This window comes from Dermacentor albipictus, unplaced genomic scaffold (genome assembly GCF_038994185.2).
Source record: "Dermacentor albipictus isolate Rhodes 1998 colony unplaced genomic scaffold, USDA_Dalb.pri_finalv2 scaffold_12, whole genome shotgun sequence".
Taxonomy (NCBI): Eukaryota; Metazoa; Arthropoda; class Arachnida; order Ixodida; family Ixodidae; genus Dermacentor; species Dermacentor albipictus.
The window spans coordinates 5,805,866-5,877,954 of record NW_027225566.1 but is presented as its reverse complement, the minus strand read 5'-3'; the positions used below and the strand labels follow the sequence as shown (position 1 = coordinate 5,877,954).

Here is a 72,089-nt window from a genome sequence, read left to right as displayed (position 1 = left end):
GAGCGCACTCATTACGGCGTCCGGAGGAGGCGCGAAGGCCCATAAAACGCAAGCGCCTCGGCGCACTAGATGGGCGCGCGGCCGAGGCGCCCGTCTCTTCAAATGAATGAAGGCGCGCGACAGATAAGTCGTCCGGCTGTGAGAGCGCGCACCGCGCAGGGAAAACAAGCTCGACGGGGGTGTTTAAACAAGCAATTTTCTCTCGGCGCCGCCGCGAAAGAGCGTGCACCGAGCGCCTCGCCCGCGCCCTCCTTCTCGGCGGGGGTGCGCGAGGAAGGGGAAGCGGGCGCGCCCCCTGTTAAACGTTTTCGCTGCCCCGCTTCTGCGGAGCACGACGCGAGTGTGCGCACGCGCACTCACACGCGCTATGACGCCGAGGGGCTCCGAAACGTGAGGCCAAAGTATAAATACAGTAATGATAACGGAGCAACAGAGACGAGAACAACGCTGCGGCATGAGATCGCGGCGAAAAATAAAGTGCCAGTGAAATGAAGAAAAATATAGAGAGCGCCGCCTGGCCGAGACGAGAGAGACAAAAATAAACTAAAAGAAAGCGGTCCCAAAATGGTCAGGATTTATGGCCTACCGCGACGGGAAACTTTTTTTTTTTCTATCTTCCCCTTGCGCGAGAGCGATCGCCCGTGTGCGTGAAGGTGATGGAGTCCAGTGGGAGGCTGCAGTGGGGTGTTGTAGAGGGCAGCGTGTAGAGGGCGTCGAAGTCGACGTGGGCGGGGGAAGGGAAGGACAGAAACAAAGTGCTCTCTCTCCCTCAGTCTCTTCTACGCTACCGACTGCCTCTCGCCACTAAAGTTCCGGCGCCAGCAGTTCACAACCACCAGCCGCGAAGAAATCCGGGAGGACACACCAAACACCATCCGACGTCACTTCTTTCCTTTACTACCTCCTCCCTCCCGTCAGACCGCGCTTCTGTCTCTCATTTATTTCTTTTCTCTCTTCCCAAAGAGACACGGACACATTTACGGACACCTGGCGTTTCGCTGCCGCAATTTCTTGTGAACCATATAGTGGTATTTGTCGCTGCGTTGATATACGTTTCGCAACATGCGTGCCTATTACGAGGCAGTCATTCGTGCTAGTTGGTCGGTCGTACTAAGAAGCACTGAGTTGCCCTAAAAGGACGAGGATTGACGATGCACCGTGTTTGCGCCGTGTGGTGTAGACATTGTGCACCGTCCTCGTCCTTTTTACTCACTCTCCCAGTGCCTGTAATGTAGCTAAAAGCTGCTCTAATACGTCTGGTTAGCCTCACACAGTGCCAAGTAATCGTGTTTGCTGGGGACTGAACGTTTTGTGCACACGCAAAGTGAACTCACTTCCGCCGCACGCGCACCTATTACTCTCAGAGTGCGCGCATATTTGGCCGAGCGACCGCGCAACGAGTGCTCTCATTCAAGCGGCCCACGGACGCGTCACTCAAAGAGGACGTAGTACTACGCCTTTGGATGGCTCGGGCATCAGTATAAGCTCGCGACAGTTGGATACGCAAACCGGATCGCCACCGATCAGAGACAAAAATGACCGGCACGCTGCACGCAACTCACCATCGAAGGCGATTACGAAGACGCCACGCGTCCCTTCTAAAGCGAATCCATCGCCCTCAGTGGCGCCCTCTCACCTCCAGCGAACCGTCAGCCTCATCCTTCCCAACCCCCGCTGCGGGCGGAGAACCCAGCCTGTTCGGCGGGCTTGGATGGGTCGCGGAGAAAAAGAATGTAACGAAAACTGACCGACTCTGCCTACTTTGTATGCGAGGTTTACTTTTCTTTCCACGCGCCCCGGCGCTCCCGGCGTGCGTTGCTTTAGATTTAGTTTCGCCTGGCGGCAATCACTTAAGTTCTGTGAAATAGCTCGCGGCCGCGTTTGTATTTCTCTCATCCCCCCCCCCCCACCCCCTATTTTCTCCTTTCTCGCTTGCCCCCACTGTGTCCACAGAAACGCGAGGCGGGGGGCGTAACCACGGTGTTTGTACTCTCGCGCTCGGCCACGCGGCAGAGAAACGACGCCTGTACAAGTGAAACAAACTGACGGTCGTCGTGGTATGCGAATGCGCGTGCGATTGGTGTGGCTGCGCGCCGACGACGGCTGGGTAAGTGAGTAGGTCCGCCACTGAGCGTTAACGTGGACGCGGTTTCCATGGGCGTCTTGCGCTGGAGTTTGAGGTATAGCAGCGGCGCCTGGTGGCGGCGCGGAAAACGACATCTGGGTCGTACCAGCTTGGGTCGTATTGAGCCCTGGCTGTGGCGAAGCACGTTTCTAGGCCGAGTTTTGCGTCGATTCGCGCTTATTTCTGCCCTTTTGCGAGTGCGAAAAGGCTCGTCACTTCTCACAGACCATGCCGACCACGCTGCGAGCTGGCCGCAGCCTATAGTTTAACGAAAACGGACTCTCCGTGTGCCGCGGGACGTAATGCTGGGAGCAGAAGGAATCGGTGACGCCGATCCGGAGAGACCTAGCCCAGCCTCGAAAAGGCGTCCCCGTCATTACTTCTGCGTCGTGGGCTGCCATGAACAAGAAGGCCTGAATCCCAACATCAGATTCTACCGTTTTTCTTCAAGGCCTCACGAAGTGGAGCGACGGGCGCGCGGCATAGCTGCAGTTCGTCGCGCTGAGTAAGCGAAACTTCGCGCCATGCTGACTGCTTCGCCTGTCTTGAAGCTTGCTTGATTATCTGCGTTCTTAATAATTCGGTCTTTTGCACCTACAGTCCCGACAGCAGACCGACATATATAGCAGCAGGCATGGCTTGTGATTCACGATTAGAGACCCGGCCACAGCGACAATTAACAATTCGACAGATGTGAAGTGGTGAAGTGACAGGGTGTGTGCAAATGACCACAAATGGCCGGGCCGATTCGGTGACAATTCACTACCCCACTACGAGCAGCACAGGTTAGAGAGTTAAATGTGCGCATGCTTGACCTCAAACCAGCATATTGAGGCGGCGCAGCAAGGTAGTATTGATGAAAGCAGATCGATGTTCGAGCGTTATAATTAAAAGCTACATCAAGCCAGCAGCGCACGAGCTCGCGCTGCAGCGCGATTCACACGTACGTGCGAGGTTATATGCATTGCATCAGTTATTACCAGTTACTAAAAGGGACAGATGGCCGCTACTACAACGCAGGCATAACTACTTGTTTAGCGGCATGCAGTCAACAAAGATTGCAGGAGGCCCGCCGTTTCGCGGCATGTCGAAAGACCGCTGCCGTCGCGGCGCGTACGATCGTGCGCTCGAGCAGTTCGTACATCGCGGCGCGTACCGTCGTGTGCTCGAGCAGTTCCGTACACATGATGTCTGCTTATCGCTGCTGTGGATTCATTTATAGCGAGCATTTCCTCGCGTTTGTGGGCCTGAATCTAGCAGCGTGCAAACCTTACCTGAAGTTCTACTTCGTACGCGACTCGCTTCACTTGCCATTGACACCGCGCTAAAACTTCACCGCTTAATTCTTGAACTGCGTACACGTAATCGGCACTGCATAATTTCTTGCCTTTACGCAGCGTGTCATCCCTGAAAAAATCTTCGGCGCCCGATATTCGTTGCAGGCCGTGATACAACACAACCGAAAGTGGCGGGCCATATTGTAAACGTGCTTTCCGGTGCACACGACCGAGCTTGGTACGACCCCTTTTTGGACAGAGGGCGCTATTTAGCATCTCTTTCGCAGCGCCCTCTGGGCAATGCAAGAGCCCCATTGCGAGTCCGCTCCGGCGTGGCCACATTTTCGCAACACACACTGGTGCGAACAGACACCATTTCACGTCAACGCGTTTGTTAAGTCAGTGTATGTGCTTCTGTTGAAAAATATATCTGAATCGGCTCTCACTAATGTCTGCTCCATTGTACCAAAGCTGTTTGCAAACAATAACAGTGGATTTGTATATAGGCGACTGATGGAAACTCCAGTATCATTGCAATGTATACCTGCCATCGGAACCCTGCATCAGGGCCTGTGAACACGTACAACGTGATGCACAAGCACTGGTTACGAAAAGCCCTAGCGTTTCTTCTAAAGCGAATCCATCGTCCGCAGCAGCGCCGTCTCGCCTCCGACGAGAACGTCAGCCTCGTGCGTCCCGTTCCCCATTGCCGGCCGAGGAGTGCCTTGATCTCAGCGCCTCACTACAGTCGCAGGCACTCACGCAAGTGCTCCGGCACTCATCGAGCACCTGAAACGCGGGTACTGAGAGCACCAGGCCTTCAGCTGTGGAAGCAGTAGGGGTTGTCGGACACTTTGGGGGGTGCTTTTTTGCTGTTGTTGTTGTTCGCATTTCTTGCGACTGCTTTCTGATTGCTCTTCTGAACGTCCTGTTTTTTTTTCCTTTCTTCCTTTGCTTTTGCACTTGTAGTTCTGTTTTGTTGTAGCCGCTAAAATTGGCGCTTTCTTTGTCCTTGCTCTAATTTTTTTCTGTGAGCTTTTAATATCACTGTTTGAATGCGTTTACTTTTCCTTCTTAAGTAATATCTATAGCATTTGCTTCCTGCCAGGCACTGCTCGTCAAGCCCAATGAGGTTTTTGTAGGCCTAATTCTTGCACATTTTTGATGGTTGCATGCAACAAATTATTATTATTATTATTATTATTATTATTATTATAAACCGGCCGGCTTGTTAATAATGAGCTGTTTTCTTTATGGCCAACTCTCGCAGCGACAACGGTAAAGTAGGATTAAGATGCACAAAGTACTACGTCGGGATAAAAAAAGGTTATGTAGATCCAACACGCATATTGCAAAATGTGTATAGCGAAGTCTGTCTGGTCGGAAGGAGACAATGTAAGTAGTTGAAAGTTGGACGCTGACGATAGAAATTATATTAAAAAGGAAAAAAAGACGTTACGGCTCCCGCACGGGAGCCTTGTTCACAAGGGGGATGAACGAGAATAAGTTTCAGTTATGTACTAGGGTGGTTGCTTGGGCTACTTGGGAATTCATGATGAAAACGACATACAGCGCAAAGGACAAGGACTGCGAGAGGCAACACACACTGCGCTGACTTCCAACAATATTTTATTGCGTTGCCATATCATGTGTATATCTACAAGAGGGAGCATGCCCACAAAATGAAAGGCAGTCACAAGGAGTGTTCTAACAGGGAGTCATTGCGCTAAGAACATAGTCACTTGAAAAAAAAAAGTAGTAAAGTAGGATCTCGCATCAAAAGAGAAAAAAAAAGCTCACGCGGCAAACTATAGAAGCTGATTTCTTCAGAAAACAGGGTAGTGTGTCTGTTAGGGCCCCTTCTACCGCTCAGACACATAGTGAAGTCATGTATCTCAACAAATAGAAAGAGTAATGGGCGTTTTTTTCCCCAAGTGACCAAGTTCTTAGTACAATGACTTGCTGGTATACCATCCCTTGTGACTGCCTTTGATTTTCTGCGCATGGTCCCTCTTGTATTTTACACATGATGTGGCAAGGCAATAAAATATTGTTGGAAGTCAGCGCAATGTGTGCCGTCTGTCGTGGTCCTTGTACTTCAGGCTGTACGTCGTTCTTTCCATAATAATATAAGAGAAATTATAGACGCCCACCTCACAAGCCAACGAGAACGACTAGCCCTTACACCAAGAGGAAGAACAGTCCTAGCGCGCCTAGGCTACCCCACACACGGCAAAGGCCACGAACAAGCAATTCATCTGGCCCCCAACTTCCGGGAACACATCAAGGTAGCCCCTATCCCCAGAAGCATGCACCCGGAACATCATGCCGATCGTCGCCAAGCTCGCGCAAAAACTCTACAGAAAAAAAATGGCAGTCTCCCCACCACACTATACACAGATGCCGAGCAGTACCCCCAAAAAGCAGCCATGACGGCCAGCGTTGTCGACTATAACGTACAAGAGGTGGTCTCGATGACGGTCCGCACTGCCAGCGCCCTCGTAGCGGAGGAGACAGCCATCGCCTTGGCCATCACCTCTAGTCCAACCGATGAGTACGTCACAATTATTACTGACTCCCAGGCAGCTTGCCGAAGCTACGCGAGAGGCAGAATATATTCCACCACCCACCGACTCCTCAAACAAGCCTCCCAATTCCCGGACGTTGAAATAGTGTGGAATCCAGGACGCGAGCCCCTCCGTGGAAATCAGCGTGCGCACGCTGTAGCCCGAGCTCATGCCTCCCGGGCGCCGCAAGAGAGCGGTACGGCCGCATCCATGGAGCCCGTACCTTTACAATACAACGCCATACTACAACACCACAGATTGAACAGACGACAATACCCGCCTCCACACAAGACCCTCTCACGTGAAGATGCCGTAACATGGCGACAACTACAAACCAACACATAACCCCATTTAAGCAGACTACACGCAATACACCCTACACTATATTATTACAAATGTCCCCTTTGTAATGAATGCGCCTCCCTATATCACACCACATGGGCGTGCCCCAACGTGAAGGCGGCCCCGCAAATACCCAACCCCACACCCGAGCCGTGGGAGGCCGTGCTGACTAGTTCGGACCTTCGTAACCAGCAGCAACTGGTGCGGCGGGCCCGGGAGACAGCCAGAGGCCCAAGAGCCCTGGACTAAGGGCGCCTCCCGCACAAGCAGAAAGACACCTGCTTGTCCTTTCTTTTTTATAAATGTTGCTCTCTAGGGCTAAGCGTCTCAGGACCTTGCTATTAAAGTTCTTTGTCTGTCTGTCTGTCTGCTCCTCTTCCTCCTCCTCAGTTATGTACTTATCAAGACGTGACGTAAACACCGTGCATACACCAGCTGAAAGTATCTGTTATTCAGATTAAGTGTGCGCTCAGTTATGTGGATGACAAAGGATTTAAGATGAAGTCGAGAAGCCAAGTTCTTTCCTTTGTCGACGATTCTTGCATTGTCCCAATTGAATCCAGGATTAGTCGCTGCCGCGTGGTCGTCCTGTGCGTTAAACTTAACGTTCTTTTTCCTGCTCTCATAACGCTGCTGTTTTCATCTTTGCTCGAAATTGCTTGTTTCGTCCGCCGTCAACAGGATCGATAGATAAAGCAACGTAAAGGGCATAGATAGATAGATAGATGGATAGATAGATAGATAGATAGATAGATAGATAGATAGATAGATAGATAGATAGATAGATAGATAGATAGATAGATAGATAGATAGATAGATAGATAGATAGATAGATAGATAGATAGATAGATAGATAGATAGATAGATAGATAGATTAGGCTTCCAGCATGAACCCATTTAACGCTTCTTGTCGAAGCTGATGCAGTTATTAACATTCAAGCAATCTAGCGACACGCCGTACTGCTCAAGACGCCTTTATCTATAATATGCAGTGGTGATTGTGAGATTTCCCGTTGGTTTGGCTATATGCGACAAATACTCTTTCAGGGATCGGGCCACACTGCTATCACACTCGCTGGCTAGGTTCGGCCATGACCATGCCGGCATTATGACGACGCATAGACGACGATGCAATAGCGAAGAAGGAACGACGCCGATAGAATGATGAAGGCGGTGGGATGACGATTCTGCAATGAAGACGATGGCGTGACAATGACAGTGTGACGACGACTTCATAAGTACATTGGGATGGCGACGGGTGTATTACGACGGTGGCATATCAACCACGGTATCGCGATAATCTGATGACGAGGATGTAATAATAATGGAGCGAGCACGACTGCATCCCGACGACGGTTTCAGATAGGACTTATGACGGCGATGTACGACAACGGCGGCATAATCACGACGACAGCAGGATTACAATGGAATGAACTCGGCAAGGCATGTATGGTATGGTATGAAGAACTTTATTTGGTCAGGCCAACCCAAGGTTGACGCGGGCCGCTCCCACGTTGGGACTGTTAGGCCGAGCCCTTCAGCCACGTCGAGGGCCTTCTGGACTGCCCGTAATTGGTCAGAGAGCGATTCACTGTGTAGCATTGCCGCCACCATTCTTGTTCCTTGTCACAGTCTGTGAAGACCGCGGCGCACTGCCAAAGCATGTAGTCAAGAGTAATGAAGCCATTGCACTTATTACAGTAGGTTTGAGTTTCCCTCTCCGGGTAGATCCTGTTAATAAAATCTGGACTTGTGTATGTTCTTGTCTGTAGCAAACGTAATGTGACCGCTTGGGCTCTGTAAAGCTTACAGTGTGGCAATGGGTATTCCCTCCTGCGTAAATAATAATGCTTCGTGATTTCGTAATATGTTAATAATCGATCCCTGTGTTTCCCGGGTGAAGTGTAAGTTGCTATATCTTAAAAGCATGGCTAGAAAGTCCTCGTGCTGCTTCATTTGCCTCCTCATTGAGGTTTCTCCGAGCTCCGTCCACCCCCCCCCCCCCCATGTGCAGGAAACCAGCGGATTACAGTCCTCTCACTGTTGGCCTGCTCTAGTAATTTTGTTGCTATCCTTGTCACACATCCGTTGGTAAAGTTGCGTATGGCTGTTCTAGAGTAGCTGTAAATATGTGTCCACCGAATAGCCCGGATGGCTAAGGCGATTGCTACTTGTTCTGCTACTGTTGGGTCCTTGGTATAGACGGCGATGGCATCCCGTATGTTACCTTGAGTGTGTACAACAACGGAGGTATACGCATTTTTATTTTTAACCCAGGCAGCGTCAACGAACACCGCCTGCTGCTTATGTTGATCTATGTCTTAAAGGAGTGCCTTCGCCCTTGCCCTCCGTCTCTCGAGGTTATGTATCGGGTGCATGTTCCTAGGGAACGGGGTCGCCTTTATTGTTTCTCGTAGTCCTGCTTGCAATTGTGTTGATGATTATCCTTCGTTAGTGTGGCTGTTAATTTCTACGCCAATTTCTTCAAGTAGTGCCCTCCCAGGTCGCGTCCCCATTAGTCTCTCCTGGTGTGCCACCTGTTGAGCCTCAGCTGTCTCTTCTAGTGTGTTATGCAGCCCTAGGCGCAATAAGCTATCATTGGCCGTGCTGATGGGAAGTCCTAGTGCAATCTTTATAAGTCGTCTGATTAAAGCGTTTAGCTTGTTCTTATCAGCTTGTGTCCATTGTAGCATGCCAGCCACGTGCGAGAAGTGGCAAAAGGCGAATGCATGTACCAATCTAATGGCACTATCTTCTCCTAGTCCCTTATGCTTGTTGGTAACTCTACGCAGAAGCCTAATGACTTCTTCTGACGTGTTAGAGATGTGTTGTATCATCCTGCAATTAGATCCATTCGCTTGCAGGAGAAGTCCTAGCACTCTAATAGTCTCCACCTGCCTGATTAGTTCTCCATTCTTGGCGTATATGTCAATGCGGGGTTCTTCCTCTGGGATATATCCGTTCGGCTTGCGCCCACGCTTACTGCTCCGAATTACCAATAGTTCTGATTCTTTAGCAGAGCAGTTCAGTCCCATACCATCAAGTGCTGTTTCCACCACGTAAATGCTTTCCTGTAGTTTCGTCTCTGTTTGTCCCATATTACATTCGGCACTCCAGATTGTTACATCATCTGCATATATAGCAAAGTGGATACCCTCAATCTGCGCGAGACCTCGAGCCACTTCTGACATTGGCAAATTAAATAACATGGGAGATAGGACACACCCTTGTGGTGTCCCACGATTCCCAAGTTCCAGAGTTGTCGATTGGAGTTCGCCTAAACTGAGACAAGCAGAACGGCAACCGAGAAAGGCTTTGACTATATTGTGCAATCGTTTACCAGTCCCATCTCCAAGAGGATATCCAATATGGCCCTGTGCTTGATGCAGTCAAAGGCCTTTTCTACATCTAGGCCTAGAAGAGCTCTCGTAGCGGGCTTGCAAGAATAAGGTGATCTTTGATTAAAAGCATTCCATCTTGAGTCGAAAGTCCAGGACGGAAACCTATCAGGTTATGCGGAAAAACATTTCTGTTTTCTACATACTTAGTCAGTCTATTGAGTATGACATGCTCCATGGTTTTGCCCAGACATGATGCTAACGATATGGGTATTAGGTTATCTAGATTGAGTTGCTTGCCTGGTTTGGGAATAAGAATTGTGTTAGCAATTCTCCATTCCTTCGGATAATCACCGTTTTTCCAGAGTTCGTTGAAATACTCTGTTAAATATTTTATAGACTCATCGTCCAAATTTTTCAACAGCCTATTGGAAATGCCAACTGGACCGGCAGCAGATCTACTGTTGAGGTCGTACAGGGCTGCGCGAACTTCGCTTTCCGTGAAGTCTTGATCCATAGGCTCGCAGTCTTCCCCTGTATATTCAGGCGGGTCTGTACTCTCATTGATATCCTTAAGTGGTAAATACTTAGCTGCGAGCCGATCCAGAATGGCCTCCTTCGTTGTGTCCTGACTCTCACGATGGACGAGTCGTACTACTTCTGTTCTCCTATTAGATTTCGTGTCGTTCTCATGAAGCAAATGTTCAAGTAAGTTCCAATTTCCGCCACGTCTGTTTCGGCCATCTATGAAATTACCAAGCTCATCCCATTGTTGTTTCTGTAAATTTCTGGAGTGTTCTTCAATCTCCCTATTAAACAATGCTATGCGCTTCCTGAGTCTCCTGTTCAGCCATTGCATATTCCATCTTTTTAACATAGATTGTTTGGCTTCAATCAAGTGCGCCAGCCTACTGTCCATGATTTCGATATCCTCCTCTGTGGTAATATCCTTCGTTGCCGCCTTTACATCTTTTCTGAGCTGAGTGGTACAATTTTGGAGTGTTTTCTTTTCTCCTGTCTCTGTCTAGGCTCTGCTTTTCCTTGCTTTCCGCAAAAGATCCCAGTCGATGTAGTTAAAGTGCTTTATCTCATTACTTGGTGTTTCCAATAGTATTTGTAATATGTAATGATCACTACCCAGGTCAATATTGGAGTTATTCCAGCCAGTGTTCGCTAAATTTGATACAAAAGTAAGGTCTGGGGTGGAGTCCCTGCACGTAGATATACCAAACCTAGTGGGATAAGCTGGGTCTGTGATGAGGGAGAGATTAAGATCTGCAGCTAGATGCCAGAGTCCATCGCCTCTCTTAGTATTCCAGCGATATCCCCAGGTTTGATGTGGGGCCTTGAAATCTCCTCCAATAATGAGTGGAGCGTGCTTAGTAACAGCCATAGTCTTATTAAGAAGTGCCCTGAAACTCTGCTTCATGTCGCTAGGGCTGCTAAAAACATTAAGACAAAAAAGGCTTTGCGGTTTGCTTCTATTCCTTTTCAAAATTATTTCCACAAGTAAGTATTCTAATTTGTTTAGTCCAAGCTGCAAATTATGTTCTATGTAAGGTATTTTCTTATCTACGAGCGTGGCTAGCCCCCTACCCGGCTCTTTGCCCCTGCATGTCGCTTTGTATCCGGATAGGCTGATCTCATCCGCCAAGGTTTCCTGCAGCATAATTATTTTCGGTTTGTGTGGCGAGGTTTTTATTAACTGCATGAGAGGTGCTTTTTTGTGATGAAACCCTCGGCAATTCCACTGCCACACGCTAAAGCTCCCCCTGCTAGCCATTACCTATAGAACCCGCCTTACTGCTATCCGCTAGAGTACGCTTCGTAGAACCTCCCGACGCGCCAGAGAGCGATCTGATGCTTTCTGCTTCTCAGGGTAGGTATTCGTCGTCCTCGCTTTGCGCTTCTACTTTGGTAAGCCTCTTTTCAGCCGTCAGTCTCCAGTTCCATAACTTATCAACTATGGCATCTCTAACTTATCTATGGCATCTCTAAACTGTTTAATCGCCTCCTTGATCTTCTACTTTGGTAAGCCTCTTTTCAGCCGTCAGTCTCCATTTCCATAACTTATCAACTATGACATCTCTAACTTATCTATGGCATCTCTAAACTGTTTAATCGCCTCCTTGATCTCTTCCAAATCAGAGCACACTGTCGTTTCTACTGGGCTTATTGCCCGCTTTTTTGGAGCTGGTGTGTTTTCTTCATCCTGACTGTTGTCGTTATTCACTGGTTGGGCTATTGCTACTTTTGTGGAGCAAGCCTGCGAGTTCTTGCGAAGTTTTACAACCTGCTTAGTAAGTTCTTCATTTGCCTTTCTCAGATACGTTTTTCTTTAATTAGCTGTTCTACCCTGGCATCATTATCTCCGACCGGCCGCCCCGCACCTCTCTCCGCAGCCCTCACAGTACCTTTCACTTTTTCGGCCCAGGTTGTTCCAGATGTCATCTTGTCGCCAGGCGTCTGCCCTCCTCCTTCGAAGCGCACCTGCACTTCACGTAATCTGGAGCGGCTTTTGCCCTTAGACGGCCAGCGGCGTCTTGATCGTGTGGGGCTTCTTGAGCGCGTGCGCCCCCTGGCGCCCGTTTCGGCATCCCATTGCAACTGAGCTGATGTCGCCCCCGATGCAGATCTGTTGCGTTCTCGTCGTCGAATTCGCACCACGTATAGAATTTGGTACCGCTGTAGGCAAGTCTTGTCCCCGGTTGGGTGGTGCCCTCCACAGAATCTGTAGTTAGGCACACACATGTGATTGTCCTCCGGGTTTTGAGTTCCACATCCTCTGCATTGTACCACGTCCGGTGTCGGACATAAATCTGATCAATGTCCAATCTTTCCGCAAGCATAGCAGACATCAAACTGCTTCCTATACAGGTAGCACCTTACAAGGGTCGACCCGTGTCTGACATAATTGGGTAAATTGAGCCCATCAAATAGAACAATGACCGAGCCCGTAGATTTAGTACGTTTCGGTGCCAATGCCAGTGGGTTAAATTCATGCACAATGTTCTTCGTTATCATGGCCTGATTGTCTCTGAGGTCAACTCTCCGAATCAACCCTTTACACGTGGTATGCGGAGCTGTATCGTAGGCGTTCACTTCATATTCGGTTTCCAATAAAACTATTGACCTGATTCGCATATACCTGGCAGCATGACTGGGATCTGGTGTACTAGGCACCACTATCTTTTGCGTGAAGTTGGGGCAAACGACATCCTCTCGGGCTTGTTGCAGAGTCAGGCCCGGTGCTTCAATAATCGCCACGCGTATCGCTGTGGTGCTCAATTTGCACAAGTTGAGACCTCCTCGTGTGCGGATGATGATATTGCTGTGCTCGTCGGGCAATTGGGGCATCCTTGATGCCTTGACAATCCGGTTTTTGAACATAGTGGTTGTAGATCCCCTGTTCTTGCTGCTATTGTCTTGCTCTTGCTGGCTCTGCGGCGATGTTTTCCCATCGCCAGCAATTCTTGCGGGGGAGCGAAATTTTCGGCTTGTCACGATTTGCCAACCTAGATGTTCATTCTCTTCTAATCTGCTAGCGTCTTCATCTTCCATGCGCGTTTCCGCCATCGTGGCCCGGCGGGGCCAGTAGGCCTACTTTGGTTTTGCACCAAGAAAGGCCAGTAAAAGTCCAAAAATGGAAGTCCCACCTTAAAGAAAGGTGTCCGCAAATTCCCGGTGACTTCACAAATCCAGTGATGTGCTTGAATCCGTGATGGTGGCAAAGATGGCTACACAAACATTCATAACGACGGAGCCGATGTGAGGGACGTCCGCACCTCGGCTTCTTCTTCTTCTTCCCGGAAAGGCATGTAAGATGGCCTTTCAATGGAGCTGCGGCTACCACGATCCCTGTATCCGATTGCTTGGGGATTTACGTTCATGTATAATTTTAGAAATCATGTTATGGGAGTAAGCGTCACTCATGGCCATGGCGGTCAATGTGGAACACCCATTAAACAGTGTGGATCGCATGTGTCATATAGTACATGCATACATACATACAGCATACATACATGCATACATACATACATACATACATACATACATACATACATACATACATACATACATACATACATACATACATACACACACGCATGCATGCATGCATGCATGCATACATACATACATACATACATACATACATACATACATACATACATACATACATACATACATACATACATACATACATACATACATACATACATACATACATATCGGGTCATTTTTCACGGTAACATATTAAACATCGGCCCTTACGGTAACGCAATTCTTGGTAAAACATCAGCTGGATTTTCAAAAAGGTGGCCGTCACTTCCGCAGCAAGGCGAAATGGAATGTTATGTAATTAACAAGGCATTATTAATTAGAATTTAGTTCGAAGGGAAGTTTTTAAATCTTCCATCATGTTTACACCCTACTTTCTCTTAATTCTTTCTGACGTTTCCATCAATGTCATACATAAAACACAAACACAGATTGCGTTAAACAACCACATAACTATGCATATGTAGCAGGCACTTCCTAAAATGACTCTTTTACCAAGAAATTTCAACCATATGCATACATGCGCTGCATTATATACAAGATTCGTCTCGCACACTTTGCAAATCACATTTCTCCAATTTTTTTTCCTTATGTATTTCTTGTATGCGTGTGTGTGTGTGTGTGTGTGTGTGTGTGTGTGTGTGTGTGTGTGTGTGTGTGTTCGTTTCTATTTTGCTCAGTATGGTATCACTGGCATTCACCATACTTTATTTTGAAAGATACTGTTTGCCAGCGTCGTAGAAAGGACGCTTTCCCTCTCTGTTTAATTCGTTCGACCCCCCATAGCAAAAGACTGATTTTTTTTCATGGCCGGGAACGATGCTTTTTTGGACTTTATATTTACCATTGCTACATTGCTCCTTTCCCAAATGACAAACATTGTTATTAAAATAACTAGTCACTTGCGTTAATCTCTGTGCATGCCAAGTGTACTGGAGCGCAATATCATGCCTGGAAGTCAACCAGTGCGCATGTGCAACACGCCCACTAGTTATCGCAGTGCTTCTTGTATACTCGGATGCGTTTCGGAATAAAGTGCTTTTTGTTGCCTGCTGCTCGTCTGGCCTACATGGTGTCAGAAGTGGGCACAGCAGTTAGTTCCTGCCCGTGTGGCAAGTTTTGCCATAGGATCGCAGCTTAACAGCAGTATTAATTGCCAGGAAGGAGACAAGGGTCCATCCGGAACGAGAACCACAAGCCACAACGATGACTTCGACTCTGCTAGCATCGCCCAAGCCGCTCGATGTTACTGGCGGCATTTTCCACAACTGGAACATTTGGAAAAGTGAGTTCGAACTTTTTGCAACAGCGACAAGGCTGAGTCTACAGCCCCAGGATGTTCAGGCCGCTACATTTTTAATTACTATTGGTGCAGATGCAAGGCGTGTTTTCCGCACCTTCAAGTTTGAAAACGGGGAGCAGAAGAATCATCGGAAAGTTTTAATGCAGAACTTCGAAGAACATTACAGACTAGTTACAAATCTCACCTACAACGAGTTTCGGTTTGGTTCCAGGTACCAGCGCGAGGGCAAGTCATTTAACGAATGGCTCACAGAACTGAGGATTCTAGCTGGGCAGTGTGAATTTGGCGAGATTAAAGATAGACTTCTACGCAGTAGAATAATCCTTGGAATAATAGACAAAGAACTGCAGCAAAGACTTATTTCTGAAAATTCCAACTACGCAAAAACGGTTGAGATTTGCCGTGCTAAAGGACAGAGCAAAGAACAGGTCGCTGAAATCCGAGGGAATCAGGGCGGCAGCACTTGTTTTGAATCGGAAATGAACATTCACGCTGTAAAAGCAGACTACCACCTGCCCGAAATGAGGCTTACAACATCAAAAAGCGGCAAGATGTCCAGCAATATGCTCCTGACAGTGCAGTTTCCCGGCGACGGCCGCGCCACCTGTAGCGTCGAAAGCGCAACTCTGGTACTGAACAAACATCGGTCGACGGCGTAGTGGCGCACGTGTTGTTGTTATGACTGCGTGTGATTTGAAACTTCTGAACCACGTGCGCCACCATCCTGCGGGTAAACGTTCTCATACCGCTGTTTCACGATGGCAAATGTGCAAGACATCTAAAACAGCCTAGGAAGAAAAGCGTGGGGACGGCGGTACTGCTGCGTCAAAGGCAGTAACGGCCGCGCAGGGCTGCCTGCTCTCCGACTCCAGATTTCCTGGCCGGCCGTGGTTTTGTGCTCGCGCTTCCCTCCTGGAGGATCGCACTAGAAAGTATTGTAGTCAGTAGACTGAAGTTTTTGGTCAAGAAAGAGCCTTGCCGGGCAGCCGACTTACATATTTTTGCAAATTTTCCATATCTTTTAGAGCTATTTATTTTGCTGTATACGAGGCGTACTGCGTAGTGGCTGCAGGTGTTCTGGCTTGCGTGAGTCGCTCAGCACTTCACGCTGTGTGGCTCTGCTTGGGTTCAGGTTCAGTCTTGGTGGCAGGAGCGGCCCAAGCTTGGTCGTGCCCGTGCCTCGGCAGTTGTAAAAAAAGTACTGCGGTTGCTTGTCTAATAGCAGTCTAATAAAAATTTTCTGCAAGTTGTTTACAAGAGTCTTTTAGTAATTTTAAAAGATATGGCGCCTATTATGCCTGGCCAATGAGGCTTGGCAAGCGTATCAAAAGAGCACAACGGAAGGACACGTTTTGTCTACGGCACGGGTCAACGGTAACGCAAATGGTTGGATAAGGACACCTGCGGTTTCATTTGTAGCAATTGCTACGAACGGGTGGAGGTCTGATTTTCCCTTCTTTAATTACTTATCTCCACCTTGCGGGTTTCCGCAGAACTATTACGTCAAACTCTTGCCTTTTCTTCGTGTTGCCGATAAATTCGACTTCGCCCTGCCATCTGCTAGCCGCCTGGTTAGCTCAGATGGTAGAGCGGCTGCCCTGGAAAGGCAGTGGTCCCGGGTTCGAGTGCCGGACCAGCACAAAGTTTTCTTCAACTTTGAGGCGTTTCTTTCGAGGAACCCGTTTAGGTTTTCTTTGTAGCACGGACGGGTGGATGTCTGATTTTCCCTTATTTACCTACGCCCACGATGCCTACGCCTAACGCTTAATAAGCTCAGCCATGCCTCCACACTCAATTGAGCTGCTTGATCAAAGCATAATATGATAGTTGAGTGTACTCAGGCTACAGATACGCTGCAGTTGTGTTTGCTTTGGTGGAAGTGACACTTCTCATGATTCAGTTCTCATGAGATGACTAATAAAAAATTCGGGCCCCCTCGGTTAACCCCCTTTCTTCTTGTTTACTTCGCCAGCACAGTCACACCGGCGACTTATTTCACGCCGTGAACGCGCCCGGCAGCGTAGAACTTTTCCCCTTTACGACGAATGGTAGGGCGTATCCGACCGGCTAATTTTAAGATTGGTCTGAAACCACACAGCAAAACTTTCGCCATTTGTTCGTTTCAAAACAAGCATGAACAAGCGATCACGTTGGCAGATCCACGTGCGCAGCGTGGGTAGCGCGGTCCGTCAGTGTCAATTTTGACGGAAGGTGCCGCAAGAGGCGCTGACGATCACTGCTCGGTCGCGCCGCCTGGGCAGTGTCAGGAGCGTATAGGAAGGTATTGCAAAAATTGTAATCACCGATACCGTTTTGCTAGTGTATGCCGCACATGAAGTTCGAAAACGCGGCCAGAAATATGGCACGTGCGACAGGTGGAAATGACTGGCGACAAAGATGGGGCTGGCGACGAGGCTTCCTTCAAGCGATGGAAGTTCAAGCGCTCACGAGTGACGAGCACTGGGTGTCAGTGTTAAATCTGGCTGGTATCATGACCAAATGTAAGATAGACAAAGGGGCGAACTGTTGTGTTATGCCAGAAACGGTCTTTCGAAAGTTATCCGCGGCGCCTGCGCAGAACTGTTACGCAACCTTGCGTACGTTTTTCGGCCACACAGAACAAGCAATCGGAAAGATAAACTTGCTCGTTTCTAATAAGACTCGAAGCACCGATGTTACGTTTTTCGTTGTTGTCGAAGACGTACCAGTTACATTAAGTGGACATGTCACTGAGAAACTGGGCCTAATAAAACGCATAGATGCCATCAACTAAGTGTCCGAAATCCTCATGTCTGGCTTTGAAGCCATCTTCCAGGGTCTAGGGCAACTTGAGGGCATCGCCTATCGTCTGCAGCTGAAGCCCGATGCACGACCAACCATAAAACCAGCGAGGAGAATTCCCGTCGCCCTCCAAGAGCCCGTGAAAGCGAAGCTCGACGAGATAGAACGTGATGGCGTCATTGCAAAGATGACAGAGCCTTGCTCGTGTTCTAGCTATATGGTCATAGTACTGAAAAAGGATAAGATACGCATATGCTTGGATCCTTCCGACTTAAACAAGGCGATTTTGCGAGAGCATTACCATATGCCTACATTGAAAGACGTACTACCGCGGCTGCAAGGAGCCAAGTATTTTTCCACCCTGGATGCCGCGTCAGAGTTCTGGCAAATAACCCTCGACGAAGAAAGTTCGCGCGATTGCACCATGAGCACGCCGTTCGGAAGGTACAGATTTCTGCGCGTGCCATTCGGCATCGCATCAGCACCAGAGGTTTTTCAACTCGCCATGCACGAGGTCGTTGGAAGCTTGGCTGGTGTAGATGTCCTAATGGACGATATATTGGTCTGGGGAAAGACAAGGCAGGAGTACCATACGAACCTCACCGCCTTGCTTGAACGCTGTAGGGAACGTAATCTAAAGCTCAATAAAAAGAAGTGCCAATTCTTGCAGGCCAGTGTAGGTTACATGGGCCACCTCCTCACCACTGAATGACTGTCACTGGACCCGGACAGAGTTCACGACATCATGGAAGTTCCACCACCGAAGAACCGTAAGGAGCTTCAAGTGTTCCTTAGAATGATAAACTTTGTGTCTCGGTTCATCCCAAACCAGTCAGTCGTATCTGCACCTATTCCGGAGCTACTTAAGAAGGACGTCGCTTGGACGTGGACAGAAGTGCAGGAAAACAGTTTTCAAAAGTTACGAGCTAGTCTTGCCACAGCACCAGTCCTAGCATACTTTGACCAGTCCAAGCCAGTGAACCTGTCCGTGGACGCGAGCCAGTACAGTGTCGGAGCACTAATTTTGCAAGATGACCACCCCATTGCATATTCGTCCCGCTCCTTAAATGCCACACAACAGCGGTATGCACAAACTGAAAAGGAAACCGTAGCCATAGTTCTTGGCTGCACGAAATTCAAGGACTACATACTCGGACAACCACTAGTCACGGTGGAATCCAACCACCGACCACTGGAATCGACTTTCAAGAAACCACTTTGCGATTGCCCTCTTCGCCTTCAACGCATGCGCCTCACGCTTCAAAGATTCCCTATCAGCGTGATATACAAACCAGGAAAGGAACTGTCTTTGGCCGACGCACTTTCACGCTTTCCTTGCAAAACAGAGCTGGTGGAGGAAACAGAGCCCTTTCAAGTCAATGTTGTTTCTTCGTTGCCTGTTTCAGATCAACAGCTGCTCAATACCAGAACGGAGACTGATAAGGACACCCTCATGACCGAGCTCTGCCGTTACGCGAGTACAGAGTGGCCCAAAAGCAAACAGTAGCTCCCGGATGCCTTAAAGCCATACTGGAGCTACCGTGATGAGCTACACGTCAAGGATGGGCTGCTTCTCAGAAGCAACAAACTTGTAATTTTTCCATCAAAATGCAAGGAAGTTCTCGGCCTGCTCCACGCTGCACATTGTGGCGAAGACAAAATGAAGGTGAGAGCAAGACAGGTAATGTACTGGCCAAACATGAACGCCAACATTTCTGATGTAGCGAAGTCATGCGCTGTTTGGGACAAGTACAATAAAATAAATCCAAGGCTGCCCATGCTGAGCCACGAACTACCGACTTTGCCATGGCAGGTTGTCGGGGTCGATCTTTTTCACCACGAAGGCAATGATTACCTCATAGTGGTAGATTCTTACTCGTTTTTTTTCGAGGTTCGCAAGCTTCATCGGACTACCGCTGCTGCTGTAATCAACGCAAGTGCAGAAATCTTCGCGACACATGGCATTCCCGCCAAACAGTGCAGTGACAACGGCCCTCCTTTTAATAGTGCAACATGCCGAGCATTCACATGTCGATTTCATATCAGCCACACCGCATCTAGCCCTTACCACCCGCGCGCCAACGGCTTGGCAGAGCGTGCAGTTCAGGAAGCTAAACATCTGCTAAACAAATGCCCGTTTTCCACCCTTGAATTTTACAGTGCGTTGTTGGAGTGGCGGAATACTCCGAGGGACGAACAGTTGCAGTCGCCAGCTCATAGGCTCATGGGACGTCACACCAGAAGCCACCTTCCGGTTCTCAACTGTCACCTGAAGCCCAAGACGATACCCATGGAAGCAGTTCGTCAGCGACTACAAGAAATACGAGTTAAACAGCGTTCGTACTACAACAGAACGACACCGGCTTTGCCAGACCTTCGAAGCGGAAACAGTGTCCGTATATGACACCCACAGCAGAACGTGGGCCCCGGCTGTGGTAATTGGTCCTGCAGGGCCACCGCGATCCTACTTAGTGGCTACAGACAGTGGACAGCAGTTACTGCAAATCATATTGACCGCGAAAAAGACGGGGACATAGGAAGAAAACACATAAACAGCACAGGCGGTAACTTTCAACTGTTTTATTCATAGCAGCCAGTGGGCATATATAGGCAAACGGAACATGTGCAGATCGCGGCAAACAAGAATGCACATCAGCTTAGCGTGGCAACCAATTATCAAAAAAATCTATTTCCGCTTGAAACAACCTAATGGAGGTATCGCTAACACAATCTTCGCCTTTCTTATTTATATGGTAAGCCTCCATCAGTTCACGTGCAGTCTGGTCATGGCTTCTGCCCAGAATCTTTATCTCCTCAATCTTTATCTCCTCCTCAGGGAGCATGAGCAAAAGTTAAAGAAAGATGAGTTGGCGCACTTACTGCGCACTGCAATGCGTGTCGCTGTGCACCTCTTTTTGAGGAGATAAAGATTCTGGGCAGAAGCCATGACCAGACTGCACGTGAACTGATGGAGGCTTACCATATAAATAAGAAAGGCGAAGATTGTGTTAGCGATACCTCCACTAGGTTTCAAGCGGAAATAGATTTTTTTGATAATTGGTTGCCACGCTAAGCTGATGTGCATTCTTGTTTGCCGCGATCTGCGCATGTTCCTTTTGCCTATATATGCCCACTGGCTGCTATGAATAAAACAGTTGAAAGTTACCGCCTGTGCTGTTTATGTGTTTTCTTCCTATGTCCCCGTCTTTTTTGCGGTCAATATGATTTGCAGTAAATACCAACTAGGCCAAACTGAAGTTCTTCTGACAGCAGTTACGCCGTACGAGAGAGCATCTCAGGGCCACAGATGCTGCTCAGCTTGGTAAGTCACAAGCAGAAACCCTAAGACAGGCTGTTCCAAGTACCCCAGCAGACGCAATTCAAGCCCCACTTCGAAGTGAACGGCTACGCCAAGAGCCGCAGCGTTATCCACTTCCAGAATGTTAATAGCAAAGCAATTCTTCTTTTCAATTGAAAATGTTCATCAATGTTTCTTCTATTGCTTTTTTTTTCAAAGAAGGGAAGGTGTACTGGAGTGCAATATCATGCCTGGAAGTCAACCAGTGCGCATATGCAACACGTTACTACTTATCGCAGTGCTCCTTATATACTCGGTTGCGTTTCGGAATAAAGTGCTTTTTGTTACTTGCTACTCGTCTGGCCTACACCAAAATCTTATTCATCTGCGTCGCTGGTGTTGTTCCTATCAAAAAAGTTCACGTGACACAAATGCCACATATCCCATAATCTCGAATAATGATATGAGAACACGCGTTTCATATGTATTCTTGTATGACCATACGAGATTATTGGATATGTGTCATATGAGATTTTTTGCTAGGGGTAAATATATTAGCGGGTATTCTTCATTTATTATGCTCTTCATCTTGGTCATAATTTTGTAGAATGTCTATCGTTGTTCTGCCTGTCAACCCTTGTATTGTATCTTGGCCAAGTACTTCCTGAGCTTGCCTGCTACGTGATACTACAAGATCACGTGCTTTAAAATTACCGCCTTGAATCATGCTTGGTATTGTTTTAATAGCAAGTACACGCGAGATTGTGTCAGGGTCTGGCAGGCTTAGTCCTCCTATGTCTCTAAGTAATTGAAGTAGTTCTTTTCTTGCAAGCGGCGGTCAATTGCTTTGCCATAAATATGTATTTACTAACATTGTGATAAAATTTACTCCTTTACGGGGAATAACTGCTAGTCATGCCACAAAGACTGCGTATGCATGTGCTCTTGTTTTGATGATGCTTTCTTTGTTTTCTTTTGTGATTGACCCGGTGTTGCTGCGCTTCTGAGTGTTTTCTTCATTCTTTTTATTGCTGTATACTACATATGCGATGACACTTTTCCTGGCTCGAAAACCACGTCCAGTGCTTTTGCTTTTCGGACAATTTGGATTTCTGTCGGGAGGTCTTCAATGTCGCTAAAATTAAAACATTGCTTTTGCCTAAACTTCATTGTGCGCCAGACATTGGCGCGTACTCGGTAAACACTTGAATGAATTAACTAAAGCTTGGTCCATTTCGTAGCAATAAGAAAACATGAAAACATCGTGTGCGTAAGGGCTACTTTAACCCTGATTCGCCCAAGTAAGGGGCAGCTTCGAAATTTTGCTCTTTATTTTGTCTTTCTAAGGAGGGGGTAATTCATAATATAAATAAAATAGGACTCGCAGCGCATCCTTGGCCGACTCCCACAGTGGCGTTAAATGTTTTGAGGCTTGCATTATTTGTTATTAGGCTACGTTTAAGATTAGAGTACATAGATTTAATTTTACTAATGAAGTCTCCTGGGAGGTTGTACCTGTGTATTGTTTCGAGAAGGTATATATGCCCTACGCGGTCGAATGCTTTTGCTTGGCTTAGTGATATGAATGCTCCTTTAACCTTTCTTATTGCATTGCGTATTCAAATGTGTCTCGCATTATTGTGAGCATTGCGAATATCATAGGGGGCAGGGTGTTTTTTCAAGCTGCACTGCAGGTTTTCTTCCTTGCATCCTCCAATCTGTTGGAAATAAAGATATTGTGACGGACTTAGGTGCATAATGGGTACACGCCTCAACAAACAGTACGCGGGGGGCACCGAAGAGAGGTGAACGAAGAAGACGACTGGTGGCTGGCTAGCTGAATATCGACAGGCGCTCAGCTGATCAAGGGCATCGCATCTAACTCTACCCGGCTTCAAAGTAACGCCTTTTGTGGGTGTAACAGAGTGGTGGAGGTGTAGGGTACGACACAACGTACCACGGAGTCGCAACATCTAGAACTTCGCCGGAGTCGTCGTCTTGCCGGTCTCTTGCCGGTCTCTTGCCGACGACCTTCCCTATGGCTCAGGACGGAGGTGGACAAATGCCAGCTCTAGTTTCACCTGCTCAAAGGTCAGCGCCAGTTGGACCTTTGCAGCACTACATAGAACCACACTCGTTCGCGGGAAAAGTGGGCGAAGACGTCGACGAGTGGCTGACGCACTACGCAAGGGTGAGCCGCTACAATCGTTGGGATTCTGTCACTCAGCTTGAATATGTCGTACTGTTTCTGAGTGAAACAGCGCTGATGTGGTATGAAAACCACGAAGACTAGCTAACCACGTGAGAGCGCTTCGTCGAGGAAATTAAGAAGTGTTTTGGTGACTCCTACGCCAAACAGAAACGCGCAGAGAGAACACTGGCTCAAAGAGCTCAAGCTCCTGGAGAAACATGCACTACAGTGAAAGCTCGTTAATTCGAACTTCAATAATTCGAATTTATGGATAATTCGAACTGTACGATTTGGTCCGGCCAAGCTCCACAGAAGTGTATGTATAAAAAAGTCCGTTAATTCGAACGCGAGAAGGTTCCCTCACGGATAATTCGAACTACGCTCGCCTGGCACACGGCCAGAGAAACGCTCCTACTGCCTACACACAAGGCTGTATTGCCTCCGAAACGGAGAGAACGGCGAGAGAAGGCAAAATCGGAAAAAAATCTAACCGACGCGGGGTCAGCCAGAAGGCAGCGGCGGCTGCCGCCTCTCCGTTCTACGTAACCTCCGAGACTTCATGCCCGTTGCGAATCTCGGAGGCTTTGCAAATCTTGTACATCTGCTAATGTTGTGCGGAGATGGCACGGCAAGCGCCATCGTAACACAGCGAATCAAGCACGTCGCAGCTGCGCTTGCAATCAAGAACCAACGAGTCAGGGCCTTCGCCACCTTCACATGTTCAGCGTCTTTGTCTCGGCAGTCTTCATCGGTTGTGCACGTCTGTTTTCAGCTTAGGAGGTATTGGCCATCGCGATTGATTGTGACGGTGTTAAGCCTCGGCTAACGTTCGTTTCGGTGGACATCGGTAGTGTGGCACAGTCGGACCCAGAGCTTCGACTTCAAGATGGCGTGTGCCCGCCGCACACGCCATCACTTTCTGACACGCCAAATTTCTGACATGCCCTACTGCTTCCAAATCGCAGTGTACTGTTGCTCTCCTTCACTTTCGTTAGTTCGAACTTTCGTTAATTCGAACTGAAGCGGCTTCCCTTGCGGTTCGAATTAACAAGTTTTTACTGTATATACATAGAGGAAATCCTCAAGCTGTGCAAAATCCTAAATTCGCAGATGTCTGAGGAAGACCGTGTCGGACCTCTCCTCAAAGGAATTGCAGAAGATGTATACAATTTCCTCATAAGCCGGGAACACGTTGATTCCGTCTCAGATGTTGTGCGTCATTGCCGTACGTTTGAGACGCTGAAAACACGTCGCATTGTGCCAAAATTTGGACGCCTGGTGAATGTGACAACCTTTGCAAGCGTCGATGAGAGCCCGTCTGCCGATCTTTCGTCTACCATACGGCAGATCGTGCGTGAAGAACTGCTGCGGCACCAGAAACTTGCGCGCGACGTCATACGACAACCTGATACTTATTACCCGCAACACATGGCGCCTGCCGCACCCTACGCTTCCTGGCAACCGGCGGTATGTGTCACAGACGTCAAGCACAGAGGAGCTCCATGGCCACGTGAGGGCACATTTACGCCCGAACACCGACCTGCAGAACACCCTCGCCCCAGCAGGTTTGCACGCAGGCTGACCATTTCTGCTGTCCAGCAGGTTCAGCCGCTTCGCTCTGCTACACGATCCCCCACGGCTGAGCGCTTCGAAGGGCAGTTCGTCGATCGCCGTTTACCTGTGTGTTATAGCTGTGGTTACTTGGGTCACATTGCCAGCTGCTGCAATCACCGCCAACCACCGAGCTTCGACCGATCGACGATGTCTAGGCGGTACCGCGCTCCTCTGGGCGAAACATATTCGCCCTCGCACACATATTTAGGAAGCTTGCCTCACCAGCACCCGGAGCCGCTGCGGAACCGTTCTCCAGCATCCGATCGCAGCTTGACACCACCACCCACTCCTCGTGTAAGCCGGTTACCCTCTCCGCGGCGTCGATACCCGTCGCCACCTCCAGAAAACTAGCCAGCGCGGCCGTTGGAGGTGAGGTCGCTGGACAATCTTCGATGTCGACAGAGATGCCTCCAACCATTTGTATGCTTAAGAATAAGGTCTCTGTATTCTTTGACGGGGTTTCATCCATGGCCTTCGTGGACACGGGAGCAACCGTTTCAGTGACGAGTCTTGCATTCAAAAGCCTCCTAGGACGAAAAGTGATGTTTCGCTGGGACCGTGCCGATACGTTTCGCGGAGTGAGTGGGGAGTTGTTATATCCTCTGGACGTGTGTAATGTAGACGTTACCTTGGGTGGTCAAATATTTAACGCGGAGTTAACTGTTCTACCTCATTCTACGCATGACGTAATCCTGGGCCTTGATTTTTTGAAACTGTGTGGTGCCACCGTCGACTGCAAAACGGGTGAAATCAGTGTACGTACGAGCTTTTCTGCTGCGTTTATGGAAGGCCCACCGTATCGTGAAAGTGTGCTTTGTGTATCCCGGGATACAGTTGTGCCTCCGTTATCCGCAACGTGTTTCAGTTGCCTGTTTCCCTACCACCGACGGAACATTTGACACTACCATGGAGCCCGTTCATCTGAGTTGCATCAAGAGGAATGTACTGATACGATATTGCACGCTGTGAGTTGTTCAGGGACGCACTAACTTATGGGCCGTAAAATGTTCGAGTGAACCTACAATACTGCCACAGGGTCTGTAACTTGCTGCCTACCATGAAGATCAAGTGCTATCGCTCGCCGTTCTTACAGAGGCCCTTGATTCTGCGGAGGAGCGCCATTTCGTTAATGCCTGCCGTGCAGCGCACTCCTCATTTCTGACTATGGTAAACAAGTCACTCTGCACAAAGCGGCGTCACGAAGTGGCGAATAATCTGCTAAAACATGCCCGACTGTTTGACTTTTTCAGCAAGAGGGGCCACCATTGTTTCCTCCTTCTCATATACACCATCGCACAGATACGGGATCTGCCCAACCGTTGCGACAGAAACCATACAGAGTCTCACCATCGGAACGCAAGGTTCTCAATGACCAAGGCCATGAAATGCTAAATAAGAATGTAATCCAAGAATCCTGTAGTCCGTGGGCACCGCCAGTGATTCTGGTTAGAAAGAAAGATGGTACATGGCGATTTTGTGTTGACTACCGCCGCCTCAACACCAGCACTAAAAAGGACGTATATCCTCTTCCGCCTATTGATGATGCTATCGACTGCCTCTCATCAGCGTCTTACTTTTCGTCTGTTGACTGAGGTCGGGGTACTGGCAGATTCCTATGCACAAGGCAGACAAGGAGAAAACGGCATTTGTAACACCAGATGGACTTTTTGAATTTAATGTGATGCCGTTCGGGCTCTGCAATGCGCCTGCAACTTTCGAGCGCTTCATGGACAACTTCCTGCGTGGTTTGAAGTGGGAAATATGCATGTGCTATCTAGACGATGTAGTGATTTTCGGGCGCACATTCAGTGAGCGCAACGCACGTCTCGATCCTGTGCTAGATTGCTGGGACAAAGCGGGTTTGGTGCTCAAGTCGAAGAAGTGTCATTTTGGAGAGCGCCAAACGCTCATTCTGGGACACCTAGTGGATAAGGACGGTATACGACCTGATCCAGCGAAGACTGCTACGGTGGAAGCCTTCAAGCAACCTCGCCATGTAAAAGAGCTACGCAGTTTCCTAGGGCTTTGCTCGTACTTCCGCCAGTCTATTCGTGGATTTGCCAACATCGCGTATCCGCTGACATGCCACCTCCAGAAGGGCGTTCCCTTTGAATGGACTCCTGAATGTGAAGCTAGTTTTCATGAGCTGAAGTCTGACGTCACATCCCATTCTCCGACACTTCGACCATGCGGCTCCCTTAGAAGTTCATACGGACGCTAGCGGCATTGGCATCGGCGCTGTCCTTATTCAACGCGTCGACACCAAAGAACACGTCGTCGCCTATGCGTCGCTCTTTAAGTAAGTCCGAGCGTAACAACACCGTTACAGAGCAAGAATATCTTGCAGTTATTTTCGCAGTACAGCGCTTCCGGTCGTACCTGTACGGGTGCCTCTTCACTGTGGTGACAGACCATCATTCTCTCTGCTGGCTGGTAAATCTCCGTGATCCGTCGGGCTGGCTTGCGCGTTGGACACTTCGTTTACAGGAATATAACATTACCATTTCTTACACAAGCGGCCGCCGACACGCCGACGCTGACTGCCTGTCGCGCATGCCGCTTCCAACGACGGAGTGCGACGCGGACAACTTCGACTGCTATATCGCATCACTGGAGCCGGGATTTCCTGATATAGATACCTTCAAGGTTGAGCAACAAAAAGACAGAACTTTAGAACCACTGCTCATTACTGCAAGGCAATCAGGCCCATCCACTCGTTTCTGCGTTCGTGATGGGGTTCTTTACAAAAAGAACTATTCTGCTACAGGCCCACGATATCTTCTGGTGGTCCCAGAGAGTCTCCGTGTCTCCGTCTTGCGCGCTATGCATGACGATCCAACATCTCGTCATTTGGGTTCTGCGCGAACTCTCTACCGCCTTCAAGAAAGGTTCCACTGGCCTAAAATGCGCCAGATGACCGCCCAGTATGTGTCCAGCTGCAGCGAGTGTCAACGTTACAAGCGTCAGACGAATGCTCCTCCTGGTCAACTCCATGCAGTGCCACCCCCCAGCACTCCCTTTGAGCAAGTTGGCATCAACCTTCTCGGTCCTTTCCCGCGCTCATCCAATGGCAATGGGTGGATTATCGTGTGTGCCGATCACTTGACACGCTATTGTGAGACAGCTGTAATACCATCGGCTACTGCAACCGAAGTGTGTATTTTTCTGCTGCGTTTTGTTATTCTCCGACATGGACTTCCCAGAGTCATCATCAGCGATCGTGGGCGGCAGTTCACTGCAGACGTGGTCGAAGAGATGCTTCGTCTATGTGCTTCAAGGTTTCGACATTCCACCCCGTATCATCCCTAAACAAATGGCCTTACGAAACGCACGAACAGAACTCTTACTAACATGCTGTCCATGTATGTCACGTCAGATCATAAGAACTGGGACAGCGTGCTACCTTTCATTACGTACGCATTTAACACCTCAAAGCATGAAGTTACGGGCTACAGTCCCTTCTTTCTTCTTTACGCGCGTCCGCCTCGTTATACACTAGATACTATCTTCCCGTTCTCCAGCCACGATAATCTTTGTATATCAGAGACTCTGTCTTGCTGAAGAAGCCCGATGACTTGCTTCTTTACGCACTCTTGTTTCACAAGACCGCTCGAAGGCACGCTGCGACCGCCGACGCCGACACGGGATATATGACCCTGGTGATTTAGTGTTGCTCTGGAAACCAACCAGGAAACGTGGATTGTGTGAAAAACTGCTGGCCCACTATGATGGACCCTATGTTATTACTGAGCGTATCAGCGAATTAACCTACCGCATAGCACGTCTCACATCAAATGGCCGACGGTCAGCAAAGACTGAACATTCGCATGTCGCCTGTTTAAAGACCTTTATTTCTCGACAGCCTGTTTGACTTGGCCGGCGGGCTTCGTCTGCGCTGAGGGACATGTGAAGCTCTTACGTGCATAGTGAGTTCACGCCTCAACAAACAGTACGCGGGGGGCACCGAAGAGTGGTGAACGAAGAAGACGATGGGTGGCTGGCTAACTGAATACCGGCAGGCGCTCAGCTGATCAAGGCCATCGCATCTAACTCTACCCGGCTTCAAAGAAACGCCTTTTGAGGGCGTAACAATATATTCAATATTCAATATGAATCTACCTGAGAGAGATCATCCTTGAAAGGGTGACACTATTTGTGGGAGTATGTGACGCATTATAATGGCTGTGTTGTAATTACCTTGTAATCTGTGTTTAGAAAAATGACTGGTCTCCCCGCTTTAGGATTTTTCAGGTCCATTCCTTCCTTTAACGGAAGTGTTACAAGTCCGAAGCTGAAAGGCTAGGGTATCTCTTTGTCAATTATAAAGCTGTAGAGTATAATATTTTCAGTAGCGGGTACCCTGGCACTCCAGATTACGGTATTGAAGCCGAGTGTTCAGTGCCCCGGCTACTCAGTGGCCATACATCGATTCCTGGACGTGGGGACCGCAATTTAACGGCAGCTAAATTGTGAAACCTTTGCGTATACTTGGACATACATGCGCACGTTAAAAAACACCAGGTGATGAAGCATAATCCGCAGCCCCCACTACGGTGCCCCCGATAACCCACTGTGCAGTTTCGGTGCTCGGGACGTTAAACCGCATAATCCGATTTTTTAACTGATCTGAACGCATGGCCAGCGGGTGCAAGAATATTAAATTTTATATCATTACGTAAATGAAATTTTGAAGTCATTTTGGTAACAAAAATTACACGAAGACATATTTACATTTTCTGAAACGTAATGATGTTCAAAACTGGCGTTCTCGTTCGGTGAGGTAGCTTCTAAATCAGAAACGGTTGAAAAGTGATCGTATGTGCAAACCATGACAATGACAGTAATGTATCAAAAAAGTAACTGCACAGCAACAGATGTCGAAGCAGGAAAGGGTGATACTACAGCACCACACGTCGTTTTAAAAAATGCAAACGTCATATGGCTTATGATAAGCTTAAATTACATTTTAGTACATTTTGCAAGGGTGCGGGGTTATGCGAATCACTTGGCATCTAATAAATTTAGGTTCCCAGACTTATATATAGGCTCCTAGACCAGTTCCCAGGTCACTGACACGAGAATGAACAGATGCATTCATCATTTTAAAATAAGACCTTTTTGTTGTTTCTTTTTGTTATTTATCGTATACCTTTTTTAAACAGCTAAGAGAATTACTGAATATACGACACTTCACATGATTTATCTGCCCAGGCGGACATAATTTAGGACAAAATAAAGGAAATTCATTCTCTAATAAACTTATTGTACAAATCCTTAGTTTCAAGATTTAGGGCGCATATCTATATTAGAAAGTTTAAGGGAAATACTCATGAAAGTCTGGTTCCGTGTTAAGGCATTTCTAAGCTGCCATCCAAACCGAAAGAGCTGGTGTCAAATTATTCTTTCAATGTACTTGATTTACCGCGCCACCTCTAAAGGCAGCTTTCTGTCGAACTTCTGTGTAACGCTAACGTGTGGTGTAAAATGAAGCTGCCGTCACATTTCCGTCTTCCCACAATCTTATACCGATTGGCACTGCATGGGCGCAACTCCCGATTGGATGCATAGTAACTTTAGCAGAATATTATTCAGTTTCCTGCAATGATTTATAGAGGGAACTCTGACGCTGCAATCGTTCAGCTACCATGGGGATGATGGTTACTCAGGCAAGTACCCAGGAAGGGGGATGGGCGGTTGGGGGGGTGCCTTCCCGCCCATGCCACCACTCCATGTTGAGTGGTGGCGTAAAGCAATCGCGTAAATCAATGTTGGCGTAAATCAACGTTGAGACTTCACAGCTATTTGGCGGTCAACATTTTGCTGCCTTTTTGACTCCTTTTGGAGGGCGGTAGTTTTCGGCATCTCCAGGGGTCTGAAGGCCAGTTTTCTCATAGATTCGCTGCCCACGCGATTAACTCGAGAAGCTTTCAGTTGTCACCACCTATTGGACGGTCACGCGCATTTCTGTTGCTTCGTTAGTTCAACCTTCTTTGTTTAGACTGATCCAGAGACCAAGAAAGGGATTCGGTTCGTGGTCAGCTGGTCTGTATGCACGAGAAACGAGTTGCGGTTGGACAAAACGCTAGTTGCGTTTAACTTGTCCTTTCGCTTCATGATTTCCTCGACTGACGGCTCCCCACGAAGGTGGCAGATCCTCTGAATCAGATACCAGCTATATGGGTTAGCTATGGTGGAAAATAAAATAACCCGAAACAGCGTCCATAGTAAAACCCTGCAATAACCGTTGAGAGGAAGCTTTAGCACGGGCCCAACTCCGACGCGGCCTATTCGAATAAATTTAAAACGCAAAAGCGCTTTTTTGAGATAACCCCTGGACCGATTTTAATGAAATTTGTTGCATTTGAGTTAGAAACTTACATTCTAGTGAATGTTAAAAGCGGAACTTCGATTTATGGCCTGAATCTAGTGAAACCATTTTTCAAAAATTCGAAAGTTCGAAAAAGAATAGACGCACGAAGTTTATAAATTAATAGCTCTGCATGAAAAACAGATTCCGTGGTTTTGTAAACGACATTCATTAGGTCATTCAAAGCGGACCGATTCGTTACTTCAATTTATATCTTACGTGAACTTGTTGCGTTGTGTACAAGGGTTCAGCAAAAGCTGTATTTCCATATTACTGAACCTTTCTAGATTCATGAGTTACATATAAATGTTGCCCGCTTTAGATGTATCATCAGATGCAATTTACACAATTGTGATATTATTTTTCTTTTCCGAAATGCAAACTTGTAAGTTTCGTTTCCGCAGAATTTTTTATTTTTGCCAATTTTCTAATAAAAAATTGACGATCAAAATCAGAAATTGGAAAGCAACAGGCCCTTGATTTCAAGTTTTTCTTTTAAATGCAGCAAACCTCGTCAAATTTGGTGCCGTGATTGCCGAGAAAAACGAATTGTCCTTTTACATGTGTTTAGATAGGAGCTCTGGAGCTAAAGCTGGCCCCTAAACCCATAACCAACAGGAATGTCATGTGTTACCTCTTCTAGTTTTTCCCTAATAGTGCAGCAGTATTCGTGCAAAATTGGCAACTGGAAACAAGAGTTGCAAGGAGCTGAGAAATTAAGCGATCTACTAAAGAAGAGAGCCAAGGCAACAGCCAAACAAGAAGAAAGCCATATTTAAAAATTTGTATGATAAATTGAACGAGATGTATGCATATCGCGCAGATTTGACGAGAAATGAACGATATGCTATGTATATTAAACGAGTTCTCATAGAAAATCGGCGAGATCTGTATGATGTGCTACGCAGACTTTTACGAAGTGCACGAGATTTATGCGATGTACTATAAGATTACGTAGAGCTTGTATGACATGTGTGCCATGTGCTGTGTAGACCTGACGAGATTATGTATGGGGTGTATGAGGTGGGGTGTGATGTGTACGCACTGTAGTCGTATGAGCAAAATGATATTTGAGGATGACTATGAACTGCACACAAAGTATGTTCATTAAGTCGTTGTGCATACAAAGCTCATTATTGACAGCGAGATTTATGATGAGTTGTTTGTAGTACATGCAAGATCATGAACAATGTGCTGTATGATGACATTGAATGATTATGACATACATACCACCTTAAATTACAGAGCAAATAAGATGTTCAGAGTTCAACTTCGTGAATTTCATGGAACGAACACATACACCCCCGTCAAAGCTGGTGTCGGGACTTTTGATGCATGCACTTGGAGAAATACATATTCTCGGATGAACACTTATGGCGATACTACTGTATTTGCATGACGCATTCCTCGACCAGCCAATAAGCACTGGATAGCACAATGATATTGTCAAAAGCTATCATCAGAGAATGAATCCCTTGTTCAGAGTAGACCTGCCTAAGATTTTAACGCAATATAGGAGTCGGGTACCATCAGTTTCATAATAAAATGCTACATGTTTGTTTATACACACAAAAAAAGAATCTGCCAATGTGATTATAGCGAATTGGAAACACTTCAAACAAGGACGAGTTGGCAAAGGAGTTTATTGCAGGCAGTTTGATCAGTTACAGAAGATGCATGTACTTTGCCACATCCTAATAATATTGCTTGCCCCAAAGATGTCAGTCAGAGATAGTAATGGGCGAACTTGAACCTGCATATTTTCCAACTAGCCCATTTCTCTTCTCTTCTGTCCTGTCTGCACGCCTCACCTTCTTGCATAATGAATCCTTACCAACTGCCTCAGCTTTCTGTCGTTCCAAATAGCCAAGTGCGTCAACCAGAATACCGTCAAATACGAATCGGCTCTCTTTTCATTAGCCATGCTAAGCGCATGTTACTGCCTGTTTGTGTCAAACCGTAGAAGGCAGTCAGGAAATTGGCCATGCATGCCCACATATACAAAATAAAAAGCAGAACCACAAAATACAGTGTAAATAAGTGGAACAGATAGACAAAATAGCAGCCAAAATAGTCGTCAAAATCCATCGCAATTTATCACTAGTGAACAAAAAAATAATGAAATTAAATAACCAAGAATCCCTAAAAATGCCATGTGATTAATGCACAATTACTGCTGCGAAAAATTATTTGCACTAAGTCTTTCACAACTTGGTGAGAGAGCTTGACCTAGTAAAAAATCCTCATATGGTGCACAGTAGTGGCAAAAAGCTAGATTAGCGTCGCAACTTGGTGACCATTATCTGCCTACATACTACACAAAACTGAATTTGAAATTAAAGGAGAAATGACAAAGCAGTTCGTGTGCTGATGATGGTTAAGCGGACTGCAATGCCTTGCCATGCGTTGAAAGCTGACCTCGAAGCAACCAAAATGTAAGTGTCCCTACACTGAAGCAGGGCCGAACATGTAGCATGACGAACATGTAGCACATCCTGGCATTCGCCGACGCACACACCTCATGAAAAACACCTTTGCGAAGCGCAATAACGACGCATGCCAGACGTGCGCGCACACAGACAGAATGCGAGCAGTTTCCGAAAGCACTCGCGAAAGACTGTACGGACGTTCTTACGCGGTCGACGCATATCAGAAGCGCGAGCACGCACACATACACGCACGCACACACGCACGCACACAGACAGACATTGAGACACACAGGCAGAACGCGAGCAGTTTCCGAAAGCACTCGCGAAAGACGGTACGGATGTTCTTACAAGAAAGCAAATCCAGCTGGCGTGGCACCATTGCCCGATGCACCAACACCACCACTCATGAATAGTACACACCCATAGAACGGCGCACACCAAGCCGGAATATCGACGACGCCAAAGCCGTCGTCGATAACGCCGCTGAGCAACACGAACACCTAACATCTGCACACCGAATGAAGATGTGCTGCGAACTTCAAACAGATTTTACGGCCCTGACCGGCTGATACGGCTGCTCCGCAGGCTGTCCTTGCTGTGGAAAGCAATGTCAGCAAAGTTGTATAAACAGGCCGCCTAACGCGCACAACATAGAAATAATATGCCTCTACTACCCATGCGATCACGGTTACCAGAACCAGAGGCGCCGTAGTAAACATCCTCTATCGTATTTAATTGACGTCATTTCCCCTCATTTTGGACGAGGTTTATGGTTACTTTCTCAGCTGCACGACCATTCCTTCGAGCAGGGCGCGACTTGTTCCTGGGACTGTGAGGGCGCTGCGGTAGAGCTCTGCGCCAAGTGATCGAGCCGCGCTGCTCTGCTGACATGTTCACTCTAGTTGCGTGTGTTTGCGCTTTTTGTGCTGTAGCCGATTTTATTTTATTTTCTCACTGTGTGTGCCTTGTCACTGTCCTCGTGCACGGGGCCGGAGGTTGAGGCCTTTTGCGTCCGGTACAAGTTCTACGCTCACGGAGACGCCAGTACTTGCGACGTGTGGGTCACCGAGCGTTAACATTGCGTACGCACTTTGGTTTGTAGGCCCACTTTTTTATCATCTCATTTTTTTCTTCGGACGTGCACCCCCAGGTATGCTGTATGTAGAATATTATACTTCACCTTAAACAACAACAGAAAGAAATAACAGCTGCTTTATTCAGCGAGCACCATGTAAATGCCGAGCGCCGCGACAAACAACCATAACCGTGCCAGGCTATAGCTGACGATGCTCGGACGCTTGGCGCGAAGATCGACGGCAGCGCTTATGTGGCGTGAAAGTCAGCGGGCCGCTCGGTGTGCATAGGCGAGGCGAGGAGTTGGAGTACTAAAAAAGTGTCTATAAACGTTGTTGCAACCAGGCTCCGCACACTCTCAAGTTCCAGCGATCGCCACAGAGGGCGAAAAATCAACCGCGGCACGTTGCAGCATAAGCGCGCAAGTGGACCTACTGCAATTTGGACGCATACTTTAGTTTGTATTTTTCCTGCTAGGGGCGAATAATGTGACTAAATATTGGAACTATAAATGTACATATAATAACTGTCAAACATAATTAACGTGCAATTGTTTGCAAGATAAACACAACTGTTTTTATTAAATTTATGTTATTAAAACCTATGCTTTATTACTTGAATAAAGGCTTTGAGATCTCACTGACGTTTGATAAGCAGCAGCCCACGTGTATCGATTGCAGACCGTGCCGTATTACGATTCAAATAGTACGGCGGCTATATTTGCGAACTGGGTGGTCGTTTCTTTTGTGCAGCATCACGCAGGTTCCTTTTAATTAGGCAACAATAACATCTCAGCCAGTTTGTGCGTCCGACATTCAATAGCCACTACCAGCGAACGTATTTAAAGGCGGTGAATTTTATCAGCTGCGGCGTTTCACCAGGTCTCAAGTTCAACAAATGGCCACAGAGGGAGAAAAATCTATCTAGGCGCGTTTCAGAGTAAGCGCGCAAGTGGAGCTACTGTAATTTGGTCGCATACTTTAATTTGTGCTTTTTCTGCTAGGGGCGCTGAACATGCTGATTTTTTTTTTACTTTACACAAACCATTCACATAAACAATCGAGGTGTCTTAGGATGTTTTTTTACCTCAGGCAAATAGGCAATTGATTTTTTGAAAAAATTTATTGTTGAAGCTGCTTTTTAGTCATAGCGTCAAGGTTTTTGTACTTGATTAACCACCGACAGCCGACAGCCTATTGGTATCGATGTGTTTCCTGGCCATTGGCGTTCGAATACTACGGCGGTAAAACATTTCCGAAAAGCATGCTGGTTTCATCCGCGAGTCACTACATAGACTTGCTATAAAGAAGCTTACTCTTGGCAAAAAATAGTGCCTAATTTTGTTTAGGCGTTGATTATCATAATATGCGGCGGAGGGTGAGGGAGTACGCTTGAAGGTACGTTTTTATGCCGTTGATCTCCATAACACCGTAAGTACGCAAACCGATGTCACAGAACACCCGATGCATCATTGTGTGTTCTTCGTCATCGCTTGTTTGCTGTACGCCTACTAATTCTTCATTTCTTCTTCAAGTGTTGTATCCTCCTTTTGTCCTTGTTTTCTTGTGCTTCACTTACAGTATGTCTTTCCGTCAGCTATAATGCGCATTTGCAAAATCAATACGTTTGATAAGACGCAGTGGTTATCATAATTTCACTACACATGTAATAAGTTGGCACATATGGTTCAGATACAGATACCTGTATGCGGACTTGCCCGACGTTGATGCGGACATTAGGATAATTATGACACCCGTAAAGAAGAGGCAACTGACGGCCGTAAGCTGTTGCGTTCTTTCCGCGAAACTACCCGGCCTGGTAGTGCTGTAAAGATGCTGTATAAAAGTGACACGCGGTGACAGGGAAATTATTATACTTAGCAGCCGACCGTACGTTTTGTAGCTTAGGTCTTCTTTCTTGTGCGTTTGTGCTACCCTTATTATTGAGCCATTTCTTGATTATGTTCTTGACTATGTAACCGCGTTTGTGTGGATGCGTAGACGTGTGCGTTTTGTTTTACTTGTAAAATGTAAATAAAATATTTTCAGGCTTAATCTTTGATGTCGTGTGCGTTTATTCCAGTCGAGGCCATCATACCACCTGGAAAGCGCATTGTGTCAGTAGAGCTACACGAAATGCAACAGCTGGAGCGCGGCGGCACAACTCGGGGTAACGGCGGCGTAATAAACGAAAAACCGGTCGGAATGCTCGTAAAAGTCAGTTCAGAGTATGCCTTAACTTGATATGACTCAGCGCTACATATATTTATATATGTAGGCGCTACGTTTGCCACACAGCAACCAAACTGGCGGGAGCACGATCGAGGCGCAGCAGCCAGAAACACTGCAAAGCCACAGAACACCTGGTAAGGCGGCTATACTGTGCAAAACCCCGTTTCCGTTTCCTCTTGTACAGCGCCATGTGTGGTCGCATACTTTAGTTCACGACGCCACCGCGACGCTTATTTTTATTGCACTGTGGATGGTACAGTTTCCCTTCTCTAAGTTTGTGCAGGTGTTCTGTGGTTGCAACGGCCTCGGCGGCCGATGTCATAGTGATCGTTTGATCATATTTACGCGGTGCTTAGAGAACATGTGCTCCTTTTTTTCTGTGCATTAACGATCACTAAGCCCTTGCGCATGTGCAACGCTATTATATTAGCTCACTGTAGGTCTCTTGCGGTGCGCCGTTTTTAATCATCGTAGTGCTTTGTATTCGCGCTTTCTTTGTTTCCGGCTCATGAGAACCTCTGGTACTCTCGCCGCTCCCGCATTGGGTCACAGTGCACGGAATAATGTTGATAGTTGTGGTATAGCGTGATGTAGTTCACCGCAATTCAACAGGGTGTACGCTGGAAGGACCGTTCTTGCAGTCGATGCGGCGTGGACTGACAAGAAGGAGCGCTCGCCTCGGAACTCTTTCAGTCCGGCGCCTGGCGCATTCCTATGGTTCATGTAGTGTATTTTGTCATGCGCAGCAGAAGATGATTAGTACAGCTCCAAAAACAATAAAAGTGATTTCCTAATGTTAGTTCGACATCGTAGTGCACATTTAGCAAAAGGTTTCGCGAAAATTACCCCGAGATTGATGTTGCTAAGAGCTTCAACTATTGTTTATTTGCTTTTTGGTATGAAGTATGCTAACGCCGGGCATCGCTTGGTCTGAACGGGTACAGAAATTCAAGCAGGAAATGTCACTGCTTCTGTACGTAATTTCTCAGCAAGAAATCGCATAGACATTTCTAGAAGTACGTTGATGGGTTGTTTTCACAGCTAATGTCAACGCGCAACGGCATCCGAATGCTCCGACTCGTGAGAAAATTTTAGCTTGTATGCAAATATTTATGCTTATAGATTGTCGCCAAGGCAACCTGTATTTCTTGTCCTTAGTGTTCTGTGTGTTTTCGTGCCTTTGACATGTTGAATAACCGCCTATGATGTAAGAATGAGATATTTAATTTGTCTAAGCGGATGCAGCTTCATGTAGCTGACTGTACGAGAGCTTTTGAAAATTTAACACGATGTTGTTAAATCACAAGTTTGTAGTTTCAGGAGTGATTACAATAAGCTGAACATTTCTTATTGTTTAGAGATGTCACAATTTCCTGAGACGGAGGCATCTCTGCGGCACATAGGAGCCTGCGGCACTAATGCAGCCTGAACAGCACGACAAAGCATCTGATCTGCTTGCTTTGACAAGGTACGTACAAAACGGTCACGGCCACCTATGTGTTCTAGGTTCACTACGTGTATTTGCTACCTGCCAATATCCCTGAATCTCTCACGCAATTTACAAATTCGCGCTCATTCTACAACTTTACTGATGTTCCATTAAGTAATGAGAATTAAGTTCTATTGGTTAAGATGTTTTTAAGCTGTTGAGAGATGGGGTGGCATGGGATTGCGAAAATGCACGTAAAAATAGTCATGGCACTTATGCTGCGTTCCTAATTGTTAGCAGTGAAAAATCCCTAACGAAAATACCAGAGGGGCACTCGCTTTCGGTGAGTTCATTAAGATAAGTTCCAGAAGCAGCCTAAATTGGCAGCAACAAATGCACTGAGGAAAACTCACTGTTCTAAAAACGTGTTGTTAGTTTCTGCTGTTCCAAGTGTGCTGCTTGTGTACAGCGTCTCAAGGTAAATAATGGTTGATAATGTATGCATAGAAAAATGTGGGTGCTGAGAGAAAGCGTTAAGAAAGTGTATGCTGTCTTTCCAACAGAGGATTTCTGTCTAGGATTTTTGCGAAACATAATGTGCACAGGCTGGCAGGCTTGGCAAAAAATATTCAATACTTTTGCTTTATATTTTAATGTAGCCAGTCCATAATGTCTCCCTTGTATAGCTTAGCGTCAAGCTTGAAGCTGATCTCGGATGTCACAATAGTTGCAGGTTGTTATAACGTGGTATCACAAACAGCTTGCTACGCATGTCAGTCAGCCTGGTGCACAGGTAAGAGTATAACCGAAAGCTGGGTATTCTTTGCCCTTCTGCACATGATGTGAGATAGAGCTTGAACTATGCTATAGTGGCACCATCTCCCATACCTACCCCTCCTCATCATTCTGTCAATTCGCTAATATGCAGAAATTCTAGAGGCTTGATTATGGTGTTGACTGCAGAACTTGGCTGATGTGAATTTCAGTAGTGTGTAGTACCCTAAAAGCCATGCTGTACTTTGCATGCATTTTAAAATGGTCAATTTGGAATATGTCATTGGCTATCGCATTCTCAGAGAAACAATGCCTCTTTTTGTGAATATTGCATATATGAATTATTCGCATTTTCTGGTACTCTTTCAAGGAGCAGCCTATGGGTTGCTCCCCGAAGAAGTTACCACTTTTGCTTACACTATGTGGCAATCTGGTCCAGTTTACTTAACCTGACTGCCATCTATGCACGAGGAGGAGGAGGGAGCAAAAAAAATGAAGGGACCTTCAAATAATGTTCTTGTACAGATGGCCCATACTTTGCATTTTTCTTATCTTGTAGGCTTTGTTACACAAAGCTTTCTATGGGCGAATATCAGCATTTCATTCCTATTTATACCTAATAAGTATTGCTTTCTTCACTGTGTCACTTTTTTTATTATACCCCTGTGACACTAAGCTCTCTTGTTTTAATGCAGGTATGGCTGGGCCTGCAGAAAAAGTGTAAGCGGACTGCTGTGTTGCTCATCAGTGCTGATCTCCACATCCAAGTTGGTCCCACAACATCCAGGCACCACTGTGCTTTCATAAGGTAGTATGGTATGGATACCTTGCTCTTCAGTATCAGTTTTGAGTTGGACTTTTGATAAATGTTTAAGAAGACTCAAGGGTTGGCCTTGGTGATAAATACACTCGTGTTCTTTTTTTATAGTGCTCTTTTCGCAGTGTTCCTCATGTACATGTTTTCAGAGGATGCTTACACTCCTTAAATGCAAACTGCCATGGATCTTGTTTATGCCTTAAAGTAGCATTCTTTCACCAAGAAAACAACCTCATTTAACGCACAATTCATCAGAAAGGTAAGGAGGTGACAGCACATAACACAGCATAACTATACCATTTTACTGCTTGTACACCAATGTCAATGAGAGGCGAAAGGGCAAGAACAGCTAAATCGGCAATAAATGGTGCTCGCACAACTGCGAAAAGGACACATGACATGGCTACTACGACACTTGTTTTACAATGATAAGTAAGCAACCTTGCTATCTTGATAATTCATTGGAGGCGAAGCCAACTTGCAGATACCCTGTCACACATATAGGCCTCACAAATTTCGCCAGCCTGATGGTCCTTATACATTGCCACAATTGCACAGTTTTCGAACAAAATAATACAAGTGAGCTAGCTGTGCACTACCAACTGGCCACCAAATGACCTGAGCATCAAGTTAACATGGTTTCAAATCCAGCCATTTATACATTGGCCTGTTTTTCCGACGTAGTACCTACTGCACGATAGTGGTATTTAATATCCCTCAACACCTCTGTGCTCTACATACTCTTTTTTTCATGCTTTTTTCATAGAGAGTGATCCTCACAATGAGAGAGAGCCTCACAAATTTCGCCAGCCTTATGGTCCTTATACATTGCCACAATTGCACAGTTTTTGAACAAAATAATACAAGTGAGCTGTGCACTACCAACTGGCCACCAAATGACCTGAGCATCAAGTTAACATGGTTCCAAATCCAGCCATTTATATATTGGCCTGTTTTTCCGACGTAGTACCTACTGAACGATAGTGATATTTAATATCCCTCAACACCTCTGTGCTCCACATACTCTTTTTTTCATGCTTTCTTCATAGAGAGTGAAGCATGCCCCTTCATTATTTATGTGCCTACACAGCAAAGCGAGCTCCTGCCATGGCGAGAACGAATTGTAGGAAAAGCCGACGTGAAGCTACTTTTCTAGGCACTGAACAAGCTAGGTTTGCTGGTTTGGGTTAGCATTCATTGGTTTCATGGTTTTGGAGCCCCATACGTGTTTTTTGCTCACACTAAGGCAGACAACCTCCTGGGATATGGTTGTGCACTTTGTACAGTGCACTAAAGTCCAAGTGTGGGCCTCATCTTTGGAAGGAAGTGCACTAATGGCACCATTCACGGCGCAAGTGATTCTCATTGAGTCAGGCAAGGCACCAGTGTTAATGTTTGTTCCCTTGCCCAAAACAACGGGTTTAGGTTGAGTGTAGTTGTAGGAAGAAATGTTAAACATAATTTCTAAGTTTGAGTGGGTGCATATGTCTGAGGGCATGAAGTTTTTTTTCTTGCAACTGCCTGGGGGGGGGGGGGGGGGTCACTAGTGCTTCCTTAGCATCGCTATCAAGTTGCCATGAAGTTGTGCATCCCAAAAATTGTGAACAATGACACTTTAGTTGGCACGTTGCGAAGAAGGGATCAGCTTTGATACCTTCATTTTCTGTTTAGATACTTGTGCTGTCAGGTATTTATTCTCAGTTTCCTGCGTTATTTTAAGGCCCCAAGCTGACGCAACTGATGTCTACAAATGCAGACTTTTCAGGATAAGGCTCCTGGCTTTTCAAGTGTGGTTGAAGAAAAGGTGGAACTCACAGGTGGCTATTCTAGATGTGAGTGAAACGAACTGGCAAATCTAGGTTGCATCTTGTGTTTGGTTGTGTAGGAGGTAAAGGTTTGATGAAAATTCGTCTCGCCTCTAACGTGATGATAACCACTTACTTGGTCTGTGACCGTAACTTCACAAATCATGTTACGCAAGTAAATGAATTTTCGTCGAGCCCTTGACAACGCTTTCTACCGAACTTATTGACAGAATATTCAAACCGAGACTTACTGGTTCGTCTCACTCGCACCCAGAATAGAAGTCTATAAGGGCCACCTTTTCGTCAAACAGACTTGCAAAGCAAAGAATCTTAATCCAAAACGTCTGCATTTGAAGTCATCGGTATTTTTAGCGCGCTGCCTCAAGATAATTTGGCTAGCTGGGATGAAATTACTGCCAGCAAGAGCTCAGTGCTGACAGAAAATTAAGGGCTTGGAAACTCGAGCGTTCTTTGCAAGTAGCTAACTATAGCAGATCATTATTTGTGTCTTCTGGGGCATACAGTGTTGCGACTTTCGGATGGAGGACGAAAGACGGACTGTTTCCGCAGACAATGAAGAAACAAAAAACTTTATGCAGTATTTAAAGATTGTGCATGAAAGCGTACTGGTAGCAGCAAGAGCGCAACATACTGACTGTGCAGCTGGAAGCGACTCTCTTCTAACAATGGACCGGTTCTCCCTTTTAGTCCCTTTGGCGACCCTCGTCGACAGGAACACGTAGGGCAGGGTGATGACGTCTGCCGCGTAGAATTCTTGATTCGTCGCGGAAATGGCTGGGCGCTTTTTGAAGTCACCTCCCATGCCAAATTCTGGATTCGTCGCGGAGAAGTGGCAGCTGCCGCCGCCTCGCTGATATGCACGTGGTGCACGTAGTATGGCACAACAGCACCGCCGTCGCCAGATAATACATCCAGAAGTCGAGCTGTTCGACGCGGCTCGACATATGCAATGTGCTGATTGAGTGACATCCTTGATGGGGTTCAGGAAACTGCTTTGCCACCCTGTCATACGCTGGTCTTTCCTTTGCTTGGATCTGAGAAAGCTCAAGGAGTGACCGAAAATCAACGCCAATCACTTCGGTAAAAGGGAGCACCCTCCCAATGCTGTCCACAAGGCCAGACCAAACTCCATGAAAACAAACGCTGTAACGCCCTCTGTGCTCCCAACACCACCATTACAGTTATTGCACTAAACACGAACCCGATAAAGCTCCCGGGATACAGACCTCCAAAAAAGCGCTCTCAAAGACACATTCAAAGAGAATAAGCTAAATATTATATTTTAAAGCAATTCCTAACAATCATTCTGGCAGGAAAGACACTGCTGAGGTGATCGAAGAAAGCTTATATTTTGCCCTGTCTCGCTCGCAGTGACATTCTGTCACTTGTCAATGGGTTTACCAGCTTGCTGACATTCGTCGCATGACCGAACAAGTGTTTCAACCTATTTCCAGCATCCTGGCCAATAGAAATTTTGCGATAGCCTATCCTTTGTCTTCTTGATACCGAAGTGACCCGCCCACGCATTCCCATGCACTAACTCAAAAAGCTGTGGACAGTACTTTTCGGGCACGAGTAGTTGGTTGTATATCCGACCCTTGAAATCCTGATATTTCCTGTACTTGAGACCTGACCTAGTGTAGAACGAGTCGTTCCTTCGGGCCAATCCTTTATTTACATTGACCTGCAGCACAGTTAGCGAAGGATCAGTTTTCTGTTTCGCGATAAGCTCCTCTCGTTTAACACTACTAAGCTGGTCGCAGCAACAAGATACAGGACTAAGCAGTGAACCTTCCACTTCAGCCATAGGCGCCCCATTTTTCTGAATCGCGAAAGGCTCCTCACCCACTATCACTGATTCGGTAATTGATTCGTCGCAAGTCTGAGTAATCTGCTTTTCATCAGCCGTATCTCCCGGCCTAGACTGCCGCGGTGAGGACGTTACATTGTCAGTTTCGTCATTTGAAGATGAGCTTTCACTTCTCTTTGAGAGGGCGCGTGACTGTGATTGCGTTAATGCCATGCAAGCGAGACTTGTAGAAAATGAGTGGCCCTCCTTTTCTAAACGCTGCTCCGATTTCTTCAAAGAAAAGATATGAAAAGTGTTCGCGTAAACTTGGACTCACGGCTGGCTCTGTTTGCAACCTTCCAAAAGCGCCCGCGAGAGTTACCCTGGCAACTGGCAAGCACGTGCTCTGCTCTGCTGCGGCTTGTCTGATCCAGGTGCATTCCTGTGCATATTCTTTGGGAGAAACACAGGACGGAGGAGTAACCTCCATCGTGGCGGCCGAGTCGCGAAGTGCCCTGCACATTTTCCCGTTTAACATGACCTCCTGCATATATGGCTCGACCAGCCTCAGATTTTCGTCTGAAAAGGCAGTGCTGGCGAACGCAATTTCCTCCTTGCAATTTGAGGAAATGTGGCCTTCCTTGTTGCAACAGAGGCAGATAATTGGTCTCCGGGCCTCGAACGCGTGCTCTATGTCTGCCTTAGCTTTAGCGGCCCCAGGTGACCAGGCTGTCTCTGGTAGCCCTTCCCTAGCTACCTCAGCCTTAGTCGATGCTCCCTTGCTGAACTCTTCGCTCGTGGATATTTGTTATTCGGCGAAACTGGGTGACGAGGGGAAACCAGTTTGGAGGATTCCTCGTCTTCCTAAATCGGTTTTTCTTCAAAGTTTTGGCACGTGTAATATTCCTCCGCGAGCTGCACTGCCTTCTCTAGGATTACAATTGGGAGCCTGTCCTGCAGCCAAAGTCTAACTTCTGGAAGAACTCGATAAAACTACTCCATTGCTTTGCATTCAAGCACCTTGTCGTGGTTGCCAAACATTATTCCACTTTTCAGCCACACCTTTAAGTTAGGCTTTAGCTCGTACGGGAACTCAGTGTGCGACTCGCTGCCCCTTTTTGCCTTTCTAAAGCGCTGTCGAAATGCCTCGGTAGAGAGGCGGTATTTGTGAAGAAGCGTGGCTTATACCTTTCCATAGTTATCGTAGTCTTCTTTATACAAGCGTGCAAGAACTTCCGCGGCCTCTGCTGGGATAACTGAAAAGTTTTTGAGACCAAAGGCTTTCGTCCAGTTCTATCTTTTCACACGTGCGTTCCAAATTCACGAGAAAAATTGCGCCTATTCAGTACGGAAGCATAAGATCCTGTATTCTCACTTTAGGCGTATCATCTCCACCAGAAAGGGGACTTGAACGCGCCGAGCTGATTCGAATTAGCTCTACCTACAGTTGTCCCATTTTAAGAGCATTATCTCGATCTTCGCACCTTTCTTTCTCCTCTGCCTCCTCGCGCCTTTTCCGCTCCTCATCGCGCATTTTTTTCTCGCTTTCCGTCTCAAAACTTTCTCCCCAAACCTCTTCGACTTCCTCCTCAGTTACCTCTTGTGCCCTCGTAACGTCCATATTGTTTTTCGCATTGCCGCGGCAACCGAAATCCCCATCGCCTGACAAACCTCAAGAAGGTCCTGTATCCTGAGCTTCTCCATCGCAATCTGACGACTCGTCTCGAGTTTTGCCACTAAATCAGCTTTTCCTCCGAAGCCGGAAATCTAGGCAAGGCCTGAAGCGAACTAACACAAACCACTCCAACCCATTCAGGATGCTTGATCAATGCTCCTTAGCATTTACGTGTGCGACAAAGGTCTGGCGATGCGAAAGCCAAACGTTGGGCACTCACTCCTCCAAAGTAGCTGACTCCGGTGGTCCTCGTGGCTGCCGTTGAGCGGTGTAGCGGGCGTTATCTGGCTTCGAATCGCTCAGCTTGCCAGCGACTGCTGCGACTTCGGGGTGGAGGATGAAAGACGGACTCTTTCCGCAGACAAAGAAGGAACGAAAAACTTTATACAATATTTAGAGATAGTGGATGATAGCGTACAGGTAGCAGTAAGAGCACATCAGACCGACTGGGTGGCTGGAAGCGACTCTCTTGTGTCACAATGGGCCGGTTCTCCCTTTTAGTCCATTTGGCGACCCTTGTCAGCAGGAAACAGGTGGGGCAGGGTGATGACGTCGCCCGCGTCGAATTCTTGATTCGTGGCGGAGATGGCCGGGCGCTCCTTGAAGTTGCCTCCCGCCTCGAATGCTTGATTCGTCGTGGAGAAATGGGAGCTCTCGTCGCCTCGCTAATATGCACGGGGTGAACGTAGTACTGCAGGTCCCGTCACCTCGTGGTAGCCACGTGGTGCACGTAGTATGGCACAGCAGCTAGATAATATCTTCACGGGGACAGTAAAGGACCACCTGTGCAGACAGTCTCAAGAAAACTTGATGTATTAAAGCCAAAAGAGGCCATTGAAACCACAACGTTATCTGGACGTTGTCTTCCTACAAGCCAACTAAACCAGCAGCTGCCATGTTGCACTAAGGAGTCAACTCTGTGGCAATTCACCCAACTCTGATGAGAGTGACGTGCACCATGGAACGTGCGAACAGTAAGTTCTTTCTGAGGCAAGACCACAAACTTTACCTGCCAGAATAAGAGCTCTGTTGGCTTGACTTGGGTCAATGACCATAAATTCATCATTATAAAACAGGATGCATTACCAATTGCAAACTCAGCTTAATGTCTCCATGGGCATCATTTTGTGGACAGCAGATGAAAAAAGGCCCACTGTGACTGGTGATCCTGCCCAGGAGTCCGTGATGTCCAGAAGGAGGAGGAGGAAAGAACTTTATTGTGTGCCCTGCGAGTTGGTGGGGAGGGCCAAAGGCCCCGCCTAGGTGACGGCCAGGAGTTCGTGGGTCCTGTTGGCATCCTCGACCCGCTGGACGGCCCATAGTTGATCCTCGAGGGCAAAAAGTGTGAAAATCATTTGCATAGGTTTACAATCGTAAACCAAATTTGTGCTGTCGCTTGAAACAATACCACGCACTTGATGGAGTGGTGCCAAATTTTTTTTAGGAGTAGTGAGCACCTGCACTGCACGTATAATTTAGTTTAAAAGAAAGCAAGGCAGAATGGGCCATATAAAACTAATGACAATAATTTTCGCATAAATAGATATTTGCTCAAATCATCTCATCATCATCAGCAGCAGCCTGGTTAAGCCCACTGCAGGGCAAAGGCCTCTCCCATACTTCTACAACAACCCCGGTCATGTACTAATTGTGGCCATGCCGTACCTGCAAACATCTTAATCTCATCCGCCCACCTAACTTTCTGCCGCCCCCTGCTACGCTTCCCTTCCCTTGGGATCCAGTCCGTAACCCTTAATGACCATCGGTTATCCTCCCTCCTCATTACATGCCCTGCCCATGCCCATTTCTTTTTCTTGATTTCAACTAAGATGTCATTAACTCGCGTTTGTTCCCTCACCCAATCTGCTCTTTTCTTATCCCTTAATGTTACACCTATCATTCGTCTTTCCATAGCTCGTTGCGTCGTCCTCAATTTGAGTAGAACCCTTTTCGTAAGCCTCCAGGTTTCTGCCCCGTTGGTGAGTACTGGTAAGACGCAGCTATTATACACTTTCCTCTTGAGGGATAATGGCAACCTGCTGTTCATGATCTGAGAATGCCTGGAAACGCACCCCAGCCCATTCTTATTCTTCTGAATATTTCTGTCTCATGATCCGGATCTGCCATCACTACCTGCCCTAAGTAGATGTATTCCCTTACTACTTCCAGTGTCTCGCTGCCTATTGTAAATTGCTGTTCTCTTCCGAGACTGTTAAACATTACTTTAGTTACCTGCAGATTAATCTTTAAACCCACTCTTCTGCTTTGCCTCTCCAGGTCAGTGAGCATGCATTGCAACTGGTCCCCTGAGTTACTAAGCAAGGCAATATCATCAGCGAATCGCAAGTTACTAAGGTATTCTCCATTAACCTTTATCCCCATTTCTTCCCAATCCAGGTCTCTTAATACCTCCTATAAACACGCTGTGAATAGCATTGGAGAGATCGTATCTCCCTGTCTGACGCCTTTCTTTATTGGGATTTTGTTGCTTTCTTTATGGAGGAATACAGTGGCTGTGGAGCCGCTACAGATATCTTTCAATATATTTAGATATGGCTCGTCTACACCCTGATTCCGTAATGCCTTCATGACTGCTGAGGCTTCGACAGAATCAAACGCTTTCTCGTAATCAATGAAACCTATATATAAGGGTTGGTTATATTCCGCACATTTCTCTATCACCTGATTGATAGTGTGAACATGATCTATTGTTGAGTAGCCTTTACGGAATCCTGCCTGGTCCATTGGTTGACAGAAGTCTAAGGTGTTCCTGATTCTATTTGCAATTACCTTAGTAAATACTTTGTAGGCAACGGACAGTAAGCTGATCGGTCTATAATTTTTCATGTCTTTGGCGTCCCCTTTCTTATGGATGAGGATTATGTTAGCGTTCTTCCAAGATTCCGGTACGCTCGAGGTCATGAGGCATTGCGTATACAGGGTGGCCAGTTTCTCTAGAACAATCTGCCCACCATCCTTCAACAAATCTGCTGTTACCTGATCCTCCCCAGCTGCCTTCCCCCTTTGCATATCTCCTAAGGCTTTCTTTACTTCTTCCGGCGTTACCTTTGGGATTTCGAATTCCTCTAGACTATTTTCTCTTCTATTATCGTCGTGGGTGTCACTGGTACTGTATAAATCTCTATAGAACTCCTCAGCCACTTGAACTATCTCATCCATATTAGTTATGATATTGCCGGCTTTGTCTCTCAACGCATACATCTGGTTCTTGCCAATTCCTAGTTTCTTCTTCACTGTTTTTAGGCTTCCTCCGTTTCTGAGAGCATGTTCAATCCTATCCATATTATACTTCCTGATGTCAGCTGTCTTACGCTTGTTGATTAACTTCGAAAGTTCCGCCAGTTCTATTCTAGCTGTAGGGTTATAGGCTTTCATACATTGGCGTTTCTTGATCAGATCTTTCGTCTCCTGTGATAGTTTACTGGTATCCTGCCTAACGGAGTTGCCACCGACTTCCATTGCACACTTCTTAATGATGCCCACAAGATTGTCGTTCATTGCTTCAACACTAAGGTCCTCTTCCTGAGTTTAAGCCGAGTACCTGTTCTTTAGCTTGATCTGGAATTCCTCTATTTTCCCTCTTACCGCGAACTCATTGATCGGCTTCTTATGTACCAGTTTCTTCCGTTCCCTTCTCAGGTCTAGGCTAATTCGAGTTCTTACCATCCTGTGGTCACTGCAGCGCACCTTGCCGAGCACGTCCACATCTTGTATGATGCCAGGGTTAGTGCAGAGTATGAAGTCTATTTAATTTGTAGTCTCGCCGTTCGGGCTTCTCCACGTCCACTTTCGGCTATCCCGCTTGCGGAAGAAGGTATTCATTATCCTCATATTATTCTGTTCCGCAAGCTCTACTAATAACTCTCCCCTGCTATTCCTAGTGCCTATGCCATATTCCCCCACTGCTTTGTCTCCAGCCTGCTTCTTGCCTACCTTGGCATTGGAGTCGCCCATTAGTATAGTGTATTTGGTTTTCCCTCTACCCATCGCCGATTCCACGTCTTCATAGAAGCTTTCGACTTCCTGGTCATCATGACTGGATGTAGGGGCGTAGACCTGTACAATCTTCATTCTGTACCTCTTATTAGGCTTCACAACAAGACCTGCCACCCTCTCGTTAATGCTATAGAATTCCTGTATGTTACCAGCTATATTCTAATTAATCAGGAATCCGACTCCTAGTTCTCTTCTCTCCGCTAAGCCCCGGTAGCACAGGACGTGCCCGCTTTTTAGCACTGTATATGTTTCTTTTGGCCTCCTAACTTCACTGAGCCCTATTATGTCCCATTTACTGCCCTCTAATTCCTCCAATAGCACTTCTAGACTCGCTTCACTAGGTAACGTTCTAGCGTTAAACGTTGCCAAGTTCATATTCCAATGGCGGCCTGTCCGGAGCCAGTGATTCTTAGCGCCCTCTGCTGCGTCGCAGGTCTGACCGCCGCCCTGGTCAGTTGCTGCGCAGCTGCTGGGGACTGAGGGCCGGGGTTTGATTGTTGTGTTCATATAGGAGGTTGTGGCCAAGTACTGCACCAGGGTGGCTAATCCTGCTCTGGTGAGGGAGTGCGTTACCGGTTCTGGTCACCGGGATCAGGCCACACTCCAGGCCTGTTTGTGCAATTTTATCAACAGGCGGATATATTTTTTTTATCCGGTGGAAAATTGCCGGCACCGGGATTCGAACCACGGACCTCTTGCACGCGAGGCGGGTGTTCTACCTCTACGCCACCGCTGCACCGAAATCATCTGACAATTTCTTATTTTAGAAAGTACGAAATTTCATTAAATGTAGCTGCTGTAGGATGATTCTGCATAAGCATTTGTCCTTTTGCATATACCATTTGCCTAAGTAACCTAAATTCGGGAGTTTTATCTTCCAAAACCACAATATGATTGAGGGATGCTTTAGTGGGAGACTCAGGATAATTTTGGACACTCGGTGCTCTTTAATGTGCACCCAATGCACCTTATGTTTTTGCATTTTGCCGGCTTTGCAATGCGGGCATTGTGGCTGGGGTTTTATCCTGCGCCATTTGGCTTAGCAGTGCAATGTCAAAGCCACTACACCACCATGGTTTTTACGTTGCTGCCAGAGGGGTAGTTTCTAAGTAATTTAGTTTGCTCGACCTGTTAGTGCTGATTCTTAAAATTACATATTACGCTTGTTTCTTCTGTTGCTTCAATACTGGTAATTATTGCTGATCATACAGTGTTTTTTTACGATGATAACTTGTTCCAGTAGCCTGCTAATGCGACAGGTTATTCTACTACAGTAATCCATGTTCCTTTAGAAGTTATAAGCATTGCAGAAAACCACTTATCTTTATACACTTTCTTCAGTGTCCTATATGTTCTGAACGCTTGAGCACTTACCTGTCTGAATGTAGGCAAAACTTCTTTTGCCTATGCACTATATTATTGCATAAGTGAAAATAAATTGTTGGCTTTTCATTACTTTTTCAGGTGCCCTGCAAGCTCTCACTCGGAGGACATATTCCAATGGTCATCTGTCAGAAGACTGGGTGTATCAAAGTACCATTGGAAGGTCCAATAAACAATACTCATGAGATATATGACATGCTGTGTAAATTCAGAAGGCATCACTATTAATGAAAACTTGAATGGCTGTGCAAAAGACCCCGTGCAAAGTATACTTTTTTATTTATACATACAAGGCTTTACTTCGCCTGACATTTTCACCTCAAAATCACTCCTTACCGTTGAATTGTTCACAAACAATTACAGCAAGGTCAGCACAAGTGATCATGCATGTAGTACCACTTACAAGAATTCTGTTTGAATTATTATAGCAAATATGTAAAGGAAGTCCCAATATTTTTAGAGTTCACACACTTGCAGGTATGCACTCAGCTCGTACAAACAAACTCGTCCATGATGTATGAGAATCTCGTTCATTGACAAGAACGCCATCTCATACGCGCGTGTAGTACGACAAATCGTTCAGTCGACGAGAAACCGTTCAGTCGACGAGAAATCATACAGTCTATGGAGCAATAATAGCCTACAACATTTCTGGTAGATTCTCGTTCCCATTTTTTTTTTCAATAGGAAAAGCGAATATTAACAAATTTACCCGTTGGTTATGAACATCTATATGGATCAACATCTTTTTATTTAAAAAGGAAGTAGAGATAACGCCGCCGAAAGTGGAGAACAATTCCGCGTGTTTTGAAGGACGCTTCAACAGTTATCAGTCGAGCCGTCTGACGAAGCCACCTCTCTATTGTGCTTATGTATGGCGTTTTTCTTACTTTCCGCGGTGAGCGCAGTACGTCTATAACCGCAGCGTCCTGCGCTCTACGCGGTTTTACGGGACTGCTGACCACGCATCATTGCGCAACTTCTCAAATAACAATAGGAGGCGGTTGTGCCACTCGGCAGAGCAGTAAACGAGGGACCCAAAACAACTGTGATTGTTCCGCAAATGTATATTCCTCTATAATTCTTCCAGAGGTAATTCAAAAAACGCTGCTATAGACGGATACAACTCAAGTCTACAGTGAAGCCCCGCACACGTCCTCATAACCGCCAGCCACTGTTCTTCCTCGAGGCTGCGAATAATTCGTACTTTAAACTTTTCCAGTTACCAAAATCAGGAGGTAATCACAAAAATAAAATTATTAGCGCATAAATTTATACGTTTACCCTTCCCTACTATAGTGGAAGGGCGAATGCCTAGTTCTTTATTGAACTGTAATAAGATGCTTGCTTCGCTGCAACTATGCAGTATATTGTCAATTTTTACTTCAGTTGGCCGTTTAATTTCAAGAGTAAAACGGGCTCAGCACTGAAATTGAACTGTACCGCAGACTTTTCAAGATTTATTTCATTAATTATGGAGTTTTACATGCCGAAACCATGAGACATGCCGTAGTGGGGGACTCCGGAAATTCGGATCACCTGGAGTTCTTTAACATGCACCTAAATCTAAGTACATGGTGTCACCACTGTCCCATTCTCGTCGCCAGTGTCACGATCCACTCGGGTTCGTGAACAAGGGAGCGCTCGAGGCACCCTCCGTTGGACGCTCCGCAGCGTGGTGGTGCTGAACGATGACTGACCGCCGAGCAGCTGTGCTCGTCGGTGTTTATTGCGGTGCGGTGACCAATGTTGCCTGCCGAGCCTAGCAGGCCACCGAGCCTAGCGCGAACGAACATTATCCATGAGGGGGCGTCACATGCTTGCTAGACATGGGTGTTTTCGCATTTTGCCCTGGTCGAAAAAGCGGCCCCCGTTGCGGGGACTCGGTCCCGTGACCTCGTGCTTCGCAGCCCAACATCAAAGCCACTAAGCAACCATGGCAGGGAGACTTTTGAAGAGTGAAATGCTCAGACTCCACATACTTTGTCCATGTCTGTTGCACACGTCCTTGCTTCCGTCGATGAAAAGACTCTTCAAGAACGGCAGGCGCTCCGGAAGTATCAAGTAAGACGCCATTTTGAAAAGACCGCATGACGATTTTGCTTGCTTCTGTGATTGGCTAGCGGAATAACACAATCCCGCGTGGGCTGTGTGCCCTGATTGTCAACTACGGTTCTTTTTATGTTGTATGCTACCATAGAAATCTTTATTTTACTTTTGCTTTTTTAATTGTTTTTTTAATGTTCTTCCTACGCTTCTTTCCTGCGCGAGTCCATTTGATGTGGTTCCTTGTTTGCCTAGTAAAGGAGAGGTGTATCTCACAGGGATTACCTGTGAGATAAACCTTATTTCATTTCTCTGTTGCGGGTTTACGTGTCTTTATGGCGAATGGCGGGCGTTATTAACATTTATCCTAGTAAAGGCACCCACGCCCCATTTGCATAGAAAAAGTTGCCTTGGGTTAGAATATCGTTTATAAACAGAGACATCCTGGACCGGAATATCATGGGCCTGGGAGAGACATTTGATGGGAATTAAACATGGTCGTCACGCATGCATCCAAAGGAAGAACTACGCGCTTTCCAGCAACGCCGGCGTGCGCTCCTGTCGAGTCACTTCGATAATAGACATATCATGAGAAGCCAACAAATAAAGACAGATAGGAAAATACAGCGGAAATTACTTTTCCTTACTAATTGAGTTAGAGAAATAATAAATTAATGGCAATGAAAGTGGATGAAAAAACAACTGGCCGCAGGTGGGGAACGATCTCACGTCTTCGCATTACGCGTGCGCTGCTCTAACCAAGTGAGCTACTGCGGCGTGGTTTCCCCATACACTTTCTTGGGTATTTATTTGTTACTACTAGAACTAACCTGGGAGACCGAAGAAGAAGAAGAAACGAGAGCGTGCGTCAATATCTGCTTCTCCTGCTTCTCTACATGATTAAGGTCGAGAACTTGCTTCACTCTCGAAGATGTCGGCACCAATCGACGGCTAAAGTTGCAAGGATTCTGCGGTACCAAGTTTTCAACGGTGGGTGGACAGCTTCCCAATCGCTCGTGGACTTTTCAGTGCGACCTCTGCCCGGTAGAGGCTCGGCGGGCGAGCTCAGCGCGGTTCCGCACGCTCAAGCCACGATGTCTACGGCTATGCAAATCACCGTTGAGGGTGAGGATATCTCTCCCGACGAAATCAATGAAAGCGCTGGGTGGACCACGGCATTACACAAGCGAAAACCCATCATCCAGGACCCGCTCGGGCAGAACGGCCGAGCCACAGACGTGCGACGTGGCGGGAATAAAAGCCAAGCTACGGCGAGTGTCAAGACACGGCTAACGACTGCTTCTAGATTGCCCCGCCTACCGAAAGAGCATGTTCGAATCATAATCCGTTCCCGTGGAGGACTGGAAATCAAGAAGATGGGCCACTTCAGAGTTACCCAAGCCCTCACTACCGCTGCTAGCATTACGAAGGTGGATAGGCGGTGGATATTATATGTCCGAACATCGTGCAAAACATATTGGTGGCAAGCACACCATCAAAACGCAACGCCATGGCCTACGCCGATGTGAAAGCTATACTTATGGGACAAGCAAGCTACGAAGTTAGTGCATAAATCGCAGCCCCCAAAAACTCATGCAAGGGAGTTTATTCGTGATATTGATCCCACCATCGATCGAGAGGAGCTCAAACGCCTCATCATTCAACCCAAAAATCCAAGCGCCCTCGAGGTGAGACGAATCAAGAACACAAGCACGGTAGTCATCCTGTTTGATGGACTCAAAGTCCCGGACTACGTAAGATGCGGTACCAGTTTGGTCAAATGCTCACTCTATCGCAGACAAACTGACGTTTCCTATGCACGTGGGAAGCTTGGCCATAGAGCTGACGTTTGTCCAGCCCCTGAAAATGCCATCTTCTGAAAGCCATCCCTGAAATAGCCAGCAAGCAAGAGACAGCTCAACCCAGTCAAGCCCCTGCAATAGAAACGCCCATGGAGATCCCCGTAGCGGAATTGACTGCCAATGGTCTACCCAAAAAGAAGGCGCTGGCAGTTCATGCCTCAGACAAGAGTGCCAGTGTTCAAAGATTGGAAAAAACGATAGATAAAATTGATGAATTCCTCGAAAAAGTTCAAATTGTTATTGACAAACTTGCGGAGGCGGCCAGAGCGCTAGGAATCAGATGCGATAATCTGGAATTCCACGTTTGTACAAAGGCTTCAGTTACACCGTTGGAAAAAGTGAATAACACCGACACTGAAAGACCGGCAGCGGCTGCGCTCCGCAGCATTTTATAATACAAGCTCTCTGCTACTTCTCACCATGGCGGCACATCACACGGTAAATAATATCTGGCAGTGGAACTGTTGGGGATTCCACCCTAAAAGGAACGTCCTCCAACAGTTCATTCGGACCCACCCGGAAAAGCCCCATGTATTCCTATTACAAGAAACGCTCACGGATACGGTCACCCTACCAGGCTATAAATCGCATACCCAATATATTGATGGGAAGAGGGGCATGAGCACATTAGTCACCAATAGTGTGCGTTCATAGCCCACGATCTGAATCTTGAATCCAATAAGGTTGAACACTCGCTTGTTCAAATCATCCCCAGCGGACCATTCAAGACAAGTATATATATACGTAACATATACTGTTCACCCAAAAACCTCAGGCAAAGATTCACGGCAATTATCAACAGGGCTACAAGCAAGGCCAAGTCATTTCCACTCCTGGTGGCCGGAGACTTCAACGCTCCGCATCAAGCATGCGGGTACCAACAAGCTAAACGCAAGGGCGTTGACCTATGGCAAACTACAGTCCATCATAACCTCACGCTTATAACATATCCGGCTTTTTTGACCAGGATCGGCAACTCCTGCTCTAGGGATACCACACCCGATCTCTTTTTCATACGGAATGTGGACTCGGCATCTTGGTCCAACTTCCAAGTGAACCTTAGCAGTGATCGCAACATCCTGGCCACCTCCGTCAACCTGAGAAGCGGGGACCTCAAAGAGTTCACTATTACAGATTGGGATTACTTTCGCAAGATTCGGGAAGAGCGAGCACAAATACATGACTCAGCACTTAGCCTGGAGCAGTGGGCTGAACAGTTAAAGGAGGATATCAGCGCGGCGACAAAGAAATTCCAGACTGAACTGGAGGTGGACAGGATGGATAGCCGCCTCGCTCATCTTCTAGAAGCTAAAACGTCACTGTTAAAACGATGGAAAGGGCAGAAACTCAACCGAAGGCTCCAAAAAAAGATCGCGGAGCTCAAGAAAAATATACAAGGTCACTGCCAAACGTTGAGCAGACAACACTGGGATGAGGTCTGCAATTCCGTGGATGGCCAGATGAGAGTTGGAGCTAAATGGAACCTACTCAAGCATCTGCTCGATGATACCAATACCAAGTCAAACCAAAACAAGTAATAGCGAAGGTTCTACACCAGGCATCACAATCAGAGACATGCCACTGGGCAACTCGAGTTACGAAGACTATCCACCCTACAACGACTCATCTTGCCCCGAGCTAGATAACCCCTTCAAGGCATGCGAAGTAAGGGAAACTCTCCAGAATCTAAATGGCAGGTCTGCCCCTGGTCCTGATGGCATCCCCAACCACGCCCTCAGGAACCTGGGTGACTGCTCTATAGAATGGTTGACAGAGGAGATTAATGGAATATGGGAACGAGGGGTTGTCCCGGAGTCCTGGAAAATGGCCTCAGTCATACTCATTCCAAAGCCTGGAAGGCCCCCGAGTCTCTCGAACCTCAGACCCATTTGCCTCATGTGCTGCGTGGGGAAAGTAGCGGAACATGTCATAAACAATCGAATTTCTAAGCACATCGAGAAACAAGGATTGTTTCCGTAGAACATGATCGGCTTTTGTCCGGCCCTGTCAACACACGACGTGGTGAAACTCATCAAATTTCAAATCATTCACAACACCACAAGAGATATCAGAGGCATCCTAGGCTTAGACCTGGAGAAAGCCTTTGACAATGTATCCCATGCTCACATTCTGAACTCCATCTCAGAGCTCAATTTGGGAGACGCCTTCCACAGATACATGAGCTCGTTCCTACGGGATTGCCAGGCCACTCTCAATATCGGTGACCTCAAGTCCGACAATTTCAATTTGGGCACCAGAGGCACGCCACAAGGAGCGGTAGTCTCAACACTGCTTTTTAACATCGCCATGAAGAAATTATCGCAAAGGCTGTCCAACATAGAAGGTATCAATCATACGCTCTACGCAGATGACATCACAATCTGGTGCACTGGAGGAAGCGAAGGAGCTGTTGAATTAGGCTTACAGGAGGCTGTAGATCAAACAGAGATGTAACTGGAAAATACGGGGCTTAGATGCTCCCCGAGCAAGTCTGAGCTACTCCTCTACAGGCCTCAGGAGAGGTCCCAAACCTAGAGGCTGGAAACCGTTGTCTCCACCCTCCACACTAAAAGCGGCTGTACCATGACCAGAGTAGACACCATTCGGGTCCTTGGCATGTTCATCGAATCCAATGGCAGTAACAATACGACGCTCAACGAGCTCACAGCCAAGACTGAGAACATGATGAGACTCATCAACAGAGTCTCGAATAGGCGTGTAGGCTTAAAGACAGACAACCTCCTCAGGTTGTTCCACGCATGAGTCATATAGTTTATGTGACAGCCACGCACAACTGGTATAACTCCGAGAAGAAACGATTAAACACGCTCATCAGAAAAAGTATTAAAAAGTACTCGGCATTCCGTTACGGGCGAGCACGGACCTCCTTATGCAACTAGGAGTGCACAACACTTGGACGAGATAATCGAGGCCCAGGAGTCAGCACAAATGGCCCGTCTACCCTGTACCCCGACTGGAAAGAAGATTTTAGCAGTTCTTGGGATCAACCCTATCTTCATGGAAGAGCGGAAAAATGAAATTTCAGAAAATCAAAAGAACAACATACGAGTTGCACCGTTTCCCCGTACTGTTATCCTCAACACGACGGAGGCAGATGCAGGGCAAGAGCCCTCGCCCTCCTCAAGTGTACCAACGACGATCCCTACACGGCATGTTTTGTCGACGGAGCCCAATATGGACAGTCATCTAACATCGCCATTGCCCTCGTTTATCACAACGGACAGATAGTGAATGCGGCTTCCCTGAAGTGCTCAACACCAACCAGAGCGGAGCAGGTCGCAGTTGCTATAGCACTCCTAGACAACAGCAGATCACAAATCTTCACTTATTCGAGATCGGCGGTCAGGGCTTTCTCTTCAGGATCCATCGCTGAGGAGGCTCACAAGGTTCTCAAGAACAAGATAATCCTTCCGCACACCATCACGTGGTTTCTGGCTCACCACGACCCCCAGCTTGACTCGTTTCCCAATCTCGATGACATAGCCCACTCCCAAGCGCACGCACTAACCCACCGCGCGGGAGCAGGATCGAGCTCAGACTCCGGGGTTCTCGAGTTTCGGGACACTCTCACTACTTTCAGCGAAATTATTACGCACCATCACCTGGGTAGTAGGACTTATCCTCCCCCTCACTGCAAACTGGCTAGAGCTCTGGCGTCCCCTTTACGCATGCTTCAGACGAAGTGCTATCCAAACCTGGCCCTTTTCCACACGATCACTCCAGAGGCTTTCAGCTCTACTTGCCCCGACTGTGGGGCTGTTAGCAATCTCCCACACATGCTCTGGCGATGCCCCTCGTTACAGGGACCCAATCGCATCACAGAACAAGAATGGAGCTCCGCCATCCAGAGCTCAGAATATGCACGTCAAACTTGGGCTGTCCAGAGAGCCAACGATGCGGCTGTTAGGCTCGGCCTACCAGTCCCCACGTGGGAGCGGCCCGCAGCTCTAGCCTAGGGCAAAGCTTCTCAGGACCTTGTCATTCAAGTTCTTTGTCTGTCTCTCTGTAGAACTAACCTTGGGAGTGTTAGCCAGCGCCACCACTCACAAACCTTGGCGGCGGATGTGCAACATCCTTTGTGCCGCAGGCGTCACGAGTACTTGATCTTTCTTGGTGAAGGCAACTGGTCCAAAAACTCGCACATGCTACCTGAAGGCATCAATGTTGCCAGATTCGAAACCGTCGTTATGTAAGATCCTCGTTACGTAATGCGAAGACGTGGGATCATTCCCCACCTGCGGCTAGTTGTTTTTTCATCCACTTTCATTGCCATTAATTTATATTTATTTAATTCACTTAGTAAATACAAGTATTTTCTGTGGTGCCTTTGTTGGCTTGTCATGATAGGATTAATAAAATCGGGCCCCTCGCTTAATCCCTTTTCTTCTCGTTCGATTATAGACAGTTGCGAAAGTCACCTTGGGTACAGCGTACTGACCCTACATAGCCTCTCCCAAAGCAACATGACGATGTTAGCAACACGAGGGAAAATACTGAGGATATGCGTTGGCTTGCCAGTGAACATTTCAACTATGTGCCCGGTAGCAGAACTCAAGCGCTTCTCACAGACGCATGCGCCTTTTGCTGCTACCGCTTCGTTAAAAGAGTGATTCTCTGTCTTTACCGCCTTGCTCGAATGACCATGACTGTGTCGGGGATGAAGAACAAAGAATTCAAGAACCCGGGTCTGGCATCAAATCATTTGACGCTGCATCTCGTCTTGCTACGAACAGTGCCATCACATACAGAACGACGACTCTGTAATGTCATACGCGCTTCATATACTATATAATTCCTCCGGCAAGCCGAGCCATGCGACTTCCACGAAGCTGGCCGCACTACGTCCACCTATCAACTATTTACTAAATCTGCCAGCCACAGGTTGGTTGGATTTATACAGACTCACGGGCAGCACTTCTAGCCCCCAATTCGTCCCAAGCTAATTACCACTTGTCAACAATGTGAACTGTTGGCACAACAAAGCCTGAACCTTGCTGCGCAACCTTCCACTGCAGTGGCTTCCCCCTTATTGCGGCATAGTTGGCGAATGTGCATACTGACTGCGCTGCTAGTTCAGCACGCAACAACCCTTCAGAGAAAATCTTGATACCTGTCTTCAGGAGTGCCAATTGAACTATTCTACGGTATCTTTCCTTCAATTACTACTTCCAAATTGTATGGCGCTCGCAGCATGCTGTATGGACAAATCTGGACCAGCAGTACGCACCTATTAACAATTGTAGACCAAATGTGTCATTTCATCGTGGCGTGTGGCCTTGGCGCGCGTAATCGTGCACGTCTGCTTTGTATTTGTCGGAACATTCTCAATACAAAATACACGTGTAAAATTAAGCGGACAGGTTACAAAGACGGCGCCGAACAAAACAACACACGAAGAAGGGGAACACGAGACAGCACGTAGGCGCACTAGGTGCACTTAGCACGTAGGCGCACTTCGTGTGTTGTTTTGTTCGGCGCCGTCTTTGTAATCATGCTTAACCAACTAGCCCACCAGCACATGCTCAGTTACAAGCGGACAGGAGTTTCATCGCGCCCTGCGCGCAGCGTACGAGAGGGCATAACCCACTTAAACCGATATCAAAGCCTTTTCACACTCCAAAGGAAGGTCCGAATGTGCCCAGTGAATGCACTTCAATGATGGCGCCTTGAGCCACGACACGTGCTCACATACCCCATGGACAAGCGCTGCCTCTGCCTCGTGCGCGACGAAGGGGCTTTTAAGCTTTCTGCGAAACACATGCTTCAACGAGATAATTTAGTTCTCTAAACGTATGTCGTATGTTGATGCGTGATCTGTGGCCGTTGTGTGCCTTTCACATGGACTTTGCGCGTCGTTTCATTTTTCATATTCCCACCTGGAGTATGCAGCATGGTATGAATGGCGCCAGAAAAACATCTCCAGTCTTCATTAAAGGGCCTCTCTCTCTCTCTCTCTCTCTCTCTCGAGGTTAATTTTTACTACTTTACTTTCTTCATTTCCAGCGGATACACATAAGACGAATGATGGCTGAAGTTTTGCAATGATATATATATCGCGAATATCACTGTAGATTCCTAATGCACAAATATTGCGAAACGTTGACGTGAAGTTCAAGCTTCACAATTACGAATGCTGTCTTCGTTAAGAGTCGGCTCACATACATATTTTACGCGCCTCTTACCCTCCCATGCGCTCAGCCCACGCAACATATACAAGCAAAGTGTGCTAGCAAAGTATTACGCCATTACACGGTCACCGATCGAGGGGACGTGTATATTGGCAATGTCGATAATACTGAGCAGGTTGTATGTCGTCGCTGCTGCCTTATCAATCCTGCGCATCCAATGAGTACATTCTTGTAACGCTCGAGCATACGCATTCGGTAGCGCGTATGTATTATACGGCAGCAGCCGAGCGGGCGCTCACGACCTGTCGCTTAGCGCATGGACGCGGCGCGTGCAAGCATGCGAGGGAGGTGGCCACGGAAAGAAGGAGCGCTCGAAAAGGTGAATAACAAAAAATGCACAAAAATAAAATAAAATAAACATGCAGAGGTGTACAATAACGCGAGAAAATAGCGGGACCATCCTCGCCGCGGGCAATAAAGCACCCGTATCGCTTCGATCACGCCAACTGGTCGCGGACGAAAACCAGCGGAGCGCGGTTTTCGGGTGATTGCAAATCATGCAATCACCCATATACCACTACTTTTGTTCAAAAGCATGTGCATGGAGTTACGGAGCCCAATACGTGGAATACTGTCACACGCATCTTTAATGCACTAAAAAAAAAATGCGTGACCAACTGAACGTTGCGTTCCTACGTGCAGACTTGTGGATCACGAACGAGCTTCACCGTTGATGAACAACTCGTGTATAAATCCCGCGCTTAAAGCGCGCAATAATCCTGTCGTTCCACGATGTTAAAAGGGTGGCCCCGAGTCAGGTGCGAAGGACATCCAGTATCGCGAATGGCATTACGCAGTCTCCGGCATGCTGCCCATTAACTTATGAGGGTTTTGGCGCCCCGAGTGCTCCCGACGTTGAAAGAGATTTTATAGCCGTTCGCGTGTTGTTAGGTTGTTTACATGATTACTCCTCATTATTACGGTCACCTACGTCCGTGAACGCGCCGATTGCCCGCTATGCACGTATAAAGAAGTAACTAAACGAGGCAAAATACATTCGAGGTACCGGCATTGTCGGTACCTCGAAGCCCGGTGAAGCCAGCCGGCAGCGAGTGAAGTCTGCCAAGCTGGTTTGCCCACGGCCAGCTTGGAAAGGCGACCTTTCGTAAACGTCGAAAGGGTACGCAGCACGATCGCTACAAACTGGACTCCAGGATATACGCACGCTACAGGCTTGCGCATGCAGTTCTGAAACGCCCGTCTTCGACGGCGCCGCGAGCAGCGCTTTCGACCGATTAAGGGGGTGACAGAAAAAAGACGGCCATTTGAGATGCAACCGATTAATTGGCACGCTGGCCCATTCATTTCACGGACGCGGCCATTTGATGGCCATTTAATCGACGTGGCCATTTAATGTCTGCGCCGCTTCCCGCGACCAGGTGCCTCGAGAAGCGAAGATTGCATTGAGAGGGTGGCAACCGGCGGCCAGGCAACCGGTGATCGAGGGCGCGGGTAATTCAAATTGCACTCGCGCTACGCGTGTAGGGGAAGCTCGGATTACTGCTAAACTGTGCTAAAGGCTATTTTATCTCGATTACAAACTGTTGGAAAATGTGTCGGGTGTTTTTTTGCCCCTTCGAGCGAATCAAGAACTGCGAGTGCGTTATAGGTGCTGCTTACATAATCGACTTTAAGAAAATGAAGAGGCTCAGTGGCAACCAATGCCGGAGGGCGCTCTTCTCGGCCCATGGGCTGACACTAAAACAGCGAGGCAGGCAACCAATGCATTAACGAAGTTCCCGCACGCATAGAGTTTCATACAATTACTAGAGCGAGCTCCGGCGCTAGTGTCTACGGGAGCTGCAATGGGAGCGTTCAACGGGCATGCCTATTGTGGGAGGTAGATGGATTTGCATAAACTTGATCCTTCTGGCTTCAAACGGCTTTGTGGTTTTGTAAGTTCGTCATTTTGAACAATGTACTGCGGACGCATGCATAGACAAGCGACATGAAACGCCCTTACGAATTTATAGCGGGTATGCCAATGCCTTGAGACACTGGGCGCGTTTCGATTTTGGCAGCTCGACAAGCTCAATCGTTGCAATTAGTGCTGGCTGAGCTTGTTCGCAGCGCCTTCTGCACTTTGAAGAGTATGGATTGCTGAGAAATTTATGACAATGAAGGCATATAAAGTGTAGCAAACAAAGCCACAAGGACGTCTGAATCCACAAGCACGAAGATAAGACAAATCCATTTACTTGTCATCATTCTCATGTTAGCTTAACAAGTAGAGCGCAAGAGTTCCCTCTAGTAATTATTGTGGGAGACTCAATGCCTGCACGCCACTGGACTAGGCAAGCGGCCTTAGTAGGGTCATTGTGTAGTGCTTGTTTTCTAGTTCTTGCTTTCTAACAGCGCCCCCTATAAGTGGCTCAGCGGTCGTGATGTTCTGAGCCGTAAAGCCGAACTACACGTACGCTTGCCGGCGCACGAGAGCTCGCGCCCGCACGCTTAGCGTTTGTCGTGCCTCGCGAATAATAGCATTTTGCACCTACAAGAAGCGCGCCAGCGCGTGCCCACTTGGCTCACTATTTTCGCCTTGGTAGACATTGTTTCGGAATTTTTGTGAGGCAGCCATAGTGCCCGATATATATCTGACGAATATATCTGTGGTCGCGCCGCACTTCGGCGCGTGTACTATCTGTGCTGCACCATCTGCGCATGCGTGAGGCGCGTAGGCGCGAGTAGTCGCGCGCCAGCACGCGCACGGGTAGTTTGTCCTTAAGAGAGGAAGAGAGAAGTAGAAAGCACTTTACTGGTAGGACGAGGCCGACGGTTACCCGCCGCATTGGCTTAGTGGTTATGGTGCTCACTACTGATTCTGAGCACGAGGTCGCGACTTCGGTTCTCGGCTGCGTTCCTAAGAAGGCGGAATGCAAAAACGATTTGTGAGCCGTGCGCTTTGGGTATGCAAATCTACAGGGGGTCAAAATTAAGCCGGAACCCACCCCTACGGCGTCCCTGAAACCTCAGGGCAGTTTCGTGAGGTTAGACATCATAATTCATAATTTTATTTGATAATGAAGCAGATGATGCAATTGTCTCTTTTTACATTTTTATTCTTTCAAAATAAAGTGGGAAGGAGGAAGGAAGCAAAACTGTGTTACCCACACTGTGTAATCGTCGACCCATAGATGATTACAACGGAATGTAAAGGTTTGGCTGCTGTGTTGCATTAAGAGCAGGAGGGGGATGGGGCAATTTGTGAAGTTTGTTGCGTGCTAAGAAATATTCCGGTACACGGTAAATAATCCTTGATCTTTGAATTAATCGGAGCCCTGCACTACAGCGCCTCGCCGAATTCTAGCTTTCTGCATGACATTAAAGGCGTATACTGCATAACAAGAAGAAATTAAACTATTTTGTTCACTTGCACTTCTGATGTCCTGAGACGACCAGTCTCACTCTGAGCGGAGGCTTGTGAAGCTAGAAAATGCGCAAAGTCGATGGACAGGAAGCGACGCCAACCTTCAGTTCACGCACTAACCCTTCGTGACGTCACGTGCTTAACAACAATGGTGATTGACTTATTTATCAATCAGCAACAAATGCAGGACATTAAAAAATTAAATTATGGGGATTTATGTGCCAAAACCACTTTCTGATTATGAGGCACGCCGTAGTGGAGGGCTCCAGAAATTTCGACCTTTCTTTAACGTGCACCTAAATCTAACTACACTAATGTTTTCGCATTCCACCCCCATCGAGATGCGGCCGCCGTGGCCGGGATTCGATCCCGCGAACTTGTGCTTAGCAGCCTAACACCATAGCCACTGAGCAACCAAGGCGAGTACGCAGGACATTCAGACGGACGGACGGACGGACGGATGTTATGAGCGTCCCCTTTGGAACGGCGTGGTGGGTTGCGCCACCATACTCTTGCTATTATACTGCCTACGTCCTACCTAAGTTAAACAACAATAAAAAAAGAAAACTGTGAACTACCACAACCAAATTTTCTGATCCCCTATTGTGAACTGTGCTTTTGTTCGTCTCCGTTTTTTGTCGTTTCCCAGTTTTTCTTCCATCAATCCTCCAATCGCCTCTTACTAATCCCTGATGCGGACATGTTTACCACTGCTCCCGCTGAACCCAAGGGTTTCAAGGAGGCCAGTGGTGCCTAAATCGACTGCTGGGTAGACGTCTTCACATTCTAATAAAACATGCTCCATAATTCCCCTAGCTTTACCGTAGCAAGTACATGCTTCTTCTTCTTTCTTATATTTCGCTTTATGAGTGCGTGTTCTAAGTCATACCAATCTCGTTTCGAAAAGTAATGAGCTTCCCTTTGAGTTATCATAAACGGTCTCTTTCCTGATTTCGTTTTTTCCTGTTAAATAGTTACTTATAGCCGGTTTCTTTTCCATTGCCGCCACCCATGAAATTATTTCAGCCTCTCTGACTTTCCGCTTGACCTTCTTTGTTGCTGTGTTGCCCACCCTACAGGCCGCATACTTGCTGGTAAGCTTCCTAGTTCTTTTCCTCCACTGTGAATCAATGTTTTTCCATGTACAGATACCTCAACACTCTCCCACCCCATTTACTTTCTTCCATGTTCGTCAGCCGTTCTTCCTACCTAATTTTACTTCTAGCTTCGCTCACTTCAAAGCTAATCCAGCCCATATCACCCCGCAAAGCTTCATTTGTAGTCTTCCCGTGAGCGCCCAATGCGAGGCGACCCACTGACCTTTAGTTCCCGTCGAGTCCTGATTGTACCCCTGATTTAAAGCAAATGACCGCATTTCCAAAAGTAAGGCCTGGAACCATAACACCTTTCCACATACCTCGGAGAACCTCGTACCTATTGTATCCCTATAGCGTTCTGCGCTTCATTATGGCTGAATTTCTCTTCCGCTCCACTGTTGGTGTGTTTTCCTGTGCTTCCATATATATATATATATATATATATATATATATATATATATATATATATATATATATATATATATATATATATATATATATATATTGCATTCGTTTATCCATATACCAAAGCATTTATATTCTCTTACCTGAGGCATTTCCTGGCCCTGTATCTCGACTGTCTGTTCACTGTTTTCATTGCATACCCCAACACCTGATTTTCTGACACTAAATTTCCAACCTACATTTTTGCCTTCATGACCACACATATTAGCCAGACATTGCAAATCACTTTGCTTGTTAGCTAGCAACACAATGTCATCCGCATAAAATAAGCCTGGGAGCTGCTGCTCTACTATTGTACCCGCCTGTTTGTATGAGCGATTAAACCCGATATTACTGCCTTCTAGCGCCCTCTCCATCCTCACTATGTACATTATAAACAGCAGCGGGAATAAAGGGCACCCCTTCCTCAGTCCCTTGTTGATATGAACTTTCTTCTTGCTCCTCCTCCCTTCCCCTTCAACGCAAACGGTATTTTCTAGGTAAATCTCTCTCAATAGCTGTAGACAATCGTAACCTAAGCCTTCCCCTTCCAGAATATCCCAAAAAAATTTGCGGTGTATGTTTTCCTAGGCTCCTGTAATGTCTAAAAAAGCCACATATAATGGTCTGATTTCAACTGTTGATGTTTCAATACACTGAGTTTTGATTGCACCCATGTTTTGATTGCCTGCATTGCTAGCCTGTGTATTAGCGATGCAATGGTCAACGGTCTATACGAGTGAATTCTGTCTTTCTCCCCCTTGCCTTTATAAATTAAATTCATTCTACTTTTCGCCAACTGTCTGGCATTCGTCTATCTTTTAAAGCTTTTTTCCACTACTTTCACAAGAGCTTCCTTACCTTTCGGTCCTAGTTCATTATTCAGCCTAACGAAAACCTCGTCTAGCCGTGTGTCTGTACGCTTAAGAATTTTCTCTTCCTCTTTCTTCCAGTTGAAATTTGTCACCACCAGATCCTTTACCACTTGGGTCTCTTTCATGCTCTTTTTTTCTTCGAATACAACCTCGTCATTTCCCTGGAAAGATTTGGCTGTTATTTTTCGGGTGTAATTTATTGCCCCTTCTCCTTCCAGTCTGTTTTCATCTTCGTCTAGGATATGTTGTTGTATTGTTGTTGACTTCCTGCCGAACAATTTTATGTGCTTCCAAAATATTCTAGGTGCCGCCTTTTTTTCCTGATGTATTTCTAACAGTCAACGTTCACTTTCACCTTTTAATTTCACTTGCACCAGCGTTTGAACCATAGACTTTTTCTCCCTGTATATTTCCCATTTATTGGTTACTTCATCTTGCGGCAACTGCGCCTTCTTTGCCTGCCTGTGGTCTCGAGATGCTTTGTGTCGTTCGGCGATCGTTTCTCGTATCTCCCTGTTCCAATAGCTTTTCGGTTTCTTTTATCCTTTCTAAAGAACACGTTTTTTTTTCGCATTTCTATCGTTATTACACTTAGAAGCTCGCCATATTCCCACTCTTGGCCATTTGCCAAGTTCTTCCTCGACTCTAGTGACTATAGTTGCTATTTGTTCAGCGTTCAAATTTGGGCTGGTCATTTTGCGCTCCTTGCTCTCTTTCCCAACTACATATCCGATTTTCAGAATGATGTGTTTATGGTCACTCCCTATGCTGATAAATCCTTCCTCATCGATGATCATTTCTCTCAACTTATCATGAATGCCTTCTGTCATCAGACAGTAATCAACGGTCGATTGCCGGTTTCCCACATCCCACATGATCTGCCCTTCAGACTTAGGTCCTGTGTTCACGATCACGAGGCTATGTTTCTCACAAAGGTCTAGCATTGACTTCCCGTTGTTGTCGGTATAGCCATCTAAATCCTGTATGTGGGCATTCATGTCACCTAATAGGACAATTTCAGCACCATTCCCGAAACACTTAATATCAGCCCTTATGCATTCCACTAACTCTTTTTTCATCTCTGTGCAATTATTTCCGGTCCACAAGTACGTAACGCCCAGCCAAGTTTTTTTCCCGCTCATTGTACCTGATAACCAAAGATGTTCTTGACATTGTGAATTTACTGTTTTCCATTTAGCTCCCTGATGAATGAGCATTCCGACTCCCCCTCCCTTTCTTCCCGACTTAGTTCTATTGCACCCTCCCCAAACATAATTCTCAATAACTGGCGGCTTTTCTGAGTGTCTAAGGTGCATTTCTGTAACCGCATACACCCCTATTTGTTTGCTATTTAACTGCTCCTCAATCTCTGCCCACTTTTCCTTTCTTCTGCCGCCCTGCATGTTTATGTAACCTATTGCATGGCGAACATGTTTTTTTTTCGCATTTCTATTGCATTCGTTTATCCATATACCAAGGTAATTATATTCTGTTACCTGAGGCACTTTCTTGCTTTCCTCCTTTTTCTGTTATAAACGGTGATGCTCTTCTGAGGTTCCCCTAGGGGAGCTCTTTCATTACTACCTACTCTGGCCTCCTGAGTGCCCGCGCGTCCCCTAAAAAAGCAACAGCGCGACCACCAATACGCCAGCCCACTTCTCGTGCCAGCCTGTAATTAAAGTGGATTCCGTCTCGTTTAAAATCACCACAGCTTCTCCCTTCTACCTTCCCTCGAAGCCTTTCTCTCGGCTCATTTTCCATATCGCCTCATTAGCAGCCACTACGGCTCTTGGTTAATTTGACTGTCACCCACAGGCACCTCTGGTACCGTGCACACCACGGCCTGCATCTGAGGGGATAGCTCGCGCAAGTCGTCCACCCCCTTCGCCAAGCACTGGCCTAGTCCAGTCCCTTTCCTGTTTAGAGCGTCATTTAGCCCACCTGCTACTATGACAAGGTTGCGCACGTGGGCATTTTCCGCGAGCTTTTCTTTTGCTCTCTCCATGACAGAACCCAGTGTTCGCCCTGGAAATATCCCTACCGCCACTCTTATATCGCCTTTCACGCTCTGCACAATTGCTTTTGAGCGCCCAGCCAGGTTTGAGTCGACGGCGATATTCACACTTTCACTCTCTCCTACCTCTCGCTGCTTCCCTTTGTCCTTTTCAGCGTGATTCGGACTCGACAAGGGGCAGCGTGATTCGGACTCGACAGATTGGGCATGGAGGCACGATGAGCGGAAGAACCAAAGGCTTACACACCTCTTTTTTCGTCCTGCAGTTCGTCGTTGTCATCGCGGCCGGCGCATCGGTGGTTGGCCTTCGGGATAACCTTCCACCCTTGGACGGAATTTGTGATGCCGTTTCTGCTCCGGACCCACACCTGCTGGCAACAGCTCACGTGGACCTGACAGTGCGCATCGGGCGCCACCTGCAATTCCGCCAGTGCGCAGCTGCGACGTCAATGTCATCACGTCTGGAAAGGATAAGACCAAGCATCGAACAGTATCTCTCCAGTGGGCACGGAGGCACGATGAGCGGAAGAACCAAAGGCTTACACACCTCTTTTTTCGTCCTGCAGGTTAGTTACCTTTCTAAATTACCTTGTCGTAGCTTCAGATCAGATGATCCATTCGCTATCGTGCTTCCGTGCCCTGAAGCCGTCCTATTGCCTTTTTGCTCCTTGCTGCTTCTTCTTTGTGGGGATGTTGAATACAACCCTGGCCCCGATAATCTTGCAGAAGTCCTGAAAACGATGAAGGACTTGAATGAGCGCACAAAGAGAATCGAATCAGCGCAAAAAAAAACAATATTGGAAACAGTAGCTGAAGTAAAGCAACAGCAGCAGTCTGTTTCAGAAGCGATGTACGAAATAAAGGACAGACTAGCGAAAGTCGAAACCCAAACTTCTGTTTTCGAGCAGTGCCAAAAAGATATGAAAGAGTTGCATGCCACGGTAGAGCGCCTCAAAAAAGACACGAGTGCGTTTCACTCGCGTCTTGATGACGCAGAAGATCGATCTCGCAGAAATAATCTGATCTTTTATGGTATCCCGGACACCGCAGACGAAACTTCATAAGAATCAGAAAATAAGATAATAAACCTGCTCACTAATACACTGAAGAATACACTGAGAATTGGTCGTTTTGATTCAGCAAAAACTCGACCATTATTAACTAAATTTGAAACCTATAAAACCAGGGAGCTAGTCTCTTCAAAGCGAGGTTTCTTAAAAAACACAGACACAGCAATGAGTGAAGATTTCTGCCAAGCAACTCGTAACATAAGGAAAAAATTAATAGAATATGGCAAATCGAAAAACACGTTTTAAAACTAAGATATAAGAAACTAATGTTGGATGGGAAATGCTACGCATATGACGAAGCCAGTGAAAGTATTTATGAAATGCGCAGAACGCATACACCTGGTCCTACTCTACGTTCTGGCCGTAAGTTACAGCCAAGTTAGGGACATCCGAGGGGAGGTGCCTTAAAAGATTGCGGGTGTTCAGTTCTTTTTACTAACATTCGTAGTTTTTTTCCTAAGAAAGACGAATTGTGTGCTGTTATTAACGACTGTAATGCTGACATTATTGTACTCACAGAAACATGGTTAAATAGTAAAATAACAAACCCCGAACTGTTTGAGTACGAGAACCAATACGTTGTTTACCGAAGTGACCGAACTGGTAGAATTGGTGGTGGCGTTCTGCTCGCCGTTAAAGAATGTATTAATTGTTTTTTTTTTTCTGACCATTGATAGCAATTTAGAGCTAATTTGGTGCTGTATAACTATTAGTTTTAAAAAAATAATACTAGGTGTGTGCTACCGATCCCCATCAAGCGACTCATCCTTTTGCGATGACTTGTATGATTGTTTAAATAATATTACCATGCGTTTCCCCGGAACAGAAATTATACTCTTAGGCAATTTTAACTTTCCTAACATTGTCTGGTCACATGTCAATCCCTTTTCTAATCCTTCGTCGGCCGAGGACAATCGGTTCCTTTCCATTTGTTCTGACTTCGGCTTATCGCAGATCATCAGACTTCCAACACGTGTAGCACAAAACACATCTTCACTCCTGGACCTCATTCTAACGTCATCGCCCGATAACTTTTCTGCGGTGACCACATGCCCGGACTGAGCGACCATGACATCTTGCATTTTACACTTACAACAACACAACAAAAAACATACCGACAGCGGAAAAGTTCCGAGATTATAAAAAAGCTAACTATCAAGCCATCAACAGAGAACTATGCATATTTCTAGACACTTTCTTACCACTTTATCTGCAACGCTCCGTAGAAACTAACTGGTCTATTTTCAAAAATAAAATAAGTGAGCTTATCAAAAAACACGTACCCCTTCGATCCGTCTATGCTAAGAATAAAGCACCATGGTACAGCACATATCTTAATCGGTTATCGAACAGGAAAAAACGTTTATTCCGTACAACGAAACCTTCCTCAAAACAGACACATTGGCTAGCATATAAACACGCAGCAATTTCATATATTAAAGCCCTAAGGTCAGCCAAATTTTCATTCGTTAATTGTACACTTCCAAATTTATTGAAGACTAATCCAAAACGCTTATGGGAAGCCATACGAGGAAACAACCATAAAACTGGAATATCATTGCTAACAACTTCTGGGGACCCAGTACCTGACCTATTGTGTTCTACTGTGCTTAACAATGCCTTCACTCAGTCATTCTCATAACCTCAGACCCCGGATCCGATGCCCGAGATAAAATCAACTAACTACCATTTCATGGATCCCATCGTTTTCGACTCAGCTGGTATCAAAGCCATAGTACGAAACTTAAAACCTAAGGCATCATGTGGGATAGATGAAATTAACACTATATTTTTACAAAACACAGCGGAATACTGTTCAATCCTACTAGAATGCATTTACTCACAATCTTACAACTCTGGCACCTTACGGTATGATTGGAAAATTGGCAAAGTAATCCCCATTCACAAAACCGGACCAACCCATGATCCACACAACTATAGGCCTATTTCACTTACATCTGTACCATGCAAAGTTATGGAGCATATACTATACACGTATCTGGTTAATTTTCTTGAAAATAACAACTTCTTCACAGTTATGCAGCATGGATTCCATAAAAACTTCTCCTGTGACACTCAGCTTGTCTTCTTCACTAATGCCCTACATGCCAATTTAGATTCTGGTTTTTTAACAGATTGTATATTTCTCGACTTCTCTAAAGTATTTGACAAAGTGAACCATGCATTGCTTCTTCATAAATTAGGCGTTCTAAACATAGACCCCTCCATAATTAATTGGATTCGCGCATTTCTGACATCACGTGTTCAATTTGTAACCACTAATGAGGCTAACCCACCTTTAGCCCCAGTTGACTCTGGCGTCCCGCAAGGGTCTGTGCTCGATCCTTTATTATTCCTAATTTATATTAATGACTTGCCCACTCACGTTTCCTCGAACA

At 46.7% G+C, this 72,089-nt stretch overlaps 1 long non-coding RNA gene across 1 annotated transcript; it reads left to right on the top strand.

Annotated features, from left to right (window-relative positions):
* The first annotated feature begins 37,079 nt into the window (after nucleotides 1-37,079).
* Nucleotides 37,080-39,974, top strand: LOC135914169 (uncharacterized). The gene is made up of 3 exons (XR_010568230.1): nucleotides 37,080-37,130; nucleotides 38,355-38,464; nucleotides 39,895-39,974. It is a non-coding gene; the product is annotated as an uncharacterized lncRNA (long non-coding RNA).
* The last annotated feature ends 32,115 nt before the right edge of the window (nucleotides 39,975-72,089 follow it).